General features: G+C 44.5%; 1 protein-coding gene across 1 annotated transcript; it reads left to right on the top strand.

The window, feature by feature from the left end:
* Positions 1 to 21,136: 21,136 nt before the first annotated feature.
* LOC138247176 (C-type lectin domain family 2 member B-like) lies at positions 21,137 to 66,954 on the top strand. The gene is made up of 5 exons (XM_069201921.1): positions 21,137 to 21,276; positions 29,099 to 29,212; positions 31,397 to 31,605; positions 47,136 to 47,239; positions 66,691 to 66,954. The coding sequence occupies exons 1-5, from the start codon at positions 21,171 to 21,173 to the stop codon at positions 66,803 to 66,805; spliced, it is 648 nt and encodes a 215-aa protein (XP_069058022.1). The 5' UTR covers positions 21,137 to 21,170; the 3' UTR covers positions 66,806 to 66,954.
* Positions 66,955 to 72,089: the final 5,135 nt, after the last annotated feature.

Here is a 72,089-nt window from a genome sequence, read left to right as displayed (position 1 = left end):
GCACCAAACTTCCAAAAAAAAGGTGATTTAAGTATATCCGTGATCTTGATAAGAGATCAGAGATTTTAAGTAAAACATAACAAATGCCACCAGGTTTTATCTATTTAAAATTACAGAAGTGTAACTTTTTGGGCCTCAATTTCTCAGATGCAGTGACACCCCAGTGGAATAGCAAAGGTTTTAAAGAGATAGTTGATTTCTTAATAAGAGGTAGATATATAACTTGGGAGGAGGTCTCAATAAGGCTGGAGAATATGGGAACTAGACTCTTTTTGAGCTTTTTTCAGACCTCCCACTTCCTTAGTACTAATATACCGATGACAATTATACAGGAACACCCGATATTAAGAGCTCTAATGAGGAGCAAAGTAGTTGGTGTGGGTAACTGGTACAGATTGTTAGTAGATTACTCAGCCAGTGAATTGATTACAGATTTTAGGGAAAAAATATTCAGCACAACACAATGTGTAATTTCAAACGAAGATTGGAGAATAATCTCGGAGCTAGGACACAAAACTTTGATGACAGCTAACTATAAAAGAATGTCTTTCCTCTTTCGATGGATGGTATACTACACTCCTGAGGCGATTCATAAAATGTTTCCATCAATCCTGGATCAATGTTTTCGCTGCCACAAAGAGGGGAAGGGGAATTGGCTTCATGCTTTTTCAAGCTGCCCCAAATTAACAACCTTCTTGCTGGAGATAAACCAGGCAATAAATCGTAGTTTATTTTTTTCTGAGTGAGGTAGAGCCAAGCTTAGTTCTATTTGGAGTATCTAAAAAATCCTGTGAACTAAAAAATACAATATTTTATTGCTATCGCTTTTGCAGTAGCTCGATCGCTATTACTGCAACATTGGCAGACTAAAACGATTCCTTTGCTACAGAATAGCGTGGAATAAGGTGCTATGAATAAAGAAATATGAGGAAGTATATTAAAAAGGAGTTGGGAGCATAAAAAGGTTTACAGCTATATGGCATTATTTTGTAGAATTGTAAGCCAATACAAAGCTATGTAACTAAGAAGAATACCAGGAGTCAAAGTAGGAGTTGTTCGCCAATACTACGTAATCACTGCATTAAAAGGCTAGCCAAACAATATAATTCTATTAAAATAGAAGGATAGATTAAAGGGCTGCTGTGATAGTAATGCTGGTTCGGTGGCTAAGACAATCATTATAGGCAAGGATTCTGTACAATTTGACTAATTGGCCAATAGGAGGGGATAAATACAGGGCATAATGATGCGACCAGCCTTAGTAAATTAATTACTATTGTTGAATGCTACCTATGTATAGTTTTTTCTCGTTCTTTTTGTTTTTTTGTACTTGAATTTAAAAATAAAATAAAAACAAATCATATAATAATGAGGATTTTGTAGAGCACAGATCCTGTATTACATTAGTGCAATGTGCTCTCTAACTGGATAGTTGCCAAAAATGATGTACTGTAGTAAAGTGATGTGGATCACCCAATTTGGTCAAGGAGGAAGCCATGATTTGATTTGAGTCTAGGACTGCATATTGTGCAGTTCAGAGACTGTAGGGTTACATGCTTCTCTCTTCAGTCTAATAGCAAATGTCAGTGGTTTGTGGTCAGCCATTCAAACTTTGTTATTCAAGTTGTATTAGTACACATAATTCAATTATCACATCCGTTAGACCATTTTTGATAATAAAAAATAATGTTTATCTCATATTTCTCATATTTAGGTTAACATCAGAAGGCCACAAATAAAATACCTAGGCCTCAAATTAGCATTACCAGGCCTAAGACTGCTTCGAGTGTCATCCATCTCAAAGCCGCTCAAGATGAATGCCCAAGTCATTGTTTGGTGAAAGCACTTTCCTATGTGCATGTTCCTCTTCTTTGCTCTTAATTTGCAGAAAATAAGCAAAATAGAGTTAATTTTATGGTGATTTTTTTAGTGTTCTATAAAATTATTAATTTGTCTTCCTCGAAAAGGAAACCGTGTGTTCAGTGTCCCTGTAATTACAACATATTCAAAGATCTTTTGTTGGGTCTGATCTAAGCTGTGCGCTGTGTACTATTTAGGCCACTGGTGCAAATGTCACTCATTTCTCATTTCCGGTGTATAATAATGCATGGAAATAGGTGTTCCAAAATGTTTATTGTTTTATGTAGCAGGCTTAGTCTATTGATGATATGTTGTTAACCTGTATACTTACACTTGTCCTTGATTTTTGAACTGCGCAGACTTTTGCTGTTCCTTTAATGAACTGCACTTTGGTCCTGGTGGATGCATAGATGAGTGAATGCATAACAAGTGCATGGATGGATGAATGAAGAGTGGATAAAATGAAAGCAGATGCGCGCAGGACAGAATATTTGTAAGCATAAGACAGTGGTCATGTGCCCGAGTGTCGGCGAAGGAGAGTTTTTGTGGAATATTAGGACATTCTCTGCAGTTTGGTCGATTAGTTTATTGTCGAGACAGATGTGTTTTTTTCTGTTTGCACTACTCCAGTGAATCATCTGCAAGTAAAGTGCCAGGGCTGGTTTGTTTAAATGTGCTGTAAAGGTCTGCTTGTTAATCTTTGAAGAATAAAGATATTTATTTCCATTATTCATTAAGTGATTTGATACGGATGTAGATGGGGTTTTCTATAGAATATATACAAGAGAACCCCTTCACAGCAAGGACGTAGTTCCTCAAAATAAAGAAAATTAAGTAATTTCAGGGAGGAAATGCCTTGTCCGTATTGATGAATGTTTTTTGGTCTGCTGAAGGTTGAATTTCTCATACAGCAGCAAGTGTTTTTTTTTTTTTTTTAGTTATTGGGACATAAATAACATTTTTAATGATACTCCTTTATACATCGGAGGTAATGCAGCACTTGCCAGAGTGGGAATTTATCAGCTCCTATATCCTATATCAATAGAGGACACCAGCAAGGTACAGCTGGGATCTGTGAGGTGCTATGTCATGTAGTAGGGGAAGGAAGCAAGAGAGAGCAAGAGTAGAGACCTATTTGGAAAGGAGTGAAAAAGCCACGTTTTAACATTTTTCTGAATTGTGTCAGGTTCGGTCAGGATCTTAGATTAGAAGGCAGAGTTCATGGCTGATAGAGCGGTCCGTAGTAATAATTTTTACCTGTGTTCGGACGCTCTTTAGGCCGATGAATCTTTTGACTAAGTGGGAACTCTCTGTACTCTTAATCGATCAATTTCATTAAAATCAATAATCAATAACGAACATAAGCAATACCTTGATCAACATAACACTTAACAATTAATCCAGAATACATTTCGGCGAACCCTGACCTTTCAGCCAGGAATAACCACACCAGTTTATTCAAAGTTAGTGAATTTTATTTCCCTATATTAACAAAGCTAGCACAATATAGATGTGTCTCAACACCAAATGATAAACATAAATGAACATTAATAGCTGTCCATAGCGGCGAAACAGGTGCAATCCATGTAGCATCTGAATCACAAGGCATTCGATAATAGCAATGCAAATCACTAATACGATAATCTGTAACGAACTAATCGCATACATTTAGTCAGCATAACAAGATCTCAAATTGCATCGTGCGACATATGGAATCCTCGTCTAACCTCAAAGTAGCATCGGCATGTGGGACTTCATGCAAAAACAATTTAGCAACATTAATTTAGAAAAACTCCTAACTAGGGCTCTTATCAAAATCAGCAGTTGGTTACCTAAAAGAAACACAATGCAATTTTACAATTTCCTTTCATATTTACCAATTACGATCAGCAATCAAGGAAGTCTTCGTCTCACAGGTACCGTTCTTCGGTCATCATGGGTACCGTTTGGATCAGCATGGGACGGGGCAAAGGGGCAAGGGTGGACGGGGCAATTGCCTCACGGCGGCAAGGTAAAACTACTACTTCATGCAAAGGGATCAAAGTTAAAGTCTCTAGGGCAGGAATCATTAAAGTCTCTTTCTCTCGATTAGAGAAAGAATCAAAGTCTCTTTCAAAATGGCGTCGCAGCAAAGTGGGCCATAATAGCTACGAAGTCTGCAAAATGGCGGGTATCGAGCTGGTAATGGCTGTAATGGCAATAATGGCAATCATAGCGCGTAATGGCCACCTTCTTCTCGTGCACCTGGGTTTTATAGACAACAGTTCAAATCCAGTAGGGTCTTCCATTGGAGGGTTCATAGGTTAGCTTCAAATTGTCCAATCAGAAACGACAGTTCTCAAGCTTTTACTTAAGCATACATTATCCTTGGAGATGGGTACGCAAGTTGCAACATAGTATACCAATTAACTCACTTTCAGAGCTTCCATTGTCCGCACCTGCAGATCGACCTTGGAGTAAAGAGAAAATATGCCAGGCTGGCACGAAACCTTAAGATAAGCATGTGAACGGTTTCTGTGGAAAAGTACAGCTTCAAGCAAAAATACACGTTTATTAGCACAGTGGAAAAATACGAGCATCTAAACCGTGAGACCAGGCCACTAGGCCGAAGCCTGCACTAAAGTAATGCTAAGCTAAAACATTTCAAACAAGAAAATCATAGCACACGTTTACGATTATGTCGGATTAGTGCAATTCTAATACACCACGTTATATAAAGCACGCTTATAAATGTTGGCAAACTACTCTGAGGGCACATTTTGTCCCCGTACAATCTTTATTAGTTCGGTTAAAGTCACACATGATTATTTCACACTACGTTTACGCATTAATAAATGTAAAACCTTCATTTTCTGCGTCATCATGGCTACCAGCTTAGCGGGGCCGGACCGACAGAAGATTGTTTTAAAGGTCTGGGGCCAGTCTTGTGAAGCGCTTTGTGGACCAGCCACAGGGCCTTCAATGTGAACTGTGGTGTCGTCACCAACACGGGACCACACCACTAGAGGAGTCAGAGAGGGGGGAGAAGTGATCACCCCTCGAATGGAGAGTAGATGGACTGGAGTTGCTTTGGAAAACCGGACTGCATTTTCGGGATTTTCAAAGGCAGCTGTGCTGCTGCGTTTTGACGGGGTGAAAGTCTTTGCAGCAAGCGCTGCTGTAAACCCACGTACATTGCATTACAATAGTCAATCCCTGAAATGACAAGAGACACATTTTCTGCAATTCTAGGGGAATTTAGGGAAAAATCCTGAATAAGATCAAATAAGTTTGGTCAGAGGGGGTGACATAAACATTAAAAAGCACCTGGGGAAGCAAGAGATAGTCAAGAGAGGCAGGGGTGAAGGGCGAGAGAGTCATTCATGGGAGGGAGAGTAACAGTGAGACATAAGGAAGAGCGAAAACAAAAGGAGAGGGAAAGGCAGGAGACTGCTGAAGAGATATACACAGATTGCAGTGCAGGAGGAAGCTAGAGAAGTACTTAAACCAGAGGTCTCCAAACTTTTTAATGCCGCGCCCCCCCAGTTGAAAAATAAAAGTCATTGGGCCCCCCTCAGAATTTTTCACAATTATTTTATAAACATGGCAATGTTTAAATATGTCTAAACCTATTTAAACATTGCAGTTAAGTACTGTTACCTATTTAAAACTGCAATAACATGCTTCTGCTTAAAACAAAATCCTGTTATCTGTATAATATTGATTTTGGCCAGAGCCTGGGGCCCCCCCTGGGATCACTTGAGGCCCCCCTAGGGGGGCCCGCCCCCCAGTTTGAAGACCTCTGACTTAAACAAACACGTCTGGGCACACTCAGGCCCTCATTCTGACTTTGGCGGGCAGCGGTCGCCGCCCGTCTGGCGGGAACCGCCAATTGCCCGCTCCGCAGTCAAAACACCGCGGGGGCCATTCTGACTTTCCCGCTGGGCCGGCGGGCGCCCGCCAAGGGAGCGCCCGCCGGCCCAGCGGGAAAGGGCCTGCAACACAGAAGCCGGCTCCGAATGGAGCCGGCGGTGTTGCAGGTGTGCGACAGGTGCAGTAGCACCCGTCGCGCTTTTCACTGTCTGCTAGGCAGACAGTGAAAAGCTTAATGGGGCCCTGTTAGGGGGCCCCCAGGGGCCCCAGGACACCCATTCCAGCCAGCCTGTTCCTGGCGGTAAAAAACGCCAGAAACAGGCTGGCGGGAAGGGGGTCAGAATCCCCATGGAGAATTCTCCCAGTCGGGGGAAATCCGGCAGGAAACCGCCGGACCCGGCTGGGCGACCGCGGCTGTACCGCCGCGGTCGGAATGCCAAATGAAGCACCGCCAGCCTGTTGGCGGTGCTTCCGTCGACAGCCACCCTGGCGGTCTATGACCGCCAGGGTCGGAATGAGGACCTCAGTCTCCTCTGCTCCCATATCCACAGAGACATTAAAGGAAGAGCATTCCCATGTCATGCCTGTGTGACAGCAGCATTCCTTTTGGAGTAATGTCATTCATAAGAGGAACACAAACAATGGGGATACTTGCTCTGAACAATAACAACAGTATACTATATATTTTTTGTATTATTTAATATCATTCACATTTTAGGATGCAGAGAAAACAATGGAACATGTTTATTTTTGAATTGTTTACCGTGAGGCAGGACCGCACAGGAGCTGTATTTTTAATAACAAATGCAATGTGAAAGGATGAAATATCAGAAGCCTTTTCATTCCTAATATTCCTAAATATTTAATTCCTAAATATTCACATTCATGTACTGTTGGTAAATGGAGCCAAGATTGATATCCGCTTGCCTGTCTATGCTTCTGGCTCTGTATGTGTGCAGCGAAGCATATATACATAATTCTGCTGCAATGGCTTACGTTCCTGCCAAAGTAAATCCCTGTAGCCCGTCCAGCAGTGCCCGATGTCCACAGACTACGCAAACGCTGCAGGGTTAATAACTTTATAGTGCTGCCCCACATTGACAAACAGCAGTTGACAAGAGTGAAGATCAAAGGCACCTTTATAGTGGTATTTAAGGTTAACTTGTTTTTCTGCGGACTGCCAGATGAAAGGGCAGAATGGCGCCACTCACAGGAAAGTTACAAATTGGCTGAAGTGGGTTGACCCATTACCCCATGCTGTGTACTATAATGGGCAGAGGAACAACGTGAATGACACACTTACAGACCAATGGATGAAGAGTCCCTATGTTATTATACATCTATTTTTCAGTAAAATCAAAAAAGTTCCTGGCTAACACCAGCCCTAACATAATAAGAAAAGATAAGAAAAGGTAAGAGGCTAGCAACCAATGTCAGGCCGATTGGCTTTACCAGTGCTTGTTTTGTTTGCATGGCAACCACAGAAGTGAATGATCAAAAAATGCCTGACTAAAATGCTGCTGCAGTCTGCAATCTTCTCCTTGAAAAGCTGCAACCTCGGAAGGCACCAGTTTTACTTCAAAATTGGGCGGTGTGTGGTTGATATTGTCCGATAGCCCTCCACCCTAAACCCTTGAGGGGGAGATGTATCCCTCTTGACCCTCCATCGTTCCTGCAGTGTGAGCACGGCACCTGCAATTCTATGTCAGGACTGGAGGCTCAGGTTATGCTTCTCTTTCTTTACTACTCAAAAAACAGCAGCCAATCACAAAACAGAGAAAAACTTCAACTACATTTCCCATTATGCTTAGCACAAGATGTCCACCAATCACACCTCTCTAGACCCTATTGGAGTCCTTAACGCCATCTTGAATTCCCCTTTCTTTGCTGCTCGAGCAGACAAGATAAGTGCCTCTCACTTCCCTTACAATTCTATCTGTTTGAAAATACTGTTATATACGTTAATTTCGTACTTGACCATGCCGCGATCACTATTTCATACTTAATCGCGCAGCGATCATTAGGTGTGACCAGCTGGCTCACGGGCTGCAGAGCTTCCACCTGACCGCATGTTTCACCTCACTCCGGCCGGATGATTCCTCAGCCAAGTGGCGGAATCAGCCGGGCGTGGAAGAGCGACTTAACAGGTGAGTAATTTGCAGTGTGTTGCACGCTGGGTTGTCTCTTGAATGATTTCCCCTTTGACAAGGCAAGTCAGCGCCGGCCCGGAGTCTTTCCCTTGTCAGGCCCGGGCGAAGAGCTGAGGACGAGCACTTAGCCCAATTGGGCTATCCCAGTAGGATTGGGCTAATCGCTGTCCTACGTTGATTTCTCCTCCTCCAACGCTTGACAGGACGTCGGGAATTGCGTGCATTCTTCGCATTCCTGGCTTTCTGTCAGCGTGGTAGACGCCATACTCAGGCTGCAATAACAGAGTTGGCCCTGCATTAGAAAGAAGTGCATGCTCGTGGATTGTTTTATTTACCTCCCTTTTGTGCCTCTCCGGACACCCTCCTTTTACAAGGGGGGCTGAGGAGCCAGTTTATTATTCATTGCCCTAGGGGTTGCTCCCCCTGGATATGGAGTTCCTACTTTTGCATTAAGCTTACCTTTAACATGACCGATTGGGTGCCCTTCGAGGGGGAGGAGTATGGGCAATACTATGAAGACGGTCAGTTCTTGGGTGACGGTCTGTCTGAGACAATCAACGCCTCGGTTCAGCAGTCAGTCAGCAGGGCCCTCGCAGCTTCTGTCCCTCAGAAGATTAGTCAAGCGTTGGTGGTCCTCTAAAACCTATAACACAACAATTAGAGCACTTTGCTAAAAACCAAGGTCTGGTTCCATTATCAGAGGGCAGTTGGGCAGAAGGGAGCTCTTCTTTCCCCGGTAAATCTACGCCTCCCTCTCTTGGCCTCATGATGAATCCATGGCATCGCTAAACCAACCCTCTGCGAGTGATCATCAATATTGTTCTGTCCCTTCCACTTCCAAAGAATTCCCTATTCGTGCTCATGCTTCATCAGATTCTGACCCCTGTGATTCTGATTCCTCTCACTCCAGCACCTCCCTGCGCAAGCGTAAAAGAACAAGGAAGGCAGCTTCCTCTAAATATTATAGGAGATTCATGACCTTATATTCTACAACCATCTTTTGGTAATTCCTATAGATATATGATTTCTATTAGGGTTGTTGTTTTCTTAGCCTCTTCCATCATGGCAGTCGAATATCCTGATTCTTATTGAGAAGTACATTATAGTCCGTCCTTTATTTTGCTGATCGGCTTTCATGAATTCCAGTTTCCGTCTCTGTGCTTGTCATCAACCCGATCAGCGTTTGGCGGGCCCGTATACATCGGCCTCGGCATCTTTGGTAGCAGGCCTCGTGTTCAGGCACCTAATGTAGGGGGATGCCTGACCCAGCTTGTGGCTCCCCTATATTTTCAGATTTGTTCTAATGGTGAGTATCATACTGTGGATCACTATAGTGTAGCATGTTTCCTTCTTATGATTATACAAGATATATAATGTCGATAGACTGGGATTAGTAAGAGAGTCATATTTTGACGGCTCTCCAATTAATCCATCCCCGAGCAATTTCCTTGAGTATTGTTATTTGTTGTTTGCTACCCCATCCCCATTTTAGGAGAGTGTAGGGCTATATGAGTTACCTTTTAACCCCTTCGCTGCCAGGCCTTTTCCCCCTCTTGTGCCAGGCCTTTTTTTGCCTATTTGGAATAGTTCTCGCTTAGGCACTCATAACTTTTTGTCCATATAAGCTACCCATGCCAAATTTGCGTCCTTTTTTTCTAACATCCTAGGGATTCTAGAGGTGCCCAGACTTTGTGGGTTCCCCTGCAGGAGGCCAAGAAATTAGCCAAAATAGAGTGAAAATTTCGTTTTTTTAAAAAAAAATTGGAAAAAAGGGCTGCAGAAGAAGGCTTGTGGTTTTTTCCCCCTGAAAATGGCATCAACAAAGGGTTGCGGTGCTAAAATCGCCAGCTTCCCAGCTTTCAGGAACAGGCAGACCTGAATCAGAAAACCCAATTTTTCAACACAATTTTGGCATTTTACTGGGACATACCCCATTTTTACGATTTTTTGTGCTTTCAGCCTCCTTCCAGTCAGTGACAGAAATGGGTGTGAAACCAATGCTGGATCCTAGAAACCTAAACATTTCTGCAAAGTAGACAAAATTCTGAATTCAGCAGTGGGTAATTTGTGTAGATCCTACAAGGGTTTCCTGCAGAAAATAACAACTGAAATAAAAAAATATTGAAATTGAGGTGAAAAAAACAGCCATTTTTCACTGTAACTTTTTCCTGCAATGTCAGATTGTTGAAAGCAATATACTGTTACGTCCGCTGGACTCTTCTGGTTGCAGGGATATATAGGGCTTGTAGGTTCATCAAGAACCCTAGGCACCCAGAGCCAATAAATGAGCTGCACGTTGCAGTGGGTTTTCATTCTATACCGGGTATACAGCAATTCATTTGCTGAAATATAAAGAGTCAAAAATAGGTATCAAGAAAACCTTTGTATTTCCAAAATGGGCACAGAATAAGGTGTTGAGGAGCAGTGGTTATTTGCACATCTCTGAATTCTGGGGTGCCCATACTAGCATGTGAATAACAGGGCATTTCTCAAATAGACGTCTTTTTTACACACTGTCTTATATTTGGAAGGATAAAATGTAGAGAAAGACAAGGGGCAATAACACTTGTTTTGCTTTTCTATGTTCCCCCAAGTCTCACAATAAAAATGGTACCTCACTTGTGTGGGTAGGCCTAGTGCCCACGACAGGAAATGCCCCAAAACACAACATGGACACATCACATTTTTCCACAGAAAACAGAGGTGTTTTTTGCAAAGTGCCTACCTGGATTTTGGCCTCTAGCTCAGCCGGCACCTAGGGAAACCTACCAAACCTGTGCATTTTTTTAAACTAGAGACCTAGGGGAGTCCAGGACAGGGTGACTTGTGGGGCTCTCACCAGGTTCTGTTACCCAGAATCCTTTGCAAACCTCAAAATTTGGCTAAAAAAACACTTTTTCCTCACATTTCGGTGACAGAGAGTTCTGGAATCTGAGAGGAGGCACAAATTTCCTTCCACCCAGCGTTTCCCCAAGTCTCCCGATAAAAATGGTACCTCACTTGTATGGGTAGGCATAGTGCCCGCGACAGGAAATGCTCCAAAACACAACGTCGACACATCACATTTTTCTATAGAAAACAGAGGTGTTTTTTGCAAAGTGCCTACCTGTGGATTTTGGCCTCTAGCTCAGCCGGCACGTAGGGAAACCTACCACACCTGTGCATTTTCTAAAACTAGAGACCTAGGGGAATCCAGGACGGGGTGACTTGTGGGGCTCTCACCAGGTTCTGTTACCCAGAATCCTTTGCAAACCTCAATATGTGGCTAAAAAATACTTTTTCCTCACATTTCGGTGACAGAAAGTTCTGGAATCTGAGAGGAGCCACAAATTTCCTTCCACCCAGCGTTCCCCCAAGTCTCCCGATAAAAATGGTGCCTCACTTGTGTGGGTAGGCCTAGTGTCCGCAACAGGAAATGCCCCAAAACACAAAGTGGACACATCCCATTTTCTCAAAGAAAACAGAGGTGTTTTTTGCAAAGTGCCTACCTGTGGATTTTGGCCTCTAGCTCAGCCGCCACCTGGGGAAACCTACCAACCCTGTGCATTTTTTAAAACTAGAGACCTAGAGGAATCCAAGATGGGGTGACTTGTCGGGCTCTCACCAGGTTCTGTTACCCAGAATCCTTTGCACACCTCAAAATGTGTTTAAAAAAACACTTTTTCCTCACATTTCGGTGACAGAAAGTTCTGGAATCTGAGAGGAGCCACACATTTCCTTCCACACAGCGTTCCCCCAAGTCTCCTGATAAAAATGATACCTCACTTGTGTGGGTAGGCCTAGTGCCCGCGACAGGAAATGCCCCAAAACACAACGTGGACACATCAAAATTATCAAATAGAAAACTACCTGTTTTTGCAGGGGGGCACCTGCGTTTTTGGTCCTGGGCTCAGCGGCCATCTAGGGAAAACTACCAAACCCAGACATTTCTGAAAATTAGACACCCGAGGGAGTCAAGGGAGGTGTGACTTGCGTGGATCCCCCAATATTTTCTTACCCAGAATCCTCAGCAAACAGCAAATTTGAGTGTTGGATCACTGCACCGGGACAAATTTCCTACCACCCAATGTTCCCCTAAGTCTCCCGGTAAAAATGATACCTCACTTGTGTAGGTGGGTGAAGTGTTTGTGACAGGGAAGAGCCAAAACACGTCGAAATTGAGGTGGAACCAAAGTGGGTCCAAAAGGGCAGTTTGAAAAAAATCATTTTTAGGCTGACAAGTGCAACAGAAATTTTATCGGTCTAGATGAGACAATGCTGGGTGGTAGGAATTTTGTGGATTACTGCAGATTCCGGAAGGTTCCGTCACAAAAATGTGGGAAAAATATGTGCTTTCCAGCAAAGTTGCAGGTTTGCAGTGCATTGTGGGTAAGGAAATGGTGCGGGGTGGATGTGAAGCACACCACCCTGGAATCAACTAGATGTTTAGTTTTCAGATGTGTCTAGGTCTTGTGGATTTTTGTACATGGCAGCGTCCCAAAGTAAAAAAAAGTGCAGCCCTCACCATTCCAAGTGGGACGATTTTGAGAGTTAACAATCTCTCATGGCCCAAATGTAAAACAAAAAACAAAAATAATCAAATGTCCTCTTGCTTGCCATGGGATAAGATGTTTTAGTGTGCTGGGGAGAGCTGAAAGACTGTTAGCCCCTTCAGTTCGGGTGGGGGCATAACCAGGCCCATACTAGTTGGTAGCCACCACCCCACTATTTTGTTTTTATTTTTTTTTATTCCCTGGCATCTAGTAGACTTTCTGTCTGTGGATCGGGGGTAATTGCCCAATCTGCCCACCGGTGGGCAGAACAACTTTGGCCCCATTTATTTGGGGTGGGGGTATGGCCATACCCCCAACCTCTTATTTTGAAAAAAAAATCTTCCCTGGTCTCTGGTGGGCTTTCTGCCCCCCTTGGGGGCAGACGGGCCTTCCAAAATAGGCCAATCTGCCCCCAGGGGGGGCAGTTATGGCCAACAGTAATGTGCCCCCATGGGGAGAGACCCTTGCCCAAGGGGCTGCCCCCTCCAAACAAAACACACACACACCAATCAATGGTGTCTAGAGGTTTCCGCCCCCTTTGGGGGCAGATTGGCCTAACACAAATAGGCTCATCTGCCCCCAAAGGGGGGCAGAAATGGCCTAAATACAATTTGCCCCCCAGGGGAGCGACCCTTGTCTAAGGGGTCGCTACCCATACATAAAAACATAAAGTAAATAAAAAAAAATATATATCCCTGGTGTCTAGAGGTTTCTGCCCCCCGGGGGCAGATCCGCCTAATTATATTAGCCTCCAGGGGGGGGCAGAAAAGGCCTAAAAAGATTTTGTCCCCCTTATGCGTTAGTATAAAAAAAAAAAAAATCCCTGGTGTTGTGTGCTTTTCTGCCCCCCCGGGGGCAGATCGGCCTAATAATATTAGGCCAATCTGCCCCCGGGGGGCAGGTATGGCCTAGAAATAATTTGTCCCTGAGGAGTGGCCCTTGCCCAAGATGCCGCTCCCCTTACTTGAAATAGCCCACACAAAAAAATATTCCCTGGTGTCTAGTGGTTTCTGCCCCCCCCTGGGGGCAGATCGCAAGGCCAATCTGCCCCCCCGGAGCGACCCCTGCCCATGGGGTCACTCCCCAAACATGAAAAAATAAAAAAAAACAATAACATTTTTTTATCCCTGGTGTCTATTGGATTTCTGCCCCCAGGGGGGTCAGAAATGGCCTAGAAATATTTTGCCCCCGAGGAGCAGCTCTTGCCCAAGGGGCTGCTCCCCTTACTTTAAATAGCCCACAAAAAAATATATTCCCTGGTATCTAGTGGTTTCTGCCCCCCCCCCCGGGGGCAGATCGCAAGGCCGATCTGCCCCCAGGGAGGGCAGAAATGGCCTAATAATAATTTGCCCCCGAGTGACCCTTGCCCAAGGGGTCGCTCCCCAAACATTAAAAAGAAAAAACTATAAATAATATTTTCCCTGGTGTCTAGTGGATTTCTGCCCCCCCCGGCAGATCAGCCTAATAATTTTAGGGCAGAAATGCCAAGAAATAAATTGCCCTCCCGAGGAGCGGCCCTTGCCCAAGGGGCTGCTCACCTCATTTCAAATAACTAAAAAAAACATTTCCCTGGTGTCTAGTGGCATTTCTGCTGCCCGATCGCAATGCAGAAATGCTCAGAGAAGCCTGAAAGGAGAGGAAAGGCCTTTCCTCTCCTTTCAGGCTTCTCTGCCCCCTCCACGGGCGCTGGAAGCTTAAGGCCTCTGATGAGGTCAGCGCACGAAAGCGAGCTGTCATCAGACGCCACGGGGGAGGCACAGGGGTGGCAGGGGTGGAAGGAGAAGCGATTCCCCTTCCATCCCTGCCTAGAGGAGGGGTGTGCCTGTCCATGGGGAGCGCTAGCGCTCCCCCAGGGGCCCATAGCAGGACAAGGTGATCTCGTCCAAGGCACCAGGGAACCGGCGCCTTGGACGAGATCACCTCGTCCTGGGCACACAACAGGTTAAGCTCGGTCTGCTTTGGTCTCTTGCAGAACCAGCTATATACATTACAATAATATGACATGGTCACAGGTGATACGATACTCTGCTGGATACCAAGACTATGGCCCTCATTCTGACCCTGGCGGTCTTTGACCGCCAGGGCGGAGGACCGCGGGAGCACCGCCGACAGGCCGGCGGTGCTCCAATGGGGATTCCGACCGCGGCGGTAAAGCCGCGGTCGGACCGGCACCACTGGCGGGGTCCCGCCAGTGTACCGCGGCCCCATTGAATCCTCCGCGGCGGCGCAGCTTGCTGCACCGCCGCGGGGATTCCGACCCCCCCTACCGCCATCCAGATCCCGGCGGTCGGACCGCCGAGATCCGGATGGCGGTAGGGGGGGGTCGCGGGGCCCCTGGGGGCCCCTGCAGTGCCCATGCCACTGGCATGGGCATTGAAGGGGCCCCCGTAAGAGGGCCCCTACATGTATTTCACTGTCTGCTGTGCAGACAGTGAAATACGCGACGGGTGCAACTGCACCCGTCGCACAGCTTCCACTCCGCCGGCTCGATTCCGAGCCGGCTTCATCGTGGAAGCCTCTTTCCCGCTGGGCTGGCTGGCGGTCTGAAGGCGACCGCCCGCCAGCCCAGCGGGAAAGTCAGAATTACCGCCGCGGTCTTTCGACCGCGGAACGGTAACTTGACGGCGGGACTTTGGCGGGCGGCCTCCGCCGCCCGCCAAGGTCAGAATGAGGGCCTATGTGTATATCTATGTACACCTTTAAGTGAGCTTCCACAGTCTTCTTGAATTACTTTTTTCTTATTGTCTTCCTTATATTTACTTTGGGTATCATGACTGGTGGTGTCTTTCGTTGTTTGAATAGGGTCATCACTCTTTGGTGATTAATATGTACTATTTCCTGAGCACTTCTCATTAATTTATATTATTTTTCTTTTTCATTCTTTCTCACATGGAAGTTTGTGGTTTTCACACTATTTAGGTGTGTAGGTACTTATCACTGTGAATGTGATGCAGGGATATATTATGACTATTGGATTGAGCATTATGGGCCTGATTCTAACTTTGGAGGACGGTGTTAAACCGTCCCAAAAGTGGCGGATATACCACCTACCGTATTACGAGTTCCATAGGATATAATGGACTCGTAATACGGTAGGTGGTATATCCGCCACTTTTGGGACGGTTTAACACCGTCCTCCAAAGTTAGAATCAGGCCCTATATCATTTGTTTTCTATAATTTGTTCAGAGCCTGAGTGATTGGACGAAACGTCTCTTTCTATACTTTTTAACAAACTTTGGATGCTATCTTCATGCCCTGAGGAAGGTGTGTGGCCTTCTGGCCACTTTACACCGAAACGTACATCGGCATGATTGGCATGGTTGGTGAAGACGAAGAACTAATTTCTCTGGATTGAGATTGACAGTACTTGATGTCCAGTACCGTCCTAATTAGAGACTATCCAAGGAGAAATTATCATCATATCTTTTCAAAGACTGGTTTGATCTAAAGAATTATTTTGGTATTACAAGCAAATTGACTTAACAGGAATTGATTGCATGCAACTTGGATATGATGAATTTAATATGTACAAAGAATGATTACATGGATTGACACCTGTACTGGATTCAGCTAGTTGTCCTTTCTATTTATTTTTTATTGTATGTCTGTGTAATGGTATAATTGAGAATGAATGTTGTTTGAGTTTTCCAGGCTGCCTTATGAACGTTTTTATTTATAAGTTGCATAATAAAGGGATATTGCTCCATACTATATATATGTCTGTACTTGCTCAACTGGTACCTAATCATTACTTAGATTTGGTTTGGAACTATTGTAGGAGGTGGGTTCTTTTTGTTTCTTTAGCTTCCTCGAAAGCGCAAGAGATTTCCGCCCCCCAACCCATTTCAGTTCAGCCCGGAAGATATAGTGCACCCTTGTTCAGCAGATTGGGCCCATGCACAGGTGGTAGGGGAATACTTGCATGATAAGCTGCACAAGAGCTTTGACAAGGATGTCTGCAATACGCAGCAGGCCAAATGTCCTCGGCCTGAAATCCCAAATAAGGTGGCAGAAACGCCTGAGATTGATGCCAGCATGCTAACATTACTGAAAAAAATTACCAAAGATCCAAAGAAAGGGATCGACGAGCCTGGCCCTTCCTGCCAGGATAATCTTCTGGATCTATCGGGCCCCCTGGCGAAAATCCTTGAGATGGCTTTGAGAGCCAAAGGAACTGGCACCCCTATCGACCCCCACACCCTGGCCGAGTGGACTCAAAGGGCGATATGCCTGTTAGGCAAAGCCGACTGCGCCATATCATCAGAAAGGCGCAAATCCCTCCTCATGAGGATTGACTCTAATTTGATGGAACTTGCCGTTGCTGATGAGGGCCCTGTAGCCGAAGGTTGCCTCTTCGACAACAAGTTCGTAAAAGATATTGCAAAGTATGTCACTACATTTACAACATTGGACAAGGCTCAAGCTAATTTAAAAGAAATGTGTTTCACTCTGGCCTTTTCGGCCGGGCCGGACGAGGCAGGGGGTGGGCTTACTTTCAAGGCCCCCAAAGAGGATCCTCTAGTCGTGGCCAGGACTACACGCGAGGTGGCACCTTCTTCCCCTCTCCCTCCCACTTCCAACAGAGCAAAGGCCAGCGAGGAGGTGCAAGGAATAGCGCCCCAGCAAGTTTTTCAGCAGGTAAGACTTCTGGATTCCCCTCTTATCCAGTTAGGGGTCGAGTGCAATTCTGTCTACACAATTGGCACTGTATGACTCAGGAAGCATTGGTGTTGCAGACTGTGCAGGGTTGTCGCTTAGAATGTTACCAGACTCTACGTCAACAGACTCCTCCTCCCCCTCTATGTTTTTCCCTACAAGAGGCTAATTTTATAGATCTAGAATTCCAGGCTTTTATAAAGAAATGGGCGGTGACCTTTTGCGAACCCTAACCCGCTGGGTTTTGCAGCAACATTTTTCTTGTACAGAAGCGGGGAGGAGGACATTGTTTAGTGCTAAACCTCAAAAAGTTCAATTATTTCATTGTTTATCGCCACTTCAAGATGGAGGGCCTCCATCTACTACCAGATTTAATTCCAACCAGAGACTGGTTGATGCATCTAGATCTGAAGGACGCTTTTCTAACAATCCCCATTTGGCATCCTCACAGGAGGTTCCTCCAATTCAGATGGAAGGACAAATGGCTGGAATATTTGGTCCTGCCTTTCGGACGTTCATCAGCACCCTGGTGCTTCACCAAACTGCTCAAGCTGGTAGTAGCTCACTTGCGAGAGAAAGGGATTCGGATGGTAATATACCTCGATGATATTTTGATCATGGCTCAATCCCAAGAGCTGGTGAAGCAACACGGTTTCATGACAATATCTCTCTTGCAGGATCTGGGGTTTGTTATAAACGAGGACAAGTCGAGCCTTGTACCCACCAGAGCGGTGGAGTTCCTGGGGTTTGTGATCAACTCAGAGACATCACAACTAATCCTTCCCCGATCCAAACTTAAAGACATCAAGAGGGATTTCAGGGCGGCCCTAGCGCAACCCTCACTGTCCCTGAAAAAATAGCACGCATTGTGGGCCTTTTAGCATCCTCGATTCAGGCAATATTTTGGGGCCCTTACATTACCAAGCCTTGCAGAGGCTCAAGATTCAACACCTGCAGAGAGGTTTGGCGTACTCAGAGCAAGTTCCCCTGACAGAGGAGGCCAGGACAGAACTCAGGTGGTGGCTGACACAGGTGGGTGCCTGGAATGGCAGAGCTATTTTCAGTTCCGAACCGGAGGCAATAATAGAGTCAGATGGCAGTCGGTGGGGCTGGGGAGCTCGACATCTCAACAGGAAGCAGATGGTCTCGATAGGAACTCTGGCTTCATATCAACTGTCTAGAGTTACTAGCAGGATCCTTTGCGATCAGGATCTTGTCTCCCAAAAAAGTCTTGTGCTCCATTATGTTGAGGATGGACAACATCTCGGCAATCCGCTATATGAACAAGTGGGAGGGTACAAGATCTCCCCTACTAGCGGAGATAGCCCAGGATTTTTGGCACTATTGCTTGTCCCACAGGCTGGTAGTGGTAGCGGAGTATATCCCGGGACAGGCCAATGTAATAGCGGACTGGAACTCCAGGTGTCTCAGAGATCACAGCGACTGGAAGCTTCTTCCCCAACTATTCCAGTTGACCCAAGAGGTATGGGGTCAGTGCAAGATAGATCTCTTTGCCTCCCGCCTGAATCGGCAGCTGTAGGAGTTCTTCATCTGGAGGCCGGACACTCTCGCAAGGGCCAAGGATGTCTTTTCCCAAGACCGGTCAGAGGACCTCAATTATGCCTTTCCTCCATTTATGATGATACTGAGAGTAGCGACAAATCAAGAAGCAGACGGCGGCAGTGGTGTTGATCACTCCGGTTTGGAAAGTGCAACCGTGGTTTCCACTGCTTCTAAAGCTAGCCTGCGACTCTCCCCTGCTCCTTCCGTGGTTGCAGGAAATGCTATTGGGACCCCAAGGAGAACTGCACCCTCTGGTAGTGGAGAGGCAGTTGCATCTGATGGCCTAGAGGCTTTCAGGCAACAGTGGTGCTTGCTAGGCCTTTCAGACACAGCTGCAAGCTTTATCAGTAAAGAGTGGGTACCGTCTACTAGGAAGATATTTGTCGGCATGGAGACCTTGACGGAGTTGGTGCTTGGGAAGGCACGTGGATCGCGTGGCAGCAGGGATAGTGGAAATAGTGAATTTATTATCACAAAAAGCAGCAGAGGGCCTATCTTACAGGTCAGTAAATAATTTTTGTTCTGCCATTTCAGCATGGCACGGTAAAGTCAGTAATAATCCGGTTGGAATGCATCCCGTCATTTCTACGCTTCATAAGGGCATTAGAGTATCTAACACTCCCAAGCTTGAAATATACGTTTCTTTGGGATGTAAGCCTAGTGCTTAAGTTGTTTGAGAAATGGCCAGAGAACATTTATTTGACCAGGAAACAAATATCGGCCAAATTAGCAATGCTTTTATGCCTTGCAGCATGTCAACGATCTTCGGACGTGAAAGCTCTGTACCTTGCAAGTAGAGTGTTTACACCAGAAGGTGTCTCTTTCAATATAACTAGGACGAAAACGATGTCTGCATGTATAGAGTACTTTGCATACCCTTTCAGTACAAAATTGTGTGTTGTAAATTGCTTGAAGCAATATGAGGAATGTACTAGAGTACTCAGATCAGATGTGGAAGGCCAATTAACGATTTCATTGCAGAAACCTTTCAAACCGGTGTCTGCTGCGATCACTGCCAGATGGTTAAGAGGAGTGATGATCGAGGCAGGGATTGATGTTAAAAAGTTTGTGCCTCATCCGATTAGAAGAGCAATGGCTTCCAAGTCTGTCGAGATGGGAGTGACAGTGCAGAATATTATGAAATCAGCTGATTGGTCTTCAGATTCTACTTTTAAGTAGTTTTATTGCAAGCCGGTAGGTGATATTGCACCAAGAGTTTTTCTTTCGGCTTTGAACTTGCATAATCTGAGCCTCCGGTCCTGACATAGAATGAAAAATTTGCTAGCATTCGCGCCAAGAATATTTAATTGTATTAAGGATACGGAGGCGTGGATTAGCCCACCCAGTTGTTGATCTGATAATGTATGAATATGTCAGTATATAAAGAGTAATGTATGTGTAATATCAACTTTATCCCACCCAGATAATTTCACAGTGGTGTAGTGGGAGTTACCTTAATGTTCTGTCTTTTTTCGTAGGAGCAGAACAAAAAGCAGAATGAAAAAAGGACTTGGTTAACAAGAGGTTGATGCGTCCGAGTTCGATATCAGGATGGACCGAAACGTTTCAAGGAGATTCGTCATGTTGACGTCCTGCAAGTTCGTTGTAAGCAGTTCATGGACCAAGATTTGGTTCCTACGAGCAAAGAAATAGGAGTTCAAGATGGTGTTAAGGACTCTAATAGGATCTAGAGAGATGTAATTGGTGGACATATTGTGCTAAGCATTATTGGAAATGGAGGTGAAGTTTTTTCTGTTTTGTGATTGGCTGCTGTTTTTTGAGTAGTAAAGAAAGAGAAGCATAATCCTCGCCTCCGTGTCCTTAATAGAACTGAAAAATCTTGGCGCGAATTCTAGCAAATGTTTAAGTTTCAGGTTGTTTACAAGCCCCCCAAGCCTAGACTGACCAGATTTTGAGGAGCAAAAACCAGGCCACCTCAGACATAAAAGAAGGACTAAAGACTTTACTCTCACTTTTATAGCTGACCTGGCCCGTTTTTTTTGCATAGCTTTGTGAATGTGTATCTATACATATGTGTGTGTCTGTGTGTGTGTGTATATATATATATATATATATATATATTTAGATACACACACACACCTACAAGATGTGTTATATATAACATTACTTATGGATTGATCCCCCACCCACCTCTCTCTGCTCACGACTCCGTCTCTCTGCGATAAATTACTTTAATTATTTCATACTTTACTAATGTTTCCCTACATGATCTGACCTTTTTCCCAAAAACTGGGACATTTATTTAATGATCTGACCTTTGTCCCAAAAACCGGGACATTTGTTTAAAATTAAGAGAAGCGTCGGGACACCAGGACTCTCCGGGGAAATCCGGGACTCCTGGTCACCCTACCCAAGCCTCCTCACGGCAGAACACGGAGCTGGAATCAGGGATCCGCCCAAAGAGGTATCTAGCGGGCAAGCATGGGGCGTTAACTTGGAAATGGTGACGTCAGGCCATATTCAATAGGTTTAGTCCCTCTTCTCTGTCTGCCTTGGGCTTCGCTAAGTTTCCGACAATCATATGGGCAAGAAGTCATGACAGAGCAAGGCAGCCCCGGGAAGTTGACAAACTCGCAGCACCATCACGCATCTTTTGAAAAGAGCGAGGCAGTCGAGGTACTGCTGCTGTCAACAGTTGCAGGTATGCCAGCAGAAGAAGCTCCCAAATCTAATAAGTATTCACAGATATGCATCTCTTTCAGTGTTCTCTCCCTGGGCCTGGATGTTCCCCCGAACCACCCTTTCTGTGTATGAATGGTTTATTTGTGTGGTGTATGGGCACAGGTGAGCAGCCCCCCAACACCACTTGGACGCACAAAGATGGCGGCTTCGAAGCACATAGGCTCTAGGAGCCGATAAGCCGCCATCTTTGTGCGTCCTGTGCTGCGTGTTGCGATGCTCGCGCACAGTGCTTCGCGCACAGTGTGTTTACACTGGGCACGAGCATCGCTAGGCAACGGGAGTTGGACGGAGGTTGAGGAAAGACAGTTGCGAAGACGACGCGCTTCGGATTTCCTGTATCGGGGTCGCATTTAACGTTACAATAAAAGCTTGTAAATCACATGAATTTCGTAACGTTTATTCATCTCAACAAAATTGGCGACGAGTTATTAGCGACCCCGAGGAAGAACCCACACGTCCAGCAAGCAAATGTCTTCACAGCTTGAGGCAGGATTTAAAGGAAGTTGTAGGATTTGATATTTTCGTGCTGTTTTCAACAGGACTTGGTGATTGATGTAGCGGTAGGATTAAGATTTTGTTTATCAGTTGTTTTGTGCCAAGTAAACCAGACTGAAAATGTCTACACGCCGCATTTTACGTTTTCAGATTGTCTGACAGTGTCAAGCAAACAAGTCTCTTGTGCTCTTGCGCAGGGCCTGCGCACGTTTGATTATTATTATTTTTTTTCGTAAGTCCATCATTTTTTCAAACTTAGCGAACTTGCTGGATTAATATTTTCTCCTTTCCAAGGAAATATTTGTTGTAAAGTTGTTTCATCATAATTTTTGGTCATGGCTTCTGGAAATGCATGGAATCTTAGCGCTCCTGAGCCATTCTTGCCAAAAGATGGAGAAGCTACTCTAAGATGGGAGGAATGGCGAGAATATTTTGTAAACTACATTTCAACTTTTGAAGATGAAGAAGAACTTACTCCAGAAAAGAAGAAGAAAATTCTTTTACACTGTTTAGGTGCAAAGGGTTTGAAAATTTACAACAGTATTAACAAAAAGATTAGAGCACCTGAGCAAGGAGATGTTTTTAGCCATGCTCTTGAAGATCTCACAGAGTATTTTAGACCTGCCGTGTGCGTAGCTGTTGACCGATTTAAATTTTATCATAAGAAGCAACAATTTGAGGAATCTGTAGATGATTACGTTGCTGCACTCAAGAATTTGGCTTTGTCATGCAAGTTTGGTAATCTTCATGACGAACTCATTAGAGACCAAATTATAATGCACACTGCCAATCCACATATCCAAGAGAAACTTTGGTCTAGAGGGGAAGCACCGTTACGAGAGGTTATTGACATGGTCAAAAGCGCTGAACTCACTGGAAGATGCGCAAAGGCTGTTCTGCGCAGTGAGGAAAAATCATTTTCAAAGTTGGAAGACAATGCTACTATTGCCATAGTCAAGAAAAACAATGAATTATCGTCTAAGAGAGTCCATTTTTATCAAGGGGAGAAAGATAATTCATTCCTGAAAGACAAAAAATTTTGTTTCAGATGTGGCAGCAAATCTCATCTGGCAAATGATAGGAAATGTCCGGCTCGGAATCAGAAGTGCTCAAACTGTGGTGTTTTGGGACATTTTGCCAAAGTGTGTCGCAGAAGGAAATTTGGTGGGGGTGACGCAAGTGTTAAATGTGTGAGGGAATGTGACAGCGGTTCATCGGAGGAGTCTGATTCTAATTTATGCATTCTTAATGTTGATGATAAGGTACAGAATGTTAAAAACAACATGAGTAGACCCTTATGCCATGTTACGATTGCTGGCATTGATATTTCGGTTGTTGCGGATTCTGGTTCTCCCTACACTATTCTGAATGAGGAGATTTGGCAACAATATTTTGAACCCTTTTTAGGTAATTGCTTTGAAAAAACTGACATTTCTCCAAAAACATTCACGGGTGAACCTATTAGAATGGTGGGTTACAGAAATTTGCTAATTGAATTTAAACGCAAACAAGCGTACTGCAAGGTGTATGTAGCGGTTTCTGGGCCGTCCGTACTGGGTTGGAAGGACCAAGGAATGTTGGGTATTATTTTTAACCCCAGTAGTAGTACACCTGTGTCTATTGTACAACATACCGAAGATTTATCAGGAAATATTGCAAAAAAATTCCCCAATGTCTTTTCTGGCCAAATTGGAAAACTAAAGGGTTTCCAACATAAAATACAAATGAAAGCTAATTCCACACCTTGTATTCACAAAGTCAGAAACATACCTGTTTCTGTGAGGGACCAAGTAGAAGAACTTAAAAAACTTCAGTCAGACGGCATTATCGAACCCGTGGAATCCGCAGAATGGGTCGCACCTTTAGTTGTAGTTAAAAAAAAAAATGGCAATTTGAGACTCTGTGTGGATCTCAGAGATCTTAACAAGAATATTTTAATTGATCAATTTCCTTTGCCAAAAATAAACGAAATGTTAACTCGCACTAAAGGTATTAGATGGTTTTCTAGTATTGATCTTAAAGCTGCTTACCATCAGGTGCCTTTACATGCTGATAGTAGAAGTTTAACAACTTTTGTGACACCTGTTGGTTGTTACAGATTTAAAAGAGTACCTTTTGGGTTGGCTTCTGCAGCAGCTATGTTTCAGAGGTTAATGCACAAGGTATTATCGGACATAAAGGATGTACTGATTTTTCAGGACGACATTTTGATAATGGGGAAGGACAGAAATGAACATGATCGTAATTTAGATATTGTTTTGCATAGACTGAGCACACACGGTTTGACAGCAGAAATTGAAAAATGTAGATTTGCATTTAACAAAATTGATTATTTAGGTCATGAAATTTCAGATGCTGGTATTAAACCCAAATTGGAATTAGTTAATGCTGTCAAAAATGCCCCAAGACCTCAATCTAAAGATGATTTGCGAGCTTTCTTAGGATTGGCTGAATTTTACGCCAAATTCGTCCACAATTTCTCAGAAAAAACATATATTCTGCGTCAACTTCTTAAAACTAATGTTAAGTTTGTGTGGAGTGAGGCATGTGATGAAGCATGTGAGGTAATAAAGAATGATGTGGCTTATGCTCCACCACTTCATGGTTTTGACCCTATGTGCAAAGTGTGGTCACAACGGATGCCAGTTCTAAAGGCATAGGTGCAACGTTATCCCAGATCGATGAAAAGGGAGTTGAATGGACCATAGCTTTTGCCTCGCGTTCGATTACACCGACTGAGGAAAGGTATTCTGTGATCGAGCGTGAGACACTTGCATGTGTTTGGGGTTTGGAACATTTCAGACAGTTCATTTGGGGTTTTCATGTGTTGTTAAGATGTGACCACAAACCGCTCACTAAAGTGTTGACAACAAAAGGGTTAATTTCAGCGTCACCACGTATAGCTCGTTTGTCGGTTAGACTTTTAGATTTCAATTACAGTGTACAATATGTTCCGGGAGTCAAAAATGTGGTGGCAGATTTTTTAAGCAGGATGCCTTTACCTGTTGTGTGTGATGAAGATACGGATATTGAACAGTTTACAGTAGCCAATGTGTTAATTGATTGTCCAGGTATTACCAAAGAGGATTGGGAACAAGCTCAAGCTCAAGATAACATCTTTGGTGTGGTTAGCAGATATATCAAGAATGGATGGCCTAATAAACATTTGTTAGATCATAGTATGCGTGTGTTTTGGGAACTGAGACATGAACTTTCTCTGGAAGGTGGTCTAATTTTTAGGAATGGCAGGGTTATTCCCCCAACATCTATAAGAAATAGGATTATTGATATATGTCACGAAGGTCATCTTGGAATTGGTAAAACCAAATACAAAATTAAGTGTACTTATTGGTGGCCAGGTTTGGACTCAGACATTGAAAGAAAAGTTAGAGACTGCTATGCATGTAATTCATCTGACAAGACTCAGGTAACATTAAAACCACCTCTCCATCCTATTCCGTGTCCAGATGGACCTTGGGAAAGGATAGGCATAGATATTGCAGGGCCAGTAATGTACAATGATAAACAAAAGTATTTTTTAGTTTTGGTTGATCATTTTTCTAAATGGCCAGAGATTGAGATTGTTAATAGGGCTGATGTGGATTCAGTTGTACACTTCCTGGACAAGGTGTTTCTGAAAGAGGGTTTACCTAAGTGTATAGTAAGCGACAATGGACCTCAATTTATGTCTCGCATTTTCAAAGATTTTGTACAGGGGAAAGGTATTGTACATAATACTACGGCTTTATATCATCCGGCAGGAAACGGTGCTGTGGAGAGATTCAATCGGGTGATTAAGGGCGTCATCCAAATGGCAAATTACAACAATTTGGATTGGAGATGTGAATTAATGCGGAATTTATGGTCATACAGAACGACACCTTGTGTTTCTACAGGGTATTCTCCCTTTGTGTTGATGAGAGGGAGAATTCCCACAGGGAAAGATAATGTGGGTTGGAGTTTTGGGGATAAAAAGGCTGATTGGACACTTAAACAAGTTAAACACAACATTAAAAGTTCCCAAGTGCATAGTAAGATGTATTATGACGCGAAACACAAATGCAAAGAACAAGCCATAAAAGTTGGTGATGTGGTTAGAGTTAAGAAACCAGGTTTCATAAAAAAAGGTAATAATCGATTTTCAGATCCCCTTAAAGTAAATAGAATTTTTTGTAATTCTGCATTATTAAGTGATGGTAAGGTTTGGCACATGTCTTCATTGTCCATGTGTAGGAATGTTAATTCTGGGTTGGTTGGGAAGGAAGGAAAAGTTATCAGCCCAGAACGCAAGGTATGCAAATTTGACTGGTTAGATGATTGGAAGTATACGCCTTCCTATGATTCTGATTATAACTCTAATGTACAGTCTAACGTACCTACTGTCAACAATCATTTTGATGTGCCTGCAAGGAAAACAAGCAGGTGTGGTCGTTTAGTCAGGACACCAAGCAAATTTCAGGATTATGTTTGTTTTGCATAATGCTACGAATGTGAATGTATTATTCCTTGAGGGTAAAATTGTTTTCGTTTTCGGAATTGTTTTTTATTTTTTCCTCGTTGTATTTTCTGTTTGTTAGGGGGAAGATGTGTTGCGATGCTCGCGCACAGTGCTTCGCGCACAGTGTGTTTACACTGGGCACGAGCATCGCTAGGCAACGGGAGTTGGACGGAGGTTGAGGAAAGACAGTTGCGAAGACGACGCGCTTCGGATTTCCTGTATCGGGGTTGCATTTAACGTTACAATAAAAGCTTGTAAATCACATGAATTTCGTAACGTTTATTCATCTCAACACTGCGGGGCTCGCTCTGTGTTTCGCTCCGCCCTAAGGTTTCTTTTTTGCTTTGGGGCCAGTAATTAGTTAAATTTGGGGTTGTTTGGAGTCGGAGCGCGATACTTCTCAGCCTCCAAGTTACACTATAAAAATGGTATGTTGACAAGGGAGAGTAAAACATTTTCTAGGTTACACCATAAGAATTTTCAATTCTAATAAGGGCACGGAAGCAAGGATTATGCTTGTGACATTTTCGTAATTTCAGTGTAATTTCGAGTGACATCTTAACAACTATGAGTGACACTTTCTTCCGACAAAAATAGTGCAAAGAAGTCGATGGAAACAGACTTATATCAGAAATTATATCCATCTGAGCAACGAAAAACTCAAACAGAAGCAAGGTCTGTGCCCCCGCTCCTGTTGCAATCTTTTCTGTGCAGTTTGTTGCATTAACTTATTATTCCAGTTGCATGCTGGCGAAGCCTTGTCCTGTGGCTCAGGGGTCTATGAGGACGTTGCTGCTGTGCATGAAATCGGGGTATAACAAGCATTTGCAATGTAATAAGTCTTGCATATTTCGAACACGTTAACTGTCATGAGAAGAAACTGAGAAAAGACGACTTGGCGAAATAAAATAAAGTTGGCTTTATAAAATAAAACTCTGCAAGTTTGTTTGTCCTGCTGGGCACGTTTTTGCCAGTCACAAACAAGCATTCTGTTTTCGAGGCACTTGAAGTTAAAATTCCACGATGGAATTTAGCCCCTTTACCATACAAGACATACATGACACAGTTACTTTGCTCTCTATTATGGATTATGAGGAGGATTCAATCACAATTCCCAAGGTACTATCGGATCTGCGTATTCAACCACATACGATCACAAGTGGTTTAAAGAACAAGTCGAGGTGGACACCTAACCTCATAAGTGCAATACGATCAATACTTTTTACAAATTGGTCTGTAGAGACCTTAATAAAATGGAACACAATATCAAGAAACATAATTGGGGAGAAAGAACAAATCTTAGCTTGGGGGAAAACATGACCCTTAAAAACTTGCAAAAAGAGGGGACATAATAGTGAAGGAGGCAGACAAAGGGGGAAACATTGTGATCATGGACAGAAGAGACTAGACTGGAGAAGGCTGAAAAAGTGGTTAGAAACTGTACTGTATTGATTAGAGGAGATCTTGACAAGCACGATACAAATCATCATGAAATAAAACCGGATGAAAATTGAACAATATAAGGGTGATCAACCCTTGATATTTTCTTGCTGGACTCTGATTGTGTGCCTTAGACTATTTTCAAAACGTCACAAATTAGGCCCAGCAGACTAAGAAACCACAAACCCCTATGATGCGAATAAAACTACAGAATGACCCCAATGTTCCTTGAAGCTCTCCATTGCACTGATGTTCTGAAATGTATTGGCATGAGGCTGCACACCCCTACCTGACACTCTGTGGTTACTGTGAGGGCAAAAAATGCTTTTCTTTTGGCACCGCCTTCAGGGGTGTAGCTAAGTCAGTGAGATTCAGGGGGTATATATTGCACATGTCTCAACTAAAAAGCAGGGGTCTGCAGGGTGGAGAGATGAAATGACCAAGATTCAGGATGTACTGTTTCCAGGAGCAACAGGGTCAGTATTGATTGCATTAGGTGAACCTCTGTCAAGAGTAGCCAGGTGACCAAAAAAATCAATGGATTGGTATTCTACCTCAGCAATTGCTGCTGGTAAGACTATTTGCAAGCATTCATGCCATCACATTTGGTGTTTGATTGCCAGTAATACGCCTGAAAACTTAGTACATCAGATTAAATTCCTGCCTAGACAGACATTTATTAAAGTGGTAGGTTTTAGAAACATTCATGGCTCGCTCCCCAGACAATCTCAAATGTAAACTAATAGGCAAGTCAGTAGTCATGTAAGCCCTAGACGTGGCCCAGATTCTTGGTATTGATGGTGCAACATTATGGTCTAATAAATCAAACCTGAAAGGTGACTGACCAGCGCACATCCTCAACCCGAGAATTAAAAAGTGTGCTCATATGTAATAATAAAGAAAAAGGAGGCTCAGTGAATTAAAATATGCCCCAATGAGCACAGAATTTGGACATGCAGGGAATATAGTACTGATTCCAATTGATCTGGTTTCACATTTTAAAATGGAGTCACCAGATGGATCTCCCTGTCTCTCTCCTATTTATTTCTAAGGTAATTGTTTTGTCTTTCTTTCTTGGTTGTCCTTGAAATAAGGACACAGAGAAAGCAGGTCCGCCTCGGGTCCTACAGAACCTCATACCAAGCCAAGAGTACATTTACTTGTGGGGGTGTCACACCCCGTACACCCCCCCCCCCCCCACCCAAGGTCTGCCCCCGTCTGCCTGATCAACCAAGTTGCTTCGCCTCCTGTTCACTGAACAGGCCACAGGCATGCTGTTGTTTGCAGTTATTAAATAAACAATTGTCATTTTGCTTACTAACCATTATGTTGTGTTTACTTCCTTAAGGAGGAAGAGGAAATGTATCCCACCTGTGGTCGAGAGTTTCCAAACCCAGACGCCTTGTTGCCGTTATAGGAATTCTGTTGATTGCTGTAGTTGCCCTGTCTGTTTGTTGTGCTGGTAAGTTGGTATAGTTTTTTACGTAACCAATTTAGAAAATTCAGATGTATGTTATAAATTAAGAACCACAGGAACGCTTCCTTCGTATTGTGCTTTCCCGCTCTGAATTGCAGATCACTACCCCAGAAATGCGGGTTGGAGGATAATATACAGCTTATGGTCCTCTTAGAAAAGGGTCAGATTTCAATGCATGTTAATGTTGCTAGAAATCCAAGAAATAAGGAATGGGCCCTGATGAAAATTAGACCCTTATGACTGATGTGAATTTTTAATGGAGCTTGGTAGGCCCAACAGCTCTGTCTCTTAGTTTTCAGTATTTGCTTTCGAAGGCTAACCAGGTTAGTTTATTCGCTGTCCCATGGTGACCCGTTTAAAAAAACCATAACAAATATATGCCTTGAAGAGCCCGCCTTAAGTTTAGCATATGAAGGTTGCTGAAATGTTGTGTAGTGAAAAGGGAAGTTATCTAGCAACAAATATCATTATATAATGAAAGACAAGTCAGGCCCTTAGAGTGGCATTAAGTATTTTCTAATTGGTAAATAAGGCATATGAATGCTATAAAAGTGACGTGTTTCTTACAGAAAACTATGCTCTTTCAGCATATCCTAAACAAAACACATCTCTGTATTGAAAAGGAGCAAGGGGACACCACAACATTATCAGTTCTTTCTGTCCACACAGTAAACCTTTTTGTGACAGTTAACAAGCATACATGTATGCATTTGTTATATTAAAATGTGTGCCTCATTTATTTGGCATATTCCAGTTATGTTCCAAATCCTTTTGTACATTTTGGTTTATGCTACTTTCACATTGCACCATTTTGCAATAAGAAAGAGTGCCGAAGAGCAGTTTAGTACATTTCTTATTTAACATGTAAGTGCCTTGCTGGACGGCACTTCAACATTCAAGACCTCTGCTCTTGAAAAGAGTTGCAGGATGATTGGGCCTTGTCTAATCTGAGATAACCTGAGATAAGAGGTGCAGCATGATTGGCCTTGTCTAAGCTGAGATAAGAGGTGCAGCATTATTGGCCTTGTCTAAGCTGAGATAAGAGGTGCAGCATGATTGGCCTTGTCTAAGCTGAGATAAGCTGAGATAAGAGGTGCAGCATGATTGGCCTTGTCTAAGCTGAGATAAGAGGTGCTGCATGATTGTCCTTGTCTAAGCTGATATAAGAGATGCAGCATGATTGGTCTTGTCTAAGCTGAGATAAGAGGTGCAGCATGATTGGCCTCGTCTAATCTGAGATAAGCTGAGATAAGAGGTGCAGCATGATTGGCCTTGTCTAAGCTGAGATAGGAGGTGCAGCATGTTTGGGCCTTGTCTAAGCTGAGATACGTGGTGCAGTATGATTGGGCTGTATCTGAGCTGCGTGTTACACCTCAAGTCATTAGGAGTCTTGACACTATCGAGGGGAAAAAAATGTAATTATTATTTTAATTTTTAATGCCTAAATACAGGAGTTAAAGCCGGCTAGTTAACTCGTACAAGGGATTGGATGCAGTGTTTTTGATACATTTGATCCATATAATCTGATATACGTTTTTTAAATTAAATCTTGCCAATCATGGAGCAGATAGTGGGATAAGTGGAGTAAGTTCATTCAGACATCAAATTGTGTGTATCACAGCAGACACCCAAATGTGTTATTTTTGATGGCACATCCCAAATTGTGTATTTCAGTTGATGCTGCATATAACATTTTGTAACCTTGACAAAATATGGACGGGGGAAAGTACATGTCTTTGCGAAATTTACAAGTCAAAAAATTAACAATGTAAAGGTCAAGAGGGCTGCATGCAGCCCGGGCCTTACTTTGAGTATCATTGTTCTAAAGGTATCTTGGAGGACCAGGGTTGGTGAAGCTTGAACGAGGGGGTTTCTTAACTGTGGATCTACGTAGAGCCATTGGTCTTTGCTGTCTGACAGCTTCCGAGTCAAGCTAGGGGCCCTTACTGAGGCTCCCATGCTACTGCAAATTTGAGCTGAGTCAAGGTGTAAAATGTTTGAGAACCTGATTTACACTGTGAGATGATAAATAGCCTTTACCACGTTGCCCACCCTTGAAACCAGACATTCATTATCATATGGAATAGTCTTCTAAATGTCCAAAGTATTTTCTGTTCAGTGCCAGTACCTTCCTAGAAACCACCATATTCAAATTTCTGATCTCTGCAGTACTGAAAGGAAGGAAGTCCCCCGATCACCGGGACCTAACACCCGTGAACTATTTCGAGCCCCCATGTGCTGAACACTGGATCTGGTATCTTGGAACTTGCTACTTTTTCTCTGAGGATGAAGGCAGCTGGACCTTTGCCAACAAGTCATGTTGGGAGATGAACTCGTCTCTCGCTTTGATTGATTCAGCGCAATCAACATTGGAACTGGTAAGTTATGCACATGTGTGAAAGTCTTGCATGATTCACATTGCTTCCCTTGAAGCACTCACTTCAACTTTCAGACATGCATACACACATTCATGCACACACACAGACACCACAGGCTCATACATGCACACACAACACCTCCCTCCCCTGTCGGACAGTCACCTTACCTGTTCTGGAGAGAAGGTCGCCCGGCAGGGAACAGGAAGTTCCACCGCCGGCAACGCCCTGCCAGCAGAACACCACCAGGCCATATTATGGCCTATAATATGGCAGGCGGTGTCCTACTAGCAGGGCGGGCCGGTGGTGGAACCGCCAGAGCGCCTCCACTGCCGCTCTTCTGGCGCCCACAGCTTTGGCGGTCTTCCTGGAAGACCGCCAGAGTCGTAATGAGGGCCTTAGTTTTTATCATGAAGGAGATTTCTCAGGGTTTCATCGCCCATTTTAGCACCTACTTGTAAGGTAAGACACATTAAAGTCCTTCCAACAGGTGATTGGAATATATCCACTATTCTGATACTATGGCCCTCATTACGACTTTTGCGGTCTTACTAAAAGACCGCCGAAGCCGCGGGTGCCACTATACCACCAGTGCTGGCGGTATCTTGGCTCACTATTATGACTTTTCCACTGGTCCAGCAGAAAAGTCAATCAACATTGCAGCCGGCTCATAATAGAGCCGGCAGCAATGTTGATGTGCAGCGGGTGCACCAGCACCCGTCGCACATTTCACTGCTCGAAATTCGGTCAGTGAAATGCACGATGGGGCTGTGCCTGGGGGCCCCTGCACTGCCCATGACAAGTGCATGGGCAGTGCAGGGGCCCCCAGGGGCACCCCGAGTCCCGACAGGTTGGCGGTTGGGGATTATGACTGCCTGGCGGAAGCCTGGCAGTCAAGTGGAGGGGTCGGCGGTATAGCCGTGGATAATGCGCCACGGTCATAAATCACTGCTAGTACACCGCCAGCCTGTTGGCGGTGTTACCGCCAGTGTACCGCCTGCCGCCAGGGCTGTAATGAGGCCCTATATGTAGAATATTTTCGATTTCAGGAACAACACATTCTAGTAAAAGGACTTTCTCTTCTTTTAAGACCTCCCTTCTTGCTTATTTCAGTGACCACACTGCCTTACTTCAGCAGGAGTCTTCCAAATCCCGTGGTGTTAAAGTCAGGTGTTGAATTTGCCCCTGAAGTCAGGTCAGCAGATCAGTCTTGCACAGCAGTCTTCTGTGTAGTTCCATGGACCTTGGCAGAAGGTCCAGGTATCACCACTGCCTCTACTAGTATGATGCTGCTAATATAATTTTTTTTTGGAGCTCTCCAGAGTTTCAGTATTAAGGAATGAGTGGAATTAGCAGAAGAGTGCTGAAGTGCATATGGTTCTCCCCTAAACATGATGACTGTAGTGTATAGCTGACAGGCATATTTGAATTGCTAGTAAGTCCCTTGTAAGTTAAGCCCCTTGTAAAGTGGCATACCAAATACTGAGGCCCTACACTTCAAATGCTACTAGTGGGCCTACAGCAGAGATTGTGCCACCCACATAAGTAGCTTATTTTTCAGACTCGTCTCGGGCCTGCCATTGCAGGGCGTGTGTGTGCGGTTTACTGCCACCTCGACTTGGCATTTAAACTACTTGCCAAGTCTTAAGCTCCCCTTTTTCTACATAGAAATCACCCCTAAGTTAGGCCCTAAGGGCAGAGTGCTATATAAGTAAAAGGTGGGACATGTACCTTTATGTTGTTAGTCACAAACAGCCTATTTCGTTTGTCGCTTCTGTGAGGCCTACTCCTCTCATAGGCTAGCTTGAGGAATAATTTAATATACTTTTAAGCTGTAATTCTTGATCGTAGAGGAGTAGCTTTGTCATGTTTCATATCTTTGTAACGGTATCAATATATCCCTTTTACTGGTAAAGTTAGATTTAACATTACTACTTTAAAAATGCCACTTTTAGAAAGTAGGCATTTCTCTGCTCTCACTGCTGTGTGTGTTTGTCAGCCTGTCTCCAGTACACGTCTGGGTGGGGCTGGGTGACAGCTACATCTGTGCATTCCCTCTAGACAGCCACAAAATAGGGCACACAACTGCATCTGCATTCCTTTTCATACTGGTGGGACTTCCTGGGTATGAAGGATGGGAGGGGCACACACACTTCAAAGGGTAGTGGCCTGGCCCCACACAAAGAACTAATACGCCCCTCCCCCCCCTTTCCAACCCTTTAGATGGACTGGCAGACAGGACTGGGTTGAAAAGGATTCTAGTGCACGTCAGATACTTCCTTTGAAGTCATCCCTTACATCAAAGGCAGTTTTTGGTATAAGTACTGAGTCTCTGACCCCCACACCTCCCAAAAACAATCAGACACGACTGTCTTTTTGGAAGGACTGCTTCTGCTGCCAGTTGCTCTCTGTTGGAGGAAAACTGGACTCTTCCTTCTGCCAAAGTAAACTCCAAGGTTTTGTTGACTTGCCCCCTGTTCCTGAAGTCTGAGTCAGCCAAGACTTGCCACTACTACTACTGTTATCATAAACAAAATCTACATATAGGTGGGTATTCATTTTTTGAGGGAACTCTGTGCAGAGCTGCAGCAGTCACTCAGTCAGTGCTCTGTGGATTATCATCAGTCTGCTCAAACATTAGGCAACGAGCTTGTGAGTGAGACGACATCCCTATTTCACGATGAGGCTGTCTCACATGTGGTTTCATAGGTGCCTTTCAGGAATCCATGCCCACTGTGAATACCACCCACTGGAATGAATTACAAAATCTTGTACGTTGTCCAGTATTACCAAAATCTTGTTGATCAGCAACTGCAGGACAATTCCATTGCAATGACCAGTCTTCTAAGAGCATCCCCATCTTCAGAGCTGGTGATAGACGTGGGTGCTTGATCTCCTGGAATTTAAAGAAGACCCTCACCACCAACGTTGTTGCCCTCATCATTACATTGGCGGTAATAAACGCCTACCGCCGCGGTGACTGCCTCCAACATACCACCACGGCAGCAACCATCCGTCTGCCAGATTATGAGCACTTCCTGACTTCCGCCACAATAAGGCTGGAAATCCGGCAGTGTTTATACTGGTGGACGGTGGTGACCTGGCGCTGCTACACTAGCACTGCTCTGCCAGTAGAATGCCGCCAGACGTATTTTGAGCAGAAATATGGCCTGACGGTGTTGTGCAGGTGGTAGCAGTGCCCCTTCCCGTTCCCTGCCGGATGACCTCCTCACCAGACAAGGTAAATTGGGCGTCGGACAGGAAAGAGGGGTGGGAGGATGGGGGGTGTTGTGTGTGAATGCGTGTAACAATGGCGTGTAAGAACATTTGTGCATAGACACAAAAATCAAACACCTAGATCACTGTGGCATGTTCTGTATGTTTAATCTTTATTTGCAATATTCAGGTTTCAGGTAAAGGTGCTGGGAAGGTGCAGGAGAAGCAAAAGGAAAGAGTTCTAATATTTGCCACTAAAAATGTTGTGTTCTGGTAGTCTCTGAAATTCCCTGAGGACTACTGTTTTTAAGATTTTACCGTAATCTCTCAATAGCCAAGAGATGCCTTATTTATTGGTGCCCTTCACAAATATACAAGCAAAGGTCATTTAATCGGACTCGGATATAAGGCTCAGGTAAACCAACCTGCGTACACCCGATGAGGAACGCCTAGGGAAGAACTCATGCAGTATCTGTCTCCTGTTGCTGTGTTATATTCTGAACAGCTCATAGTATGATTTAAAGGTTGCCTGGAAGAAATTAACCTCATAAATGGAAAATCCAAATATGGAGCACTGAACAGTTAGAAGAGCAGGAAAAAATATACTTACCTGTCACTACAGTTCTCCAACATTGGTCTCTTTCATAGATTCACATCCACTACATACAATGGCAATACACAACTGCAGTCAATTAGCCTTAAAAAGTTAATTAAAATGACCCAAGCATAAACCAGTGAGGTGGCAGTGTTCTGATTTCCCCCCCCCCCCCCTCCACCACCACCACCCCACTTAAAGACTACCAGAGCTTAGACTTTAAATCCACATGTTGAAAGGAGACTGAAGATGTCAAAAGAGGAGGAGGGCAAATCATCTGTGAATCCATGAAAGGTGCCAACACTAGAGAACCGTTGTTAAGGAGAAGTTACCTTTTTCTTTGGATCTTTCATTGATTCTTAAGCTTGACTTAGACCAGTAAGCAGTATAAACTGTGACAATCAAGGAATGAGGGCGAAAGTACGGCATCTACAATAAAGGTTGCACAGAGCTACTTCTCCCACTGCAGGCACCCTCACTGATTGTCAGTAGTGTTTTGTAGATATGTAATGGCTCCTACCGGTAGTAGAGCTGCTGCCACCCCTGCCCTTTAGTGAAGTGTTTAGAAGATACGAAGATTAGGTTTTTTTTATGTAATGTCTTTTTGTTATAAAAACTAAACATTCTTAAATTCTGTAATATTTGTACAATGATTTTTATTTTTCTACAGTCTCTAGTTTATCTCATAAATACTGTTGTGCCAGATAAATGCACCAGAGAGTGTGGCTTTTACAAGGCCATTTGGTTTCGGACTTTACCTTCATTAGGTATTCATTTTCCTCATAAGTATAAATATTGGAGGTCTGCTATCTAAGGCTTGACCACCTTTACACAAGTATATGAGAACCTGGTTACAAATGTTTTTGTATGGCACCATTGAATGCATGTAGTAAATTTAAAGACTCTGCAAAAATAATGAAAATAATTTGAATAAAATTACAGAACTGAACTTGGAAGTTTAATTTGGAAAGCAAACCAAGACAAGTGTGCCCTAATCATAATTCCTTCTACATACCAAGTAACTATCCTCGAATGGGTGATGATCCTACCATAAAGGGCACGTTTGACGCTAAGCTTAATTTTGGATTATTCATTGTTCAAAAATGTTTTATCACACCTCCAATGAAGTGTGCCATGAATCTTGCGGACAGGATGATATTTGTTTCAAGAAGGCAAAATGTAATCCATCTGGGATCACCCTGTATTGAGAGAGTTTGGCAGTTACTTGGGTACCCAAAGAAAACAAAAAGTTGTTCCAATTCCCTGAAGGGCTGAGCTCGAGCTATGTAAAAATGTAAGCATCCTCCCATGCACACAGAATAAAGGGCCTTTTTTTCTTCTTTTTGAGGGATTGAAGAGGAAAGATCAGAGATCACTGATTAGTTTAGACGTGCTCCAAGGCCACCTTGGTTAAAAAATAAATAAAAAAAAAGTCTGGATTGGTACAAAGGGTTACAGACTTTCATATATGATTAATTAATGTTGACTTCTTCCAATTTGATAACCCTTTTGGCTGCTACTAGCGCTAACATGAATGCTATTCCCCAATAACAAATTTCAAGCCCACCTTGTGTATTGGCTCAAATGAACAATTAAAATGTAGCAAGGTGCATTTTAATGAAAGTACATTTAAAGTTCTTGAAGAATTTATTGTGATCATGAGCCATGCTGTCAAGCTGATCAAGGTACACATCAAGATGTGAAGGTCAAGATGTATCATGGTGAAGAATCTGGCCTCTGTGGCAAAGTAGAGTTTCTGACCAAGTGTTATGAGATCAACAATCAAAAGTTGCAGAAGTTCTGTGTAACAGATTCGCCTATGTTATGCAGAGCCCTTAGTATGCTTTGGCATCTCTCCCTCTTGAAAGTTGTCTTCGTAAGACGTGAGTGAACATTCCTCTTTAGTTCATCAAAAATTAATCTCCCCTTGTTCCGAGCCGCTGGCACCTACCAGCATTTACTATTGTGACTCATTACAAGTAGATAGGGTTTTTTGAAGTCCGGAATAATCCTATCAGTATTAGTTGGTGCAGCTTCCATTCATGTCATTCTCCCACCTACTTGGTGAGCATATCTACGCACCCATTGCTGTGCCTTATGAGTTATTGTATGGTGAGATGCTCATGTCCATAAAAGATATGCTTCTATAGATAATATTTGGGAGTGGGTTCCTCCAGGCTCTGTTACATTAAGAAAACAGACTTCATATTTTTCATGCACATTTGCACTGATAATATTCAATTTTTTAAATTTTCCTGAAAAGACTGCTGATTCATCCGGCAGTTGTGAATTAACAGAATACAAGAGGACATCCTGCCCAGCATGCCTTTGTAGGCATGGAATGTCTTTTCTTTATTATCTGACAATGGTAGGAGGTATCTTGCATAGTAAGAACATGTTACTTTGAGAGAAACCACCTTCCCTTCTGCACCAGAATTAGAGTGACACAGTTCCTTACATAAAACATAATTCCTAAAGGGGAGCAAAATAAAACTAATCTGCCTGAGAGTGAGCAAGCATCAATTGTTATCAACCCTATTCTTCTATTAATTATTGGCTTCTCATAGATTAAAGACATCAGACTTTCCTCATCTTTCTTTGTTGTTCAAGTCACCATACTTTTTGGTTGCCATCTGGTATACAGGAGAGGTGCTACAAAATTCTATACGCTAAAACTAAACTGGAGAAATGGGACTCCCGATAGGAGTTAAGGGTGAAGAAGCCCTTATCACTAACTGGATCATTGAGATGCTGGACAGGCAGATAGATGAGGATCCAGTATATGTGAACAAATTAGTCCATTAAAGTGCCATAAAGGTCCTTCCACTGTGGCCAGACATGGAGGCCCAAATCTCAAATTATGACCAGAGTTGAGCGACGAGAAAATACTGATTACGATGAAGTAACAAGAACTCCTTTGGAGGTCATAAAATTCTCTTTTACTGGTCTTGCGCCAGAGACTGTAAATAAAATGAGGAAGGCTATTTACGTAGTTGTTGTAAATAGGCTTGGTCCATTTAGTACACCAGGAGTTATTTTGCTTTGGATCCCCCGGTTTTTAGACCTTTATTGTCGGTGAGGCGCCCTACCTGAATTTCACTCCCAGTAATTTAATAGTAAATTGTGTTGTGTGTGTTTCTAGCTAGTGTCTGCCTTTTAAGATGAGGCCTCTGCGGTGCAGCTAGTGTAAGGGGGACTGTGCTTGTTACATGTAGTACTAAAGTCGTGGCTGTACCTTGAAGGGAGTTCCCTTTACGGACTAGGTGGTCTCATACACATTATAGTGTCATGCTTCATCATATGACCACCTAGCCCCACCCAGGTAAGATGATACTACCTGGGCGGACTCAACCTCGTTGTTAAAAGAACTGCTAAGGGAGTGCTGAAATTAGATCTTACAAGGGATCCAGGTAAAGAATTGGTGAATAATAAAACTACCTTACAAATCACCTATTTTGCTGGGAATTTTTTATGTAGGTGTTCGCAGGAAAGCATAAAACCAGGGGAGGGACTCTGTTGAGAATGATGACTGAAGGAGTCTAAAAGAAAGGGACAAACATGTTTTTGCCCACTCTGAGAGCTGGAAGGTCTGGGGCATTCATCGTGGTCTAAGATCCCTAAGGGACAAAGAGCGTATCTATACGCTCGATAGTATGGAAAGTGCTCAATTAGAATAGAGATTGAAAAAATATATGGGGGGCCTACCTGAGTCTCTGTGTTAGAGGAGAGGCATACAAACAGGATAAAAGAAACGTGATGAAAAAATTAGTGCCACTTCAATCAAAAACACACAGCACACAAAGGTTTTTTGAAACATGCCGTGGGGATCACACACAAATGCATGCAGGAGAAACTATAGACCAAAAGGCAGGGAGGTCTAAAGGTGATTGGACTTACCCTGCTAGCAAAGGCGGTTTGCCTCTGGTCTGGATTATAACAGAGGGGGCTTGCCCCTTGTAGTCACACTCTGTGAAAGACCAGGAGTATTAAACCAAAAAGAGCGAAGTGCTAGTAAAAGGCCAAGGCCGTTAAGCCAATAAAAGAGAAGGAACCAGCATCAGTGGGATAGATGGGTCCCTCCTCCGATGCTAGAATAGTGCATGTCTTAGGTAAACAGAAGTCATAAAGGGGGGGGGGAGATTGTATCAATTATCAATTAGCCTTATGGTGTACTAGTATCCGGTGAAGACAGAACTGTTGGATGGGTGTGGGCTTTGTGGGGGGGGGTTGATGAGGGGTGGGAGAAGAAAAACAACAGGAAGGAAAGAAAAGAAAAGATAGAAGAAACAACGGAAAAAGAAGAAAAAATAGGGGAAAAAAGAGGAAACAAAAAAGAGAAGAAGAAGAAAAAGGAATGATGGGGAAAGAATAAAGAAAGAGGAGAAGAAGAGAGGAGGGAGAAAGGAAAATTATTTTAGAAAGGAAGGGGAAAGAAATAAAGAAAAAAACAGAAGGGAGAGATACAGAGGGGGAAGCAGGCTGCCATGAGATAGTGGAGGCACTATCGTGTTTACAGGGCTGACCATTGAATATGGTTGTTCAGTCCCATAGTGTCTGTGTGTAGCCTCCACACCCATCTTTGTTCATAGAACAGAATTTTTTGCTTCAAGTTCATTGTTGAATGATTGAGTTTATCGATGACAAACCATTCCATATCGTTGGGACTATGGTTGTTGGAGATGTAATGTTCTGTAAGGCGGGTAGCATCTTGTATGCATCTGATTGTGCTTTGATGTTCGCAGATGCGTGTGCCCACTCTCCTGGTGGTCATGCCAATATATATGAGTCGGCAGAGGCACCCATCATATAAATAATGTTTTTGCTGTTTCATTTAGTGAAATTCCTTAGTTTCCATGGTGTCTGTAGGCCCAATTCTAATTCAAGGCTCTTCTTTGTAAATTGACAGACACTGCAATTGCCACAGGGAAAGTGTCCTTTCGGTGGTGGTAGATCCCATAAGGTCCCTTGTTTTTTAGCAGGGGGCCTGTCTCGTGGGCGGGTGTGAATATTCATATCGCAAATGCTTTTAGCTTTCTTGAAGGGAGGTTGGAAAGGGAGGCCTCCAGAGGTCAGGATTTTCCAATCATGGTTAATTATTTTTTTCACTGTATTGGATACGGTATTGAAGGTTGTTACACAAATTATCCTGTCTTTTGTGTCATTTTTTTCTGCGGGTTGCAGTAGTATATCCTTATGACTCGAACGCGCTCGTTTGTCTGCTCTTCTCGTGAGATGTGCGGGATATACTTTTGCCCGTAGCTCATTGGTGAGTTTCTTGGCATGTTTATTATAATCTGTCATTTCTGTACAATTACGTCGTAGGCGCAAAAATCGGCCCACTAGTAGGTTTTCTTTTAGAGAACGTGGTTGGAAACTTTGGAATTGTAGTAAGTTGTTCCTATCAGTTCGCTTATAAAAGACTTCTGTTTTGCGGGAGCCATCTTTTTCGGAGATCCGGAGGTCCAGGAAAGAGACCTCTGGACTACCAATGGTTGATGTAAATGTCAAAAAAGGATTTAGGGCATTCAACCATGTCACAAAGGTGGTACCTTCTTCCTTTGTGTCTTTCCAAATCAGGAGGATGTCATCGATGTAACGTTTCCATATCCTGATTGGGCCAAGATATGGATTTTCTTCAGTTAAAACAAATTCTCTCTCAAAATTATCTACATACCGACAGGCTAGACTTGGGGCAAAGGTACTGCCCATCGATGTCCCATGAACCTGAAGATAAAATTTTGGGTTAAATTCAAATAAGTTTCTTATAAGTGCTGTATGTGCAAGATCTAAGACAAACTCCCGGGGTGTTATATAGTCCCATGGGCTGTTGTTCAAAAGGTTGCAGATAACTTCAAGGGTAGCTTCCTGCAGAATGTTCGTGTAAAAGGACTCAACGTCCAGCGTCATCAGAAGTTTGTTTTCTTTGTCAAACTCTAGACTGTCTAGTAAAACTAGAACGTCCTTGGTATCTTTAAGGTTTGTGGGTATCTGTGAGAGAGGTTTGAGAATAGATCCGATCCCGCGTACTATTGGTCTCCCTGGAGGCGGATGCTTGTTCTTATGTATTTTTGGTAGAATGTAGAAATATGGTATTTTTGGATTTTCTTGGTTAAGGAAGGCTGCCTCATGTTTAGTCATCCAACAGTTGGCTAAGCCTTTGGTTGTTAGGAAGGCTATTTCTTCTTTTATCTCCTGTGTCAGGTCTCTAGAAAGTTTTTTTTTTAGAGTGCCGGGTGTTCTCTAGTAGACGTAGGCACTCTTCGTTATACATGGCCATTGGCATAATTACTGTGGCACCCCCCTTATCTGCTGGCTTGATTGTTAACATTGTCATTAGGCAGTCCCTCTAGAGCCCCTACTTCCTGGGTACTTATATTCTGGAAAACCTCAGTGGGATTGTGTCATAGGTTGTCTATTTTCCGACTCACTGACTTCTCAAAGGCAAGTACCTCCGGCGGCATTTGGTGACTTGGAGGGGTGAATCTCGATTTCGGTCATAGCCCAGTATTCCTGTCTTGTCCTGTGGTATCTTCAGGACAGTCCAGGAAGAAGGTTTTAAGTCTTATTATCCAAAAGAATTCTGCTATTTCGATTCTCAATTTAAAGATATCTAGCTTAGGTGTGGGGACGAAACCTAGACCCTTCTCCTGGGCCTTTATTTCAGTGTCTTTTAGTGTCCTTTGGCTAAGGTTAATCACTGTGGTGGATCTAGCTGCTATATTTGGCATGTGCTGTGCATCTCGCTGTCCGATTGTTTCTCACTAGGTTTCCAGCTTACTCCCCTCCTCTTTCCCCTTCCTGTACCTCCTCCTAAAAAAGGAGTGTTAGGGTAAACCCAGGGTGTGGGTGGTCCCAGGTATAATGGGGGTTGAAATTCTGTGGGTGACCCATATTGGGGGGGAGCAACCGAATGGTTGCGTGTTTAACGGGGGAAATTGGGAAACAAAATGTGGATGATTACATCTATTCATAGGGGTACTGCGTCGTCCGCGTCTTGGCCGTGATGTTTGTGTAAGGTCTGTATCTGAGTCGGAGCTTGTGTACCCTCCTGAGGAGGTATCGGATGGTAAGGAAGATTTGGCGACATAATCTTCCTTTGAGTACGATATACTTTCTCTAATGCAAATTTTTTTCTAGTCTTTTTGAAATTTTGTGATTTTGCGTTGGGTTAGATAATCCTTAAATTCATTGATGGTCTTGTTAGTTCCTTCTAACTTCTTTTTATATGATTCCATTGACAGTCCAGTTTTTAAATTGTTTTCTGCTGTTTTAATTTGTATGACTAGGGCTTCAGATAGTCTGGTTGCTGTTTTTATAATCAAGATAAGCCAATCTTGCATGCATTTCCAGGCTATCAGTGACCAATCTTTTCTGAACTCCCTATCTTCTAAGAAGATACAAGGTTCAGTGGTCACAAGTAATACGTTCTGCGCCGTGTTGTTACGCAGGTATTCCGTCAGGACAGTGCTGTGGAGAATAGTTTTTATCTGTGTCCTCTTCAATTCTATAAGAGTGTCCCAGTCTCCTAATTGTGCTAAGTTTTATGCTTACCCGCGAACACCTACATTAAAAATCCCCAGCAAAATAGGTGATATGTAAGGTAATTTTATTATTCACCAATTATTTACCCGGATCCCTTGTATTAGCCAGCTAGATCTAACTTCAGCACTCCCTCAGCAGTTCTTTTAACAACGAGTTTGAGTCCGCCCAGGTAGTATCATCTTACCTGGGTGGGGCTAGGTGGTCATATGATGAAGCATGACACTATAATGTGTGTGGGACCACCTAGTCCATAAAGGGAACTCCCTCCAAGGTACAGCCACTCTTCACACCCTTTCCTTGCCCGGAGAATATGCGCCTAATTAGCGCTTCCTGAACAGGACCTAATAGTCCAGTTCTCATCAGCATCACCCCACACCTTTTTTGTGTGTATGGTTTTCCATTAAAAAACGGGAGCAGGTGTGGCATTAAGTTATTCCCGATACTCTCCTTTTGTGTGTCAACAGTACTAAAGTCGTGCACAGCTTAGTAGCCGCACAAAGGTAACCTGCGTGTGGCATTTTTAAACCGCAAATTCAACCTGTCAAAATACCCATTTTGACAGGTCTAGACATTAATTTTAAATACAGATATGTCACCTCTATGTAGGCCTCATTGCCCATAAAATATTGGTGCATATATTTAAAAGGAGAACTTGTAAACATAATGTTGAACCTGTCCTTCCAGTGAAATATCCCCCAAAACAAATTTCACTGAAGCAAGGCTGCTGCCATGGGAAATCCTTGGGCCACATTGTTATCTTTTATTAAATGTTGAATTTCGATTGCCATGCTACAGATAATTCTTAAACTCATTTGAATTGTAATGTAACAACCTCTGAAGTCCGATTTAATATAATTATTTAGAAATAGCACTTTAGGAAGTTGGGATTTACCTCTCTAAAGTTTCTGGGAGTTTTCTTCTGCCTGGCCTGGTGATGGTTCTCCCACTGGGAAATATGTGTTGGAGCCAGGCAGGGCACAAAAGGGACGGGGGCAGAGAGGGTGTGGGACATCCTGAAAGGATGTCTGGGGTGGGGAGCTGTGCCCTGCCCTGATTATAGTTAAAAGGGACCTTGCCCAACACACACACCCACACCCACACCCAATCACACACACACACACACACACCCAATCACACACACACACACACCCAACCACACACACACACACACACCCAATCACACACCCAACCACACACACACACACACACCCAACCACACACACACACAATCACACACACACACACACCCAATCACACACACACACACACACACACACACACCCAATCACACACACACACCCAATCACACACACCCAATCACACACCCAACCACACACACACCCAATCACACACACACACACCCAATCACACACACACACCCAATCACACACACCCAATCACACACCCAACCACACACACACACACACCCAATCACACACCCAACCACACACACACACACCCAACCACACACACACACACACACACACACCCAACCACACACACACACACACACACACCCAATCACACACGCACACACACACACACCCAATCACACACACACACACCCAATCACACACACACACACACACCCAATCACACACCCAATCACACACACACACACACCCAATCACACACACACACACACCCAATCACACACCCAATCTTTTGTGTCAATAACCAGGCTGGAGTCAATCCCAGGGAAAAAGGGAGAACTGACTAGAACCTGTTTTATGGTTAGCCAAGGGAGTGCCCCACTCAAAGGCTGGCCTGGGCTTAAAAGTGGCATCCCCACAACATGAAAGAAAGCAAGGCCCTGGACATGGACTGCAAAAGTGGCAACACCACGGACAGTTGGACTGACAAGCATCCTTACAGACTGCAGCTAATCCCTTGCACCAGCATTAGGCCTGCCAGCCGGATGGGCAGCTGGCTGGGCAGCGCAGACATGGGCTCCTCCTGCTGCCTCAACATGTGAGAAGGCTTGGGGTGTCTCAGTTGGAACAAAATAAAACAGGGGAAGAACTGTTTTGCGAAGCAGTTCACCTGTGCAGCGAAACTCTCCTGAAAGCAGCATGAGAGCCACTAATAAAATATTCATGGCTCCAAGTCTGGGACCACCCCAGAATGCCCTGCAGGGCTGAATTAGCATATATTTCATGACATGTAGTTGCCTCTGAAAGGGCAGGGGCACCTCCAACACTCACCAGGAAGTGTTTGCGGGCTGCAGGAGCACAGGAGCCTCTCCCCCCGACCCCATCTTCAGATCAACTTTAAGGGATTAACTCTATGGGGGTCATTCTGACCCCGGCGGGCGGCGGTTGCCGCGCGCCTGGAGGGAACCGCCATTTGGCCGCCCCGCGGTCAAAAGACCGCTGGGGCCATTCCAACTTTCCCGCTGGGCCGGCGGGCGCTACCTAAGGTAGCGCCCGCCGGCCCCGCGGGAAAGGCGCCTGCAACACTGAAGCCGGCTCCGAATGGAGCCGGCGGTGTTGCAGGTGTGCGACGGGTGCAGTTGCACCCGTCACGCTTTTCACTGTCTGCTAGGCAGACAGTGAAAAGCAGGCTGGGGCCCTGTTAGGGGGCCCCTGCACTGCCCATGCCAGTGGCATGGGCAGTGCAGGGGCCCCAGGACACCCATTCCCGCCAGCCTGTTCCTGGCGGTGAAAACCGCCAGAAACAGGCTGGCGGGAAGGGGGTCAGAATCCCCTGGGCAGCGCTGCTTGCAGCGCTGCCCTGGCGGATTCGCCCAGCCGGGGAAATCCGGGGAAATCCGGTTTTGGGCTTTGAAGCACCGCCAGCCTGTTGGCGGTGCTTCCGTCATTCTGGGCCCTGGCAGTCAGAGACCGCCAGGGTCAGAATGACCCCCAATGTCTTCAGGTCAGAGGATGAATGACTTGGGAGACATTGCCTTCATTTTCAAGCAGTACTTCCTGTGGAACCTTTGTTCTGCAGTCTGGGAGTTTGTGTCCAATGTGTTTTAATGGTGCAAACAAAAATTTCAGGTACATTTTGATTTTTTATGTTTTATTGAGAGTGTATTGCTAATGGTGATGTTCGATAAACATTGCAGTGCTTATTGGCAGCAGTGATTCTCATAAACATGGTTATTGATTTCAGTGATCATATCTTTTTCTTAACATGTGATTATTGGTATTTTAATGTGGTGACATTACCCTGTGATATTCTATCTGGCACAGATGGGGGAGGAGCGGGACTGAGATTTAGTGGGTCGTGACTCAGCAAGAGTCAAATGTGATTTCCTCATTACACCAAAGGTATTTCCAATCTGCCCAATGTATACAGTTCTAAATTAATGCATAGTATTTAGTAGTGTGTGTAATAAATGTACTTTTCCTTTTTCAAAGAAAAGGCACTGACGGGTCAATCCTTTGAGTGTCATTTTCACATGTTTGTGAATGACAATTACTAGCTCAGATCACCTACCTTCAGAAAGTTAATAGTGATTTGTTTCCATTAAGGAGACAATTGTGGACTTGTTACTTACGCAGGCCTCTCATCTTGTACAACTAACAACTCACTTTCTTACAATAGTCAAAACTAAATTAATACTGCTAGTGGTTTAGGCAGATCTCTGTACCCTACAAATCCCAGAGTGCTGTTTGACAATTAAGACCGTGTTTTCTGGGGCCCACAAAGTGCTGAACTTCTTTTCAACAAGATGGTACAGGGAAATGATTTGAAAGAAGATGTTGAGTCAACTGAAGACAAGGAGTTTATACACCTCCCATGTGTTTATTAAAAACAAAATACCCCCTGCAGTTCCTGCATGTGTAGAAAGTCTGTGCTACAGTGACCTCTAGGGGTATCAGAGTTCAGTATTCGTCCATCTCATTGGCTGGACTTAGGTTCATTTTCTAATTTTCTTGAGTTGGATATACTACTAAATTAACACCTATGTACCTAATTTTGCCTGGCAGTTGTTGTTCTGCACTTCTACTTTATGTACCGGAGAGCCTCACCTCAACAAAGCATGTAAATACATGAAGCATCCAATGCTGAACAATTGTCATTATTTCAGGCAGTTTACAGTTTACCTTTGACCAATCACGTTTGTGTCGAAGTCTAGTAAATGGCTGTGCTTCTTGTAGCATTTATCCAACAAGGCACATTCTTGAATATTGTGCTTTAAACATAATGTTGGTTCTGTTCTCCTGCTTAGACCTTCCTGCTGCGCTACAAAGGGAGCAGTGACCACTGGATCGGGTTAAGGAGGACGCATAAGAAGTTGTGGCAGTGGCCTGATGGCTGCAACTTTACCAACCAGTGAGTTTGCTAGCTGTGTATGTGATTGTTTCAGTTTGGGGCAATGTTCGGAGGGCTACGTAAAGATCCTCTCTTGAAATATTTCTGCTGTCCAGAAGAAACACACTTTTCCTCTTTTGCTGTCTGCGCTGTAGCGCAGAGATTTAACTTCTCTCGAAGTCAAACATGAAATCTGTCTCAGTTGCACTATTGGCTCGGCACATGCCCTCTTCATCTCTATTGCGTTTGGAAATTCAGCAGACTATTAAATAGTCTCTGCCGTGAATCTCCTGTTTTTCTTCTGCTTTATAAAACTCTGTTACCCAGTTAGGTGGCTGTGATTTTATTCTTTAGAGCGGTAAGAGTAGCCCACGGCTTAGCCACATATTAGTCTGTGATGATTGCTTTCCTGTTTCTTATCTTTAAACTTCTGTTTTTTGATACATCTGTATTTAAGTAACATGCTGAAGTTGACTTCTGTTTTGTATGATACGTCAAAGGAAACATGATCCCAAAACTGTCTAAATCATTTTCAGTTCTGAAGTGCACAACAATCTTACTTGTTTTATCTCAGAATTTTCATGTGCAGTGTGTATTACGTCTTGTGGGTGGCTGTGCTATTTGCTCAAAACAATTTTTCGACTTGCATTCAGGACTTGAGTTGGTTGCTCTTTTGCATGTGTTCTTTGTCAGTGATAATGTTTCACTGTAAAATATAGATACTATGAGCAGTCCACTTCAGTGTTGTAATCCCTTTAATTCTCTTGTCTTAAAAAGGGTCTTTTGCAGTTAGTGAAAGATGAGTGTATGTTTATTCTGTGCAGCAGGTTAAATATTTCTCATTATCATCTTAACACCATACATACCTGTATCGATAAATTAAGCCCAGAACCCGGCTCCTTACATAAGGTGGATGTGAGAAAGCGCCTCTGTTTTGTGTGGTCACCCCCCATTTTTTGTGGACTGATGCTGCTGGTTTTGAATTGTCCACCTCTGCCTGTAGGAGCCTTGCTGTCTAGTCAGCCAATGTGTGTTGTCTAAGAACTAAAACATGGTAAATGTGGCTAACAACCACTTGGCATATTTCAAATGCCAGCAAGAGCAAAGTATTTGGTGCAGGAAATACACAAGTGACTTGGAAAAGGCAAATGTTACCCATGGACTGCAGCACATATCATGCCACCCACTAGGCTGACAAAGAAAACAGGCTAAACAATTAGCCCAGAAGTCACCAAGACCGCAGCTTTTAAATCTGCAAGTGGACTTGTCAAAGTAACCATTTTTGACAGGAAAAAAACCTTTCTTTCTTTTTTAAGTGGGCCTTATGGCCCACAAAGTAGGGTGCCTAGTATTTAAAATTGGTACATGCATGAATTTGATGTTAGCGTTTACCTACAGCGACTAGCCCCCAAAAGCTGTTTTCACTGTCAAGGACTTTAATTGTCCTATTAGCAAAACTAAAGCTCAGAATTAAATCGCAACTCTAACTTTGGTCTGAAACAAGCTACCTTAATATGTCAAACACTATGTTTGTTTTTTAAAAGTCAAATTCAGTGGTGAAGTTTTATTTTCATAAATAAATAGGAAAAGTGACTTTTAAAAAGTCAGGCTGTGCCTGCTGCAACGTCCAATGGGCTAATAGTCATTAGCCTGCTAGCAGATGGCCCTGCCAATTCGTCCCCTTAATAAGGTGTGAAATCAGCTCCCAAAGCAGAGACAATGGCATAGGCCTTTTTGCAGGAAGATCTGTGTGTGACTTATGCAATAATGAGTCTCATATCAACTCAGGAACGACAACTGGAGAGGGTTCAGTAATTTTTATTAACTTGAAAGGGATGAGGCTGATACCTGGTCATTTGTAGTTGTGTGTAAAGGGAAATCTGGGAAAAAGTAGGCTTTGTTCCTACGACACACTGTAACCAGCTTGGCACCAGCACGCTGGAAGAGGCAGCTGGCTCCAGAACCAGTTTGATTTAGCTGAGGAGGAGAGGGCTGCTAATTTCCTTAAGCCCCCCCGGCTGGCACATCAGCCATCTCCAAAGACAGAAAGGTGCACTGTCTTAGATTGTACATAGAGTAGTGCCCAATTCAAAGGTGTCTAATAAGGCAAACAAGATCTGCTCCAAACGTGAGCAGTGTTGCCCCGGAAACTTTTTCCCAATTGTTTAGTAAGTGTCAAGGAGTCCCTTCCACCATTTCCCATTGGCTAACGAATCCTACAAATGTGGCACCTCACCCACAGCTCATCAAAAAACTCTTTACCTGAGAATGTACAGAAGAAGACTGGCCTTTCTATTGGAGACCTGTATGGAGATCAGACAGGCTGGACCTTCTACTTGTACCCAGGAATAAGAAATGGACTCCAAGGTTCAGTTGACTGACCTCCTGTGTGGCTGCAGGGACACAACAAACTGCAAGAAACCGTTTTCCTGAAGTGCCCAACAGATTAATTGCATATGGTCCTGGACTGGACCCTGCTGGTGACCTCTGCTGGACTGAATCCTGGCCCCTATGTGCTGTTCTTGAGGTCCTGGGAGCTTTAGAACCAACCAAGAGAGAGTGCATTAGAAACTCTGAGAAGCTGGGGCTTCCAAGAACTCTGAAGTGTCAGTGGGACCTTGCTGTGGAGATGTCCGATTTTGAAGGGACTTCATTTGATCCAGGGTCAGGTTTACACCACTGGAGAATTTGGGGTGTCATAATAAAGTTTTAAGTCTCAAGGCAGAAATCTCATCTAGGAAAAGGAGAGAAAAATATCTGCCTGATGAAGGTTTTGCATTTTGAATTTCTCCCTCTCTAAGCTTTTCCCGCTAAAATAAATGGCTTCAGCATAACCTCTTTTCTGCAGCTATCTGACTTTGTAATATCTTTGGGGGACACATCATGTAACTTTGCTCATCTGGAGGATTTAAATTTTCCTTTCAGAGAATAGGGGCCTGATTTCGATTTTTGAGGGTGGTCTTTACTCAGTCAGGGAAATAGAGTAAAATACTCCCATCACTGTGATGTAGTACCTGTCCTCCAAATATAGAAATCTTCGCTGGCCTAGCAGACATCTCTTACATCGGCAGGGACCACCATTATGGTGGTTCCTGTTATTGTTTATAAAGTTTGACCAGCGTCTCCTTCAGGAGGAAGGGACCATCCGTCAAACCTTTAACCTTTTTTTATTATTTTCAAAAACAAATTCCCAAATCAGGATGTAAAAAGTAATGACATCCCACACCATTGAGGTTGTCTTCCCGTGGCGAAGCGGTCATTCTGCAGTTTTCACATCTCAGTTCCATTTTTCTTGGTGGTGACTGACAGTGAAAACTGGCAATGCTTTCACCCACTCTAAATTGATGTGGTGGTGAATTGGCCAAACCTCTGACTGCTGTTACTCTGTCGGGCCATCGGAGGTGTGTCAGCAATTGAGATGGAGAGGTCTCTGCCACTGACATGCTGAAGTTCTGCCTAACTCTTAATGAGGTGGGCTGAAGTTCAGTTTGGTGGAGAGGGTATTATGTCTCCTTAACAACAGAGTTCCCTCTCTGCCAAACTCTCTACCTTAGACAAAAGGTAAAATCTTTGACCGAAATGAATCTGCTTGGTGTAGCTGAGCCCATGCTCCATTGCAGGCAGCCTGGAATCCTGCCCACATCCCAGTCAGCTGCAATTAGTAACTACTAGTTGGTGTTTTACTTTTTTGGTGCTTTTTGCCTTGAAGCTTTAAAGAATAATCTCTCTGGCTCTCCTTTTTGGATTTTTGTCATTTTCATGAAACTGTACTAATTGTCTTTTTTTGCTTTGTTTGACTAAATATGTAGTTTGTTTTGTGTTGTGTTTTGGCTCTCTAAACTGTTTTGTTACTGATAAATACTTACACATTTTCTAAAGTTTAGCCTGACTCCACCGTGCCTTAGGTACCAGGAGACTGAGGCCAAGTTTAAGTTATTGAACCCCTGTTTTACCTTGGCAGGTTTGTGGACTTATTCCTTGTTGTGGACTCCCATACACCCCAAATAATATTTCACTTTCTTACAGTGGATTTATGGTATTGACTTGACACTTGATTCGGGGTTGAAGAATCGTGTATCGGGTCAGATATAATGTGTAACTCTGTTAATGGGTTAATTATGGTTTCTTCTGTGAGGTACGGACAGAACCAGGATTTTTTAAAAGAGTAAAAAATATTCAAACTCACCACTTTTGTAAAAAGTCCACAGTTTTTACAAAAGTCCACTAAATTACCAACATTTTAAAATAATGTGCAGGAGGCAGAGGAGTTCATTTTATATGTTGCTTCTATCTTGCTTTTGCTTATGAAGCCATGACGAGGTCTGAGGGGCCCACCTTAGCCACATCCCTCTTCTTTCCCCCACCTATGCTGCTCCCTTTTGTTACATTAGAGCTCTCTTAGAAATGTGGTTACTGTGTTAGTGTGGGCAGCTCTGGACAGGCAAAGTGAGGCATGAAGAAATTGTATGTTGATATTAGCAGTGAATGAGAACCTTTTTCTGCAAGACCATACCACAACCTTGGTCGCCCTCTATGTCCAGGAGCCACACCCTGCTTTCTTCACTTCTCTGTCCTGTGAGCTCCACTTACCCCCTATACATAATGCAATATCCCCATAAAAGTCAGTGCAGCACTACCTGGCATGGCCAATGGGTTGCTGACTGCACCCTGGGTCTCTGCCCAACATCAAAGACACATTCCTTCGCACAAACAGTCTATGCTCCTCTGGGGCAAACCATTAACTCTGCAGTGATATCAGTAAGTGGCTTTCGGAGTAGCCACATCGAACGCCCACTGGCTTAAAGAAAGTAATACCTGTCTCAGTGTTGTATTGTTAGTGCAACTGGGTGTCGACTGCGTACTCAGGCCACTGCACTGTTATGTAATGTAACTGCGTGTGTCGTCACAGCATTCCCTACTCATTTACCGTAGAATGCTCCCAGTCCGTTGCTGTTGTGGGTCTGGCCTACAGGAGTCACAGCTTTTGCTGCCCACACACGTGTGGAGAGTATGCCTGTTGGTAGGAGGGTCACAAGGTCTCATCGGCTGTTAGGATGGTGGGAGAGGGGGGTTTGTGTAAATGAGTGTTCGATGGCATCTGTCGCTGTAGATACACATGTTTTGCATAGCTTGCCATCTGGTGTTGGGTCGGAGTGTTACAAGTTGTTTTTCTTCGAAGAAGTCTTTTGAGTCACGGGACCGAGTGACTCCTCCTTTTGTCTCCATTGCGCATGGGCGTCGACTCCATCTTCGATTGTTTTTTTTCCGCCATCGGGTTCGGACGTGTTCCTGTCGCTCCGAGTTTCGGAACGGAAATTTAGCTATCTATCGGAAGATTACGTCGGTATTGTTGCGTTCGGGATCGGTTTAGATAGAATCGACACCGCATCGAAGTTTGCAGAGCTCCGGTGCCCTTCGGGGTAGCTTTCGATCCCCCGTCGGGGCCTGGTTGGCCCGACCGCGTGTCAGACAACGCAGATGGAACGGACCCCGTTTCGTTTCTGTCCCAAATGCCACAACAAATACCCGTATTCAGACCAACATTTGGTCTGTAACCTGTGTCTCTCGCCTGAGCACAGTGAAGAGTCTTGCGAAGCCTGTCGTGCGTTCCGGTCCCGAAAGACACTCCGTGACCGTCGAGCCAGAAGACTTCAAATGGCGTCCACGCCGACAGCACACCGAGAGTTCGAGGAACAGGAGGAAGAGGAGGCCTTCTCGATCCACGAATCGGACTCCGAAGAATTCGACGATCAAAGAACTGTGAGTAAGACGTCGAAGGCAACACACAAGAAAAGTGACAAGGCCCAGGGGACGCCACTGCCACCAGGCCATGGCTCGACCCATAAATTCGGTGACCGACCGTCGGCACCGAAAAAGGCCGAAACAGTGCCGAGATCGTCCGACTCCGGTCGAGACACCGGCACGCAGCCTGCTCGGGACCGAGACAGTGCTGCTGAAAGGGATCGACTCCGAGATAGCGGTGCCGAGACGGGTCGACGCCGAGACAGTGGCACCGAGGAAGATCGTCGCCGAGACATTTCGGCTACAAAATCAAAAAGTCACCTCGGAGCCGAAAAAGAGTGCAGACAGGGTTTCGGTGCCAAAACGACCCGCAACCGACCCAGTTACCGGTTCCTACTCAGTGGAGCAATCACTGTCCTCTCAGATGCGAAAGCATAGATTTGAGGAAGAGTTGCAATCCACCGAAGTGGACCATACGCAGAAGCGTATTTTCATTCAGGAAGGAACAGGGAAAATAAGCACCCTTCCCCCAATTAGGAGGAAAAGGAGACTAGAGTTTCAAAAAGACCAATCGCCACAAACAAAAATGGCAAAAAAGGTAACTCCACCACCCTCTCCTCCACCTGTAACTGACGTTTCACCAGCACAAACTCCATCACGTTCCCCGGCTCACACCACCGCGAGCCAAGGTGACCAAGACCAAGACGCTTGGGACTTATATGACGCCCCAGTGTCGGACAACAGTCCAGAGGCGTATCCCACAAAGCCCTCACCACCAGAAGACAACACAGCTTATTCACAAGTGGTGGCCAGAGCGGCAGAGTTTCACAACGTAAACCTCCACTCAGAACCAGTCGAGGATGACTTCTTATTCAACACCCTCTCCTCCACCCACAGTTCCTACCAAAGCTTGCCTATGCTCCCAGGAATGCTTCGCCACGCAAAGGACATCTTCAAGGAGCCGGTCAAGAGTAGGGCAATAACACCAAGGGTGGAAAAGAAATATAAAGCGCCTCCCACAGACCCCGTTTTCATAACCTCACAGCTGCCACCAGATTCCGTCGTAGTGGGAGCAGCTCGCAAAAGAGCCAACTCCCACACATCTGGGGATGCACCACCCCCAGATAAAGAGAGCCGTAAGTTCGATGCAGCTGGAAAGAGAGTCGCAGTACAAGCTGCAAACCAGTCGCTAACTCCCAAGCACTACTTGCGCGCTATGACCGAGCCCATTGGGACGAGATGCAACACCTCATTGAGCATCTACCCAAGGAAATGCAAAAGAGGGCAAAACAGGTAGTTGAGGAAGGGCAGAACATATCAAATAATCAGATACGCTCCTCCATGGACGCAGCGGACACAGCTGCGAGAACAATTAACACATCTGTGACTATAAGGAGGCATGCATGGCTACGAACATCTGGTTTTAAAACAGAGATACAGCAGGCGGTGCTCAATATGCCATTCAACGAAAAAGAACTGTTCGGACCAGAGGTGGACACGGCAATTGAGAAACTGAAAAAAGACACTGACACTGCTAAAGCCATGGGCGCACTCTACTCCCCGCAGAGCAGAGGCACTTACAGCACCTTCCGCAAGACAACCTTTAGAGGGGGGTTTCGGGGTCAGGCCACACAAGCCAGCACCTCGCAGACAACACCGTCCAGCTACCAGGGACAGTATCAGAGGGGAGGATTTCGGGGCCAATACAGAGGACAATTCCCTAGGAATAGGGGAAGATTTCAAAGCCCCAAAACCCCTACAACCAAGCAGTGACTCACATGTCACTCATCCCCTCCACACAACACCAGTGGGGGGAAGAATAGGTCAGTATTACCAAGCATGGGAGGAAATAACTACAGACACTTGGGTCTTAGCAATTATCCAACATGGTTATTGCATAGAATTTCTACAAATCCCTCCAAACATACCACCAAAAGCACAGAATTTATCAAAACAACATTCAGACCTTCTGGAAACAGAAGTTCAAGCATTATTGCAAAAGAACGCAATAGAACTAGTACCACAAACACAAATAAACACAGGAGTTTATTCACTGTACTTCTTAATACCAAAAAAGGACAAAACACTGAGACCAATCCTAGACCTCAGAACACTAAACACCTACATCAAATCAGACCACTTTCACATGGTCACGCTACAAGAGGTGTTGCCATTGTTAAAGCAACAAGAGTACATGACAACCTTAGATCTCAAAGACGTGTATTTCCACATACCAATACATCCGTCGCACAGAAAATACCTCAGGTTTGTATTCAAAGGAATACATTACCAATTCAAAGTATTTCCGTTTGGTTTAACAACCGCGCCAAGAGTCTTTACAAAATGTCTAGCAGTAGTGGCTGCACACATCAGAAGGCAGCAAATACACGTATTCCCGTATCTAGACGACTGGCTAATCAAAACCGACTCACTGACAAGGTGCTCACACCACACAATTCAGGTCATACAAAATCTCCACAAACTCGGCTTCACCATCAATTATGCCAAATCACACATTCTGCCGTGCAAGGTACAACAATATCTAGGAGCCATAATAAACACAACAAAAGGATTAGCCACTCCAAGTCCACAGAGAATTCAAAACTTCACCAACATCATACAACGCATGTACCCAACACAGAGAATACAAGCAAAGATGATATTACAACTCCTAGGCATGATGTCCTCATGCATAGCCATTGTCCCGAACGCAAGATTGCACATGAGGCCCTTACAACAGTGCCTAGCATCGCAATGGTCACAAGCACAAGGTCACCTTCTAGATCTGGTGTTGATAGACCGCCAAACATACCTCTCGCTTCTATGGTGGAACAGTATAAATTTAAACAAAGGGCGGCCTTTCAAAGACCCAGTGCCACAATACGTAATAACAAAAGATGCTTCCATGACAGGGTGGGGAGCACACCTCGATCAACACAGCATACAAGGACAATGGGACGTACATCAAACAAAACTGCACATAAATCACCTAGAACTGCTAGCAGTTTTTCAAGCACTAAAAGTATTCCAACCAATCATAACTCACAAGTACATTCTTGTCAAAACAGACAACATGACAACAATGTATTATCTAAACAAACAGAGGGGGACACACTCACCACAGCTGAGCCTTCTAGCACAAAAGATATGGCGCTGGGCAATTCACAACCAAATTCGCCTAATAGCACAGTTTATTCCAGGAATCCAGAATCAACTTGCAGACAATCTCTCTCGATCACCAACAAGTCCACGAATGGGAAATTCACCCCCAAATTCTAAACACTTACTTCAAACTTTGGGGAACACCACAAATAGACTTATTTGCAACAAAGGAGAACGCAAAATGCCTAAACTTCGCATCCAGATACCCACACAGGCAGTCTCAAGACAATGCCCTATGGATGAACTGGTCAGGGATATTTGCGTACGCTTTTCCCCCTCTCCCTCTCATTCCATATCTAGTAAACAAATTGAGTCAAAACAAACTCCAACTCATACTGATAGCACCAACATGGGCAAGGCAACCTTGGTACACAACACTGCTAGACCTATCAGTAGTACCCCACGTCAAGTTGCCCAACAGGCCAGATCTGTTAACACAACACAAACAACAGATCAGGCATCCAAACCCAGCATCGCTGAATCTAGCAATCTGGCTCCTGAAATCTTAGAATTCGGACACTTAAACCTCACACAAGAATGTATGGAAGTCATAAAGCAAGCTAGAAGACCATCCACTAGACACTGTTATGCAAGCAAATGGAAAAGGTTTGTTTGCTACTGTTATCAGAATCAAATTCAACCATTACACGCATCTCCAAGGGATGTAGTGGGTTATTTACTACACTTACAAAAATTGAACCTGGCCTTCTCTTCCATTAAGATACACCTCGCAGCAATATCTGCATATCTGCAGATTACCCATTCAACTTCACTATTTAGAATACCTGTCATTAAAGCGTTTATGGAAGGCCTCAAAAGAATTATACCACCAAGGACACCACCCGTTCCTTCATGGAACCTTAACATCGTCTTAACAAGGCTCATGGGTCCACCCTTTGAACCTATGCATTCTTGCGAAATACAATTCCTTACCTGGAAGGTTGCATTTCTCATCGCCATCACATCTCTAAGAAGAGTAAGTGAGATTCAGGCGTTTACAATACAAGAACCTTTTATCCAACTACACAAAAATAAAGTAGTCCTAAGGACTAATCCAAAAGTTTTACCGAAGGTCATTTATCCATTCCACCTAAATCAAACGGTGGAACTACCAGTATTCTTCCCACAGCCAGATTCCGTAGCTGAGAGGGCACTACATACATTAGATGTCAAAAGAGCACTAATGTACTACATCGACAGAACAAAAGACATCAGAAAGACTAAACAACTATTTATTGCATTCCAAAAACCTCATGCAGGAAATCCAATATCAAAGCAAGGTATAGCCAGATGGATAGTTAAATGCATCCAAATCTGCTACCTTAAAGCAAAAAGACAGCTGCCCATTACACCAAGGGCACACTCAACAAGAAAGAAAGGCGCTAGCATGGCCTTCCTAGGAAATATTCCAATGCACGAAATTTGTAAGGCAGCCACATGGTCTACGCCTCACACATTTACCAAGCACTACTGTGTAGACGTGTTATCTGCACAACAAGCCACAGTAGGTCAAGCCGTGCTAAGAACCTTATTTCAAACTACTTCCACTCCTACAGGCTGAGCCACCGCTTTTGGGGAGATAACTGCTTACTAGTCTATGCAAAACATGTGTATCTACAGCAACAGATGCCATCGAACTGAAAATGTCACTTACCCAGTGTACATCTGTTCGTGGCATCAGTGCTGTAGATTCACATGTGCCCACCCGCCTCCCCGGGAGCCTGTAGCAGTTCGGAAGTTAGCTTAAGCTTTGTACATTTGTAAATATATTATTGAAACCGTAAATAGGTACATACTTAGTCACTCCATTGCATGGGCACTACTACTACAACACAACTCCTACCTCACCCTCTGCGGGGAAAACAATCGAAGATGGAGTCGACGCCCATGCGCAATGGAGACAAAAGGAGGAGTCACTCGGTCCCGTGACTCGAAAGACTTCTTCGAAGAAAAACAACTTGTAACACTCCGACCCAACACCAGATGGCGAGCTATGCAAAACATGTGAATCTACAGCGACTGATGCCACGAACAGATGTACACTGGGTAAGTGACATTTTCATTACCTTGTAGTTGGGGAATTTGTTCTTGCTTGTGTAGTCATGTGCATGTGGATTTGGTTACCTTTCAGGGTGTGTGTTACATGTGTGTATCTCACATGTATAGTGCTGTGCGCTTTCTTCCTTCTTTCCTGTCTTTCCTTTTCATTGTTTGTGTGGAGGAAGGGGGGAGTGTAGTATTATTAGCACAACTGTGTGTCAACCGTGTATTGGAGCCACTTAATATTTATTGCTTAACGAGTCTATGAACATGTCATCACTGCGTTCCATCCTTGTTTACCTTAGATCTTTAGAGCAGTGTTTCCCAAACTATGAGTAGCGACCCACTTGTGGGTCGTTAGCCGATTTCTGATGAGTCGTGAAAGTCCAAAAATAATTAAAGATGCCTTTAAATTATGTTTCTATCTTCTCACATTTGCTGTGTTTCAGGGACAGAGGTCAAATGTCAGGCTATGTCTTCTGATGGTATTATTTATATTTAACATAGGGATTGGCGATTACAAACTCCTCCCTTTGCAGTCAAATAAAGAAAAACAAAGTGAATTATGTTGCAAACTTGTTTGGGTTCATAAAGTTTGAAAGGAAAGGCTGTAGAATGTAATTGTTACATAACACACAACAAAATATAAATACATGTAAACAAACTGTGCACACTCATTAATTAGGAAAGTGAAAATGAAGTACTTTTTTAACATTTTTTTTTCGCAGTTTGGAAGTGGTGGAAACAAAGGTTTCATGGGATCAGAACAAACCAAGGCACTTTACTTGGTGATGCAGAAATAAATATTCACTGAAACCCCATTTCCACATATTATCATTTTTGTGCGATGTAGACATTGATGGTAAAAAACGCCTACCGCTGCAGTGACGGCCGCCAAAATACCGGCACTGCGGCTGCCGTCTGTCTCCCATATTATGAGCACTGCTGGACCTCCGCCACAAGAAGGGTGGAAATCCGGCAGTGTTCATGGTGGCGGACGGTGGTAAGGTGGCGCTGCTACCACCAGCTGCGCCACGGCAGTAGAACACCACCAGCCGTATTATGACAAGTAATATGCTGGCAGTAGCAGTGCCCCTTCCCGTTCCCTGCCGGAAGACCTCCTCGCTGAAGGTAAGTCAGACTTCCGACAGGGGAAGGGGGTGAGGGGGTGTTGTGTGTGTGTCTGAGTGTGTGCTTGAATGCGTCTGTGTGTGTTGTGGTGTTTGCGTCGTTGTGTGAGTAAATGCGTGTAAGAATGGTGAGGTGAGTGCATGTCTGCATATCAGTGTGATTGTGTTTAAGAATGTGTGCAAGCAGGTCTGGAAGTATGCATGTATGAATGCGTGTATGCGAGAGTGAATGATTGGGCATATGTGTGGTGCGTGTCTGTGTGCGTGTATTGAGGGGTGATGACCGGAGGGATGTGGGTGTGTGTGTTTGAATCAGGGGTGTATTTCAATGTCGGGTGGGGGGGGGGTTAGTGTGTGTATTGAGGAGTGGGGGGGCTTTGGATGAAGGGGGGTGGGCCGCGTCAGGTGTGTGTTGGGGGTGGGGGGGGGGAGTCACCTACCGGTGACACTGAAGGAATTCCCTGTCAGCAGTAGGGCCTACTGCCATAGTTTTGGTGGAGATTGATGTGTAGTACCACCAGCCTGTTGGTGGTACTACCGGCACATTAACACTCACCGCCGGGGTCCTAATGACCCCATATGTCTGTGCAAATTTAGTGGCCATTTCAATGGAAATATGCTGTCTGAAAATAACAAGGCGCTATCACACAATGCTTCAGTTATAATAGAACATTGCCCGCCTGATGGCAATTAAAGCTAGGTGGGTCGCAAAAGCTTGTCGTAGTAAAACAAGGGTCTTGGCTCGAAAACTTTGCACTGGTTGTTCCTAGTCGGATGCTGTTGTGGTTCCTAACCTACAGGTGTCACGGCGTTTGCTGCTGAATAAAGTAAGTCTTTCAAGATTTAGCTGCCTTTTTTCCTGAGGTTATGACACTCGTCCTACCCCTGGGACGTCCTGTCCCACTAACTACAGTCGATGCACTTTCCCACTAAAACGTGGAAGGAATCTGGGAGGTGCAAGAAAACTGTGATCAGTACATCTCTAGTTGTCTGTACGTACATTACAGTTGTGACCAAAGCAGGCGCCCCTTAAAGTATCATTTTAGGGCGAATCATGTATAAAGTCTGACTTAACAGAACACTTGTCTGTAAGAAGTATTGTTAAGTTGTTGCTCCTTTTTTCACACGTTGATCCATGAGTAGGAACATGCAGGGCTTTATTTGCCTGTGGATAAAAAATAGTTTTCATTCCTGAGGCAAATTCTCTCTTCTCCATGTTTGATACTTAAACCAAACAGAAGCATAACTAATTAACTACTACTTTTCATCGAGCAAGATTCGCATCTTTTCTCTTAGGTAGCGTTATTTGTTTATTGGAGGAGCAGGTGTTCTCTGACCCATGCTGTTGCCAAGAGGTGTTCCGCAGCCTGCCAGCATTACTGAGCTGGAATGGTGCGCTTCAACAAGTCACCGGCAGGTGACGCTCTGTGCCGTAGTTCAGTTACAGAGAGGCAATTCATGCTTACATTTTCTGTATTTCAAGGGTGCAGGATGGCACACCATTACCATTTTAGGTCGAGTGTGCAAGCACATGACCTGTTGTAATCTATTTCTAGGCTTTTAACCACCACATGCCCTTCGCTATCATGGGCCTGCCTTTAAAAAACCCATTTTCATTGGTAAACGTTTTACGTTTGTCCAGGACGGACCCTGTTACATGGATAATTGCACGTTTGCCGATACATTACTGCAAGCAAAGGTATTTTGTCTTTTCCTGTCTTTCCTTTGTGCTCATGCTCATGGCGGCCTTTGGTGCTTTGAATCAGCTCACTTATGTCAACTGTTTTACTTTTCAATTTCAATGTATGTGGCAAGAAAAGTCCAGTAAGGAATTTACAACGCTAATAGGTCTAACCCGAGCAAACACGAGACCCATTGCATTGCAAATGGTTGTTGTAGCCTAAATTCATTGCTGCAATATAGATAGTGCCACAGACTTGCGCTTTCTGCCTCTAGGCACATTTCCAGGTTTCTCTACTCAGTATAATCTAGTCCTTTAAAACATTATTCGCTGGCAAGGCTAGGCGTGCTATCGCTGATGCTTGGTTATTTAGTGTTTCTACTGCATATCATCCAGATATCATTTATGCATTAAACCCTAATAGACGCCAGGAACTGGCTCATTATTGTGTAAGGTCTAGATATATATTTAGTGTTCCTGCCCAGGCGTGCAGTGTGGGTCTGCAGTCAGCGGTCACTTACTGTATTTACTTATTTCATTTAGAGTTTTACTTATTTAATCCCATTAGGTATCCTGCAGGGCTGTTCTTCTGTCCTGCATCATTGCCACCAGAGAGACCGCAACAACTCCCCAATCACAATCCAGGCACTAAGGCCCTCATTCTGACCCTGGCGGTCTTTGACCGCCAGGGCGGAGGACCGCGGGAGCACCGCCGACAAGCCGGCGGTGCTCCAATGGGGATTCCGACCGCGGCGGTAAAGCCGCGGTCGGACCGGCACCACTGGCGGGGTCCCGCCAGTGTACCGCGGCCCCATTGAATCCTCCGCGGCGGCGCAGCTTGCTGCACCGCCGCGGGGATTCCGACCCCCTCTACCGCCATCCAGATCCCGGCGGTCGGACCGCCGAGATCCGGATGGCGGTAGGGGGGGTCGCGGGGCCCCTGGGGGCCCCTGCAGTGCCCATGCCACTGGCATGGGCATTGCAGGGGCCCCCGTAAGAGGGCCCCTACATGTATTTCACTGTCTGCTGCGCAGACAGTGAAATACGCGACGGGTGCAACTGCACCCGTCGCACAGCTTCCACTCCGCCGGCTCGATTCCGAGCCGGCTTCATCGTGGAAGCCTCTTTCCCGCTGGGCTGGCTGGCGGTCTGAAGGAGACCGCCCGCCAGCCCAGCGGGAAAGTCAGAATTACCGCCGCGGTCTTTCGACCGCGGAACGGTAACCTGACGGCGGGACTTTGGCGGGCGGCCTCCGCCACCCGCCAAGGTCAGAATGAGGGCCTAAGTCTTTAATCCATCCACATACTCACTCACCGGTCGAATGGCTCACTGTCCCACTCGCAACACTGCACACAAATGGGATAATGCATGAAGAACCTTAACGCATAGTTAGACCTATTGTCCTACAGCCATTCCTTGTGGCACCGCTATTGCCACCGGTGACAGATTGGTGCCACTGGTTACACACCACACATGGTGGAACCTGATCACATCACCGTGCCACGTTCTCGTCTCCCTTCACTTTCCAGAGATTTCCAGTCTGGTGGGCATATGAAGGTGCAAGGACGTTGAGGAAGCAGGAAGAACACGCATTATTAAAATGTATATTACCGCAGGAAAGTAATTTTTTGATACTTGAAAGATTCTCCAGCAATACCAAACGACAATCTGCATGTGGAGGCTTTAGACGGCCAACTAGAAGAGAAGCGCCCCACAACCTTTGAGGCGCAGCTTCTTCCTCCTCAACAGAGTTGGAGCAGCACCAGAGTCGCCCCCACTGAGGCATAGGACACGTTCTTGATTGAAACAAAGGGCACATTGTCAACCATAGACAGCGAGATTGAGACATGAACAATGTGACCTGATCTTATGTTTCAGCGTCTGGACAAGCAGACCCCTAGAATGGATATAAATATACATTGTGTTGTTGAATCATTGCTCATTGGGAAATGGATGTTTTTGTGGAGAAGCTGTTCACTGATGTGTTCTGAAAAGAGCTCACCGGTCTGTGGCTCCTGGGGCACAGGTGGGTGCTCTAGGAAGGCCTATACTCGCTGGGATGCAAAGCTGCAGAGACCGAGAGAGTGCTGGATCTGACAATCTACCATGTGCTGTCTTCAGATGCCTTTTTACTGAACTTCACTGTGAATGAAGACTAGGCTAGGCGAGCTTATGCTGCAGATGAAGAAACAGGAAATATTATTTAATAATAGATGCTACATCTTGCCAAGCTGAAGGTAATGCTGCAAGGAAAATCCTACATTTTTATTTTCCCACTCTGTAAAGACAAGGAGTGTGCCTCTGCAACACTCCAAGAGGAAGCAACGGGGAACAGCTTTCAACTCTCTGACAACTACTTACTCTGATTGCATCTAGTTAGCCATTTTCTTAGAGGGATTGTTTACACACTGCTGCTGAAGCTCTCCTTCTCACTGTATTTTGATGACAAGTTGCTTGCACCATTACATTCCCAGCCATCTTCATGTTGTGTAAAGAACCTGCTGCTGCCTCTTCGCCTCCCCGATGCCTAGAGCGAAACAGCATCATAACATCCAGGGGATCTGATTTCTTTTTTATTTCATGATTAATGTGGGGGTGCTGTGTAGCACTGAGAAGTTTGGGGTTGGTGTGTATGGGGAGGAAACAGGGCTGTTAATGATGTTACTCGTTTGGGATGGCAATTAGGCCATCTTATGCTTAGTAAAAGAAAGGTTCACATCGTGCTATGGTACCTAACCTTAGTCACCCTGCACAAGTAGATCCACTTTTAACAGGGTTGCCTGGAATGTTATGGGGACTACCAATACACAAAATGAGAGACAAGTGTTGGCCTATTCAGTGTAGCGTGGTGTTGCTCAGTGCAGGAGACCCACCTGGCAAAGCATAGGGAGCAAACGCAAACATCAGCTCATAATTGGGGAACTGTAGGACTTTACTCCACACTCTGGGTATGCAGGAGTTGCGAAGCAGAACACCCCGTTCCACCAGCTACATGTAATCGAAGATACTTAAGAGCATTAGATGATGGTCCAAGGGCTGTTGGGGCTTACCCACATCACTTGTGAACGTCTATGGCCCTGATGTGAACTCTATGACATACTATCAGATGGTCCTCACAACGTGCCTTCAGCTATCTGCCCGTACTATGACATGAGGGCAGGACTTTAACTTAGCAATGGCCGAGCTTCTAGATGGATGGTCAGCTCGGCCACCAATAGCAGCAACTAAGACACTGACACAGTTAATGACGCAGCATGCTTTATTGGGCACTAGAGGTAAGGGGAAGAAAGAAGTTGCTCATTCCATTCTTCTGTTAACAGTACCTCCTCCTTCCTGAACTAGCGGCTTGGAACTCGGGATGTAAGCAATTTAAATTTCTCAGTTGAACATCTGGCACTGTCAATCGGTCCTACCCCTGTGCTAATACAACGCTCCACCCCACCCCCAGGGCCCATATGCACACCTTTGTGTGGGGTGGTTACCTTGCACTACTTTTATTTACATAGGGTTTTAAGAGAGACATAGAGGGTGCTCACAGCAGAATGTTACTGTGGGTGTGAGCACCAGCAGTAGGTGCTTTATGGAGCCTTGAAAGCATACTAATGGGGAGAGTGCGTGAGAACTCACCTCTGCCTATTTGAGTCTAAATTAAAAGAATTTAAGGGTGATAGAGTATTGCCAGAAATAAATGTCATCCCTAAATATAGGGCAGTCCGAGACCATGAAGCATTGTTCTGCGGTGTAAGAAATAGGGTCACTTGTAGAGGGGGTGAAACACTACTCAAGCTGCAACCACAGTACTTCTCAGGGTGAATGTAACTTGTGCTCACCCTCTGGCAGCGTGGCACAGAGCAGTCAGGCTTAATTTAGAAGCAGTGTGAAAAGTATTTGTGCAATACTTCAAACAGTAATAGGATGTAGACACCACACAAAAAAGCATCTCATACCAGATTAGATGAATAGAGTAATTTTTTATAAAAAGAACAAGGCCAGAAGGACCAGAGAGATGCAGTTTTAAGTATTTTAGTGCAGAAAGCACCAAACTGCAGAAAGCACCAAGTGTGGGATCTGGTTGCGCCGGACCAATACAAAGCCACAACTTCCGGCCAACTGTGAGGGAGCTCGGGCCGCCAGCTGGACCCAGTTAGGCCGGCGGAACAAAACTACCTTCAAGAGGGAAGATAATTTATTTCTTCTTAGATTTCGATGGACTGGTTACTCCGTCACAATAGTGACGGATAGCCCGTTCGCCAAAATATACATCCCGTAGGCCATAGAGGGATTTATATTTTGTCAGACAGGCCGTCTGTCACCACTGTGTCGGAGTAACTCGTCCACCGAAATCTCAATCAGGCCCTAAATCATTTAGGGCCAGATTACATCTTTGGAGGAAGGTGTTAATCCGTCCCAAATGTGACGGATATACCACCAGCCGTATTACGAGTTCCACAGGATATAATGGACTCGTAATACGGCTGGTGGTATATCCATCACATTTGGGACGGATTAACACCTTCCTCCAAAGTTGTAATCGGGCCCTTAGTCTTTGCCTCCTGTTACCAACCAATGTTACTAAGAGGAATCCCTCTGGGGCTGAGCGTACTCCCGCCCGCCACACCCGTTTCAAGCACGTATCAAAGTGAAATGTGAGGTCACAAGGGGACGGGGTCACATTAGCCTGTACAACAGCTTGTCCTGTTCCATTTTGGTCTGAGTTGCAAAGATCTAACTCTCAAATTGTACGAGTGATTAAAGACTGAATTTAATCTGGCCAAGGCTTTTTAAAATGTTTTCAGTTAAGGGTTTATTTTATTAACATTCCTTCTCAGAATACAAATGCATTCAAAGCATTGCATTTTTAAATGTTATTCTCGGTACATAAATTCCATCTACTTGAAATTTGTATATATTTCTGCTCAGTGACAGACTTGCTGGTAACTGATCTGAAGGGGATGTCAAGGAAATAACAGAAGCAGTTTTTGTCTATTTTATTGGTAAGAGTCACATCAAATTCAGACCCGCTGCACCGAGGCTAAACAACACTGCATTTTTTTTTTTTATGATTACTATCTCTTTCCATCTAGAATAACGAAATGGCAAAAAGTAATTAACTCACTAGATGCTGTACGCAGTTCCTAAATAGGATACACATGTTTGAGATGTGCCCTCCACCAGCTGAATTTTGGGTGGGTGTCTTTAACAAACCTCAAAAGTTACTGATGAAAGACCTTACTTCACAGTTCGTTTTTGTCCGTCTTCTAGAGAAATTGATTCCTTTTGTGGCTGCTCCTCCTCAGACCTTAAAACCTGGGTAGCAGTAGGATCTGGAATTACCTTATTCGGAAGAGTTTGAGGAGCATCAGTGAAGCCTATTTGAGTATCCAGATGGCAGTAAGAACATTAGCTTTCATAAACCCCCAACAAATCTGCAGCCAATTTTTAGGGCTGCACCAAATGCTGATGAGAAGGATTTGCTCTCTGACCAGTGTTTTTCAAATTGTCTTTTGTCTTCTTCCTTCCACTAAATACACTGAATGTATTGCCCGGTTGTGTGCTCTTTAGTGACTGTTCGCAGTTTGCAGGATTCTTTTGTGTTTTTTTCTTTTCTTGTTATCCGTTTTGATTCTCAAGAAATAATAAGAGAAATGACACTGTAATGGAGTGTGGTCATATGATTTGGTATGACATTAACATTACTTATTTTATTTTTGTTTCAGGTTCGTGGTTGAGGGGGATTCAGATTGTGCCTACCTAAATGAGGTAGCAGTTGGCTCTGGTCGCTGCTATAACAAGAGGAACTGGGTTTGCACCAAGAAACAATGGAAGAGCTGATGGTCTACTGGTTGCAGCTATCCACCTTCAAGAGTTGTAGGATCATTGAGTACATTTTACTGGTGTGTGGGCATCTGTTCAGGCTTGAACACTATGGGGGTTATTCTAACTTTGGAGGAGTGTTAATCCGTCCCAAAAGTGACGGTAAAGTGACGGATATACCACCAGCCGTATTACGAGTTCCATAGGATATAATGGACTCGTAATACGGCTGGTGGTAAATCCGTCACTTTTCCGTCACTTTTGGGACGGATTAACACCTCCTCCAAAGTTAGAATAACCCCCTATGTCCATTATTTAGGTCCTACGGATATCCCATCCGCCGTATTACAGTTCCATTCTTTGGTAGGCAAATCGTAAAACGACAGACGGAATGTTGTGTCGGGTTTGTGATGGAGTAACCCGTCCACCAAACTCTACATCAGACCGGAAGTCTTTTTATATGTATAAAACTGACTATGGACTCTGTGCATATATCTGCAGTTGCTCCACTTGTACTGGATTTTTTATCACTTATCTTTTACTGGGACTATCTCCTGGATTGAAAAGAAAAACAAATGTTTCCAACTTTTTTCCCTGAACTAGGTTTGTTCAGATGGTTGTTCTTGAAAGTGCATTGCCCTTTTTCAGGAAGCCTGACTTCTGTCACAGTCATTGTTTTTAAAATAGCCACTAACTTGCATTGAAGCTAGACAGAGCTGTCTGTCTGCTGTTGCACAGTGTCACCTCCACTGTTTTGCAGTTAACGACAGACTGAGAACATCAGAGTCGTTTTGCTTTTTTCCCCCATCACTACACAGCCTCTTGAAAGTTATTTTCTGAAGGATGCTTGTAACTACTATTTTCTCATCTTTTTGAATACCCCCTGGTGCCAGTCTAGACCTGGAGAATTTCCTCAGCAGTTCCCTTGGGCATCGGTACCTGGCAATGTGCATTTCGTGATGTTGGTTCCCCTGCATAACCACCACCTCTGCAAGCTTCCAAGGTGGATTCAAAACTTGCTCCCTCAAATTCTGTCTGCCAAAAATGTACATTTACAATTTGCATTTTTTTTTCCAGAATGCAAGGGACTTGCATTCTTCTAAGGCCTCGGGGTCAAACCGTGCAAGGATTGCCACAAACAAATGTCAGTGAGAGACCTACCCAAAGTCTGTCTCTGGTGTTTGAACTCATCTGGGTTGTACAGCAAACAGCTGAGGTTTTGATGGCATAGACATGTTATCGTTCCTTAGGTAAAACCCACAAGTGCTCTCAAAATAATGGGGCCAATCAAAGAAGCAAAAGAAATTGAGACAGGGCTTCCCGTCATCCCACCATCCCACCATGACGAGTGCATGGTGCTCATGCTACTACTAGTTTGTGATCACTGTCTCTGACCTTCTAGCAGATCTTAGTTCTAATACTGATTTAACCTGCGTTCCTAGTCTTGTCAGTGATGCTGCAGCTGATGAAGAGGCCATGCTGCAAATCTCTAGTACCCTACTGGATCCCTTTGGACTGCATTTAGGCCCTAAGGTTCCAAAGGGGTTTTCATTCAGTCTACCGCTCTAGATCTGTTGCAGAATGCGTCCTTAAACCACGACTCTGGGGCCAAGGGACGATCCTAGGACACATATGGCACCACAATATACGCTGGAACTCCAAATGTCAATACTGACACAGGAGGAGGAGCCGATAGTCCTTTTGGACTCAGAATCAAATCTGCTGCAGCCGCGACCGAAGTTGCACCCATTTCTTACATTAGGAAATTCCGATTTTGGGACTCTTCTACTTGATTATAACCTGCCTGACCCTGATGATGACCGCTCACAGGTTCCTGATGTTGAGAAGCTGATTCTGTATCGTCAAGTTGCCAGTGGTCTCACTACCTCCCCAGATACTGGCCTAGACTTGCCCACCACTGACACAAGACCAATGTCCTCACAAGGGTCCTGCAGACAGGGCAGACCTCACAAGAGCCTTTTAATAAAACTCACTGATAAGCTGCTGGGCTCCTGGGTGAAGACATAACCTTGCCCACCAGTTAATAGACAGTTAGTGAGTAGACACAGACCTGCTCTGGCAGAGCCTGCCCTTCTCCTAAAACATCCCACTCTCGACAGCCTGGTAGTCCAGCCCTCTTGCAGCAGGCTTAACCCCAGTGCGTTTCTCACCAGAAGTTTATGAAATGTATGTTCTTTTCTGCTAGCGATGCCCTAAGTTCCTTTATTTCAAGCTGCCTCCTGGATGGCTACACGCATGCTTTGTGGTACATGGAGACAGGGACCTTGCCAGCAACTCTGGAGCATCTCAGGATGAACCTTTAGCAGATCGTAAACAGTGGACAAGATTCTACAAAGTATGTGTGTTGCTCTGGCCTGGACGAGATCTACTTCTTGGGTAGGGCAGACTGTAGAAGTGTGGTGCTTTGACTTGCTCCACAGGGTTCCTAAATGACTTATAAAAATGCCCGATGGACATGCCATTTTGTGTTACAGGTCTCTTTAGAGATGCAGTGAATTCAGCTTTGGAACCCTTCAAAGAGAGCAAGGCAACAGTGTGCGCCATTGGATTGGCACAGCTTGCGCTAGAGTTCCCCCAACAATTTGGCGCCTTTTAAGGATTCGTAAGAGTATTTTAGCATAGGCTACACCTAAATGTGTCTCAGCCATAGCGGAACCCCCTGCCAGCCTCATGAAGCAGAGGCTGGGGATCCATTTGCCAGTGTCCAGGCCCATAGAAGCAACAAACTATCCAATACCCTGCCGTTCCCTCCGTAGACACTGCAAAACCACTTTAAATTACCCTTGCAGGATGTAGGGTCGCTTTTTACCTCCAGGGGTGGCAGGGCATCAGATGATGCCAATGGGTGCTCCAAACTGTCCAAAATGGATACACCCTCACTTGGACATTCAGGCTCTCTTGGACAAGAGAGCCATAGAAGGGGTGTGAGTACTTGAAGCTGGGACTGGTTGTTCCTTCAATTACTTCTTGGTGCGGAAGGAGGCACCTGTCCTCAGCCTTCACTCGCTGAATTTCTTCCTTATGAAGGAACTGTTCATAATGGCCAAAGGTCTGTCTGTCCTTAATCCAGGAGACTGGATGGTTGTGTTGCATTTGCAGGATGCCTGTTTCAGGTAGTCAAGGAGGACTTTCTCCATCGCTGTGGTGAAATCCCACCTCACTTCTTCACAGCAGCTCCCCTTCATAAGAGCCATACTAGACATGGTGTTCTGCCAGGCCTTCCTTTGAGTCCAGGATATTTAGGCTATGATCCCAGTGTTTCAACCTTTGACCTGGGTCTCAGTGAGAGAGGCTCTGAGTCTTCTTGGCCTCCTGCATCTTGCTTGTGGTCCACACCTGGTGGCACATGCAGGCTCTGAAGTTGTTTTTGAATTCTCAGTGGGCTTAGAACCAATAGTACCCTTCAGATTCCATTCAGGTGTTGGAGAAGACTGCAAAAGATCAGCAGAAGTGGCAGCTAGACCACAATTGGACCATTAGTAGACCCGTCTCTCTACCCCACCTAGACCTAACGATCGTAATGGGCGTATCTTTGCTGGGTTCGGGTGGTAACCTGGGAGAGAGATGGAGATCAGAGGCCTCTGGTCTTCAATGGAAACCTGCCTCCAAATAACCTTGTTTGAGCTAAAGTTGATTCCCTTGGCACTGAAAGCATTCCTGCCATTCATCAAGGGACACTGGTGTAATTTCTCACAGACAACATCACCGCCATGGGGTACTGCAAAAATAGGGCTGAGTTGTATCGACTGCCAAGATGATCCGTGCCTTCAGAAGAATTGCCTTCTCCATGTTCATACAGCACCTGGCAGAATCTTTAAACGACCAGGTCGGTAAACTCTGCTGACATTGCCTGGCATATAATCTATGGTGGCTGCAGTCAGAGGTGGCACAGAGTGTCTTTCAGCAGTAGGAAGGACCATTGCTCGATTATTTTCATCCCGGCAGCAAATGTGCAGTGCATGGTTTTGCGTATTGGAGCTCCAAGACTGTTCTCTCTCAGAGAAGCCTTTCGTTTGGATTGGAGTAAAACACTGCTGTATGCCATACCGCCTCTGCCTCTCCTGATCACAGTTCTGAAGTAGATGAGGAATGACAGAGTCCAAGCCTAGGGCCTCTGGATATGAGTCGAGGACAGTGTGGTGCTCAGAACTTCCGGCTTTGAGCATCTGTCCTCTGATACAGCTGCACCTTAAGAAGGCCCTACTGTAACAGAAGAATGTCAGGGACCTGCAGCCGGAGGTGCCCAACCTACATCTCCATGCTTGGGGTTGAACATCGACAGCTGACTCCTTTTGAGCTCCCTCCCAAAGTAGTGAGTGTCATTTTTGCAGCCTAGCATCCTTCAACTGAAACAGCCTCTACTGGATGCAGGGAGAGGTTTGTTGTCTTGTCTTGTTCTTGAAATTTAGACCCTCTACAGGAACAGTTGTCTAACATAATACTGTCTTGTCGGCTCTTTCGATTAGAAGATTAGCCATCTTTATTTAAATTGTCTGTTAGTAAAGGTCTGGCCCATATGTTCACCTCAACACTATTTGTGATGCCTCAGTGGGACACATACTCTGTTCTCACTTTCCTCATGTGTACTCAATTTGAGCCAGTGCACAGCTTTTCTCTCTGACTGACAGCATTCCTCGAAGCAATAACAATAGCTCTTCCCATAGGTGAATTGCAAGCACTAACTCTCCACCGTATACCACCTTCGTGCCTGTTCTCTGGACAAAGAGTTTGTTTTTCCACTTTGAGCACTCTGTCACTGTGCCAGCTTTTTTCATTCCTCATCACCCATCCAAAGAGGAAGAGAAATGTCATCAGCTGGACTGAGGCTTCACATTGATCGTACCAAGGAACATTGGGTGGGCTATCAGTACTTTGTGGGCTTCACTGGTATGAAGAAAAAAAAAGCGACACTGTCTTCAGACAGATTGTCCTGTGCATCGAATTCTGATACAGATTGGCCAAAAAACAGTCTCCCGAAGAATCCCATGCTCATTCCAGCAGACCAAAGGCTGCTACCACTGCGCTGATGTGCCGTGGGCCGGTCTTGGACATCTGGCAGGCTGTTACATGGGTGTCACCTCACATATTCACGAAGCACTACTGCCTGAATAGCCAGGTCTGGAGTGTGGGTTGCTGTACGACTTCTGTCCTGCATGATTTCCTTTGGCATCTATTCAATAGGTGAGGAACCTGCTGTTAGAAGTATCCATCAGAAGAACAGTTATGTACCTTCATAATGCTCTTTCTCGTGGACATTTTATCTAATTGCAGATTCCTCAGT

Source organism: Pleurodeles waltl, chromosome 7, assembly GCF_031143425.1.
Source record: "Pleurodeles waltl isolate 20211129_DDA chromosome 7, aPleWal1.hap1.20221129, whole genome shotgun sequence".
Classification (NCBI taxonomy): Eukaryota; Metazoa; Chordata; class Amphibia; order Caudata; family Salamandridae; genus Pleurodeles; species Pleurodeles waltl.
The sequence above is the reverse complement of the archived record's forward strand: the minus strand, read 5'-3'. Positions and strand labels throughout refer to the sequence as shown.

Excerpts from the sequence above, each read along its gene's own strand:
- LOC138247176 (XM_069201921.1), top strand. The coding sequence starts at position 21,171 with ATGACAGAGCAAGGCAGCCCCGGGAAGTTGACAAACTCGCAGCACCAT. Across the intron at positions 29,213-31,396 it reads CCTGTCTGTTTGTTGTGCTG|TACTGAAAGGAAGGAAGTCC; the intron begins GTAAGTTGGTAT and ends TGATCTCTGCAG. Across the intron at positions 31,606-47,135 it reads CGCAATCAACATTGGAACTG|ACCTTCCTGCTGCGCTACAA; the intron begins GTAAGTTATGCA and ends TCTCCTGCTTAG.